Below are 71261 nucleotides of genomic sequence, written 5' to 3' on the forward strand. Positions count from 1 at the left end.
TCGCCATGGTACAGAAAAATAAAAGATCAAATATCAATAGTTATTAAGCCCTTTTTTTACTGGACTTGACAATCCACTTTGTTGGAGTTGAAAAGAGTTGGTATGCAAACATACTTGCTCCCTCCGTTCCAAATTCTAGATCGTTTTGACTTCTCTAGATTCATAGATATTATTTTGCATTCAGATATATATTATATCTGGATGCAAAATAATATCTATTAATCTAGAAAAACTAATTTAGAACGGAGGAAGTAGGTTACATGCATCATCACCTACTAATAAAACAAGGACGGACATCTATCCATCTACCGATCGACACAGCCTTTGTCGTTTAACCAGAACCGAAACTGCGTTCGAATATGCCTGGGAGTAGGCACGCACAGACTGATCGTCGCTGCAAGTAGAACCAGTCTCTTTAAACTAAATCTCCGTGCGCGCGAATCACCACGGAATCATCGTCCACTTGGCCAATGGGCCGCTCCGGTGAGGCAGCCGGTGACCACACATAGCCATGCACGTAAGGGCGACGCGACCCACCAACGGCAAGGGAAATTGACGGCAAATCACGGCATGGAGATCAGATAAGTATTCCCTCCGTTCCAAATTATATACTCACTCCGTTCCAAATCGTTTTGACTTTTTTAGATTCATAGATATTATTATGCATCTAGACATATACTAGTGCATAACAAAAACTATGCACCTAAAAAATCAAAATGACCTACAATTTGGAACGGAGGGAGTATCATTTTAGTGTTTTTAGATTCATAGATTCTGCTATTCACTTAGATATAAGTTATGTCTAGATATATAGGAAAGCTATGAATCTAGAAAAATTAAAACACACTACAATTTGGGATAAAGAGTAGAACAGAAAATATGGAGCCATGTACTTGGGAGAAGAGTGGGAAGAAAAAAGAGATAAAAGATCACGCCTCGCCCGTCAAGCTGGATTTTTATTAATTTTACTACTTTAATCAATGGAACCAGTGATTTTATTAAGTTTATATTTTATATTAAGATTTTACGATTTATTTTTAAGCAAACCGTCCATATGAAACAGCTCACTAGGGATTGACCAAACCGACCCGATCGTCCATACTTTAATCAATGGAACAAATTTCGGTCAATTTCTCTAAAATTTTAAGGTGTAAACATGAGGTTTTAGTTTTAGGGTCCGACTCTTGAGAGGTGAGGCTCCAGGCTTTTGAATTCTTAACGGGTTGAGAGCCTTTTGGACCCCAAAACAATACCAGACTCCCAAACACCCTCCAAACTATCTATTCGTAAAACCTAACCCAAACCAAACCATGTATTAGGCGAACCCATTACAAATCAATCAAATGAGCTCATTATAGAAACCAAACCAATAAAACCAATAAACCCAACCCAATTAACAGGGCTATTTCTGAACCAGCTTGAATTCTTTACTAAATGGCTAAATACATAATCTAGTTTGCAAAGTGAGATACTCCGTTGTAGATAGGATTTCCAGGTAATACGACATAGACGTGAATGGAATCAGAGGGAACGGCGCCGGCCTTCATTATATATAGTTGCAACGAATGACTAGTTTAATTGCTACTCCAGGACAACAATAGCCAAGTATTTTTAACAGTAATGAATAATCCACTTTCTTTGCCCTCAAAAAAATAATCCACTTTCTTTTTTTTTTTGAACCTTTATAAGAAATTAAAATCAACTCAAATTAATCCTCCAAAGTGCTTCGTCCGTTCTTTAACACGTGGCATTTGGGGGCAAACTAATTACCTAACTTTAAACATCATATACTTTGAAATGGAGGAATAGAAGTTATGGTTTTCCTCATCGCGAAGGAGGCCCTAGATGCTGGTCAAAGGCTACTGGGAATAATGGAGGTATCCACACAAAGAGAGCTAGCATCAATGGGGGCCATGAGCTTGCACAACTGACGAAGCAAACTAGACACTAGGTGGCTTGTTGTTTGCAGGCTACAAATCATTGTTTGGAAATATAACTTTGTTTCTGAGTAATGAATAGAGTCTCTCTCGTCGTCACAGAAAAGAAAGAGAAGAGGTAATGTGCGTGATCGTCACTTTGTTTGGCCAACGCACTTGTACCACGCATCTAAGCAAGGGACCAAAAAATCGGATCTTCACCTCACTTGTTCAGTTCCACAATTTGAATTTCAGGTCTACGCCACTATTCAACTACCGAGTGTTCCACAATTAAAGAAAATTAAAAAAAAAAGACTCTAGTGCATAAAAAAAAAGAAGCAGCAGCGTCGTTTCACCAACCGATGTACGAACCGTGGCTGAGAGTTGAAGCATTATTGGCGTACACTTACATTAACTTTGTTTTGGCGAACAAGTTGCAAATGTTGGTGGGAAGCATACAGTGACGACAACTGACAACACATGAGATGAGAGCTAGTGAAGTATACTTGAAAAAAAAAATTTGGCTATCGTGTGTCCAAAACCAAACTACTTGGCAAATTGGAAACCACAAGTGGCAAGTGCATGTAACATCCATGCACGCACTACTGAGAGAGTACCGACAGAGGGGTGGTGAGTAGTCCTGCTAATTGCGAGAGTACCATCCATTCTCACAAGAAAATAAATATAACCCACCTCAAACCAAACCTCCACCATCACACACCACACCACCCCAAACTTTCCATTGCATAAGTTATACAAACTGCTTGTCAAATATGGTTACAACCCAATAAGAATCCATTAGGTACCAATAAAATAAAAACTCATTAGGTAGTTCTTTTGTTTGAGTTTGTATGCGACTCTTGACGCAGGGTCCACATGTAAATCTAGCCACACTATTTTGCACAAGGTAGCGGACTATCAAACTAATTCATCTGCAACAAGTTTTGGTCAATTTCTCTAAAATTTGAAGGTGTGAACGCGAGGTTTTAGTTTTAGGGTCCGACTCTTTGACGCGGGGCCCACATATAAGTCCAGCCGCACTACTTTGCATAAAGTAGTGGACTGTCAAGCTAATTCATCTGCAACAAGTTTCGGTCAATTTCTCCAAAATTTTAAGGTGTGAACGCGAGGTTTTAGTTTTAGGTCCGACTCTTGACGCGGGACCCACATATAAGTCCAACCGCACTACTTTGCACAAAGTAGCGGACTGTCAAGCTAATTCAATTGCAACAAATTTCGGTCAATTTCTCTAAAATTTTAAGGTGTAAACACAAGGTTTTAGTTTTAGGATCCGACTCTTGACAGGCGAGGCTCCAGGCTTATGAATTCTTAACGGGTTGAGAGCCTTTTGGACCCCAAACAATACCAGACTCCCAAACACCCTCCAAACTATCTGTTCGTAAAACCTAACCCAAACCAAACCATCTATTAGGCGAACCCATTACAAATCAATCCAAATGAGCTCATTATAGAAACCAAACCAATAAAACTAATAAATCCAACCCAATGAACAGGGCTAGTGGTGAGTACGTGGCAACTACAGTTACCAACCAGCATCTCGTCTCGATCGGCAACCTGAGGGCTGGTTTGGGAGTAAAGGGTTATTAACCCTGCCTTGGTTTCCACCTATGGGGATTTCCCTGGTTAATTTATTTCCCTTGATTTCCCTTTCCACCGTTGCCCCCTTCCCCTTGGCTGTTTGGCACCAAAGAAAAAAAATAAAGGGAAATTAGAAACAGGCTGCTCAGAATGAATGAACTGACATCCTCCTCAAATTAGAAACGCATCATTTTGGAACATTTGGCTGCATGCAGCTACCACTCGATCAACAACAAATATTTGTCAACAACATTCGGCTGCATGCAGCCAACGGCTCGCAACACAGCAGAAGCTACAATACGGAGTACTTGCTGGGCAACTGCTTGAGGCCAATAGCCGAGCAATATTTGTCAACAACAACAACACATGTGGGTTTACGGTTACAGCAAAGTTACGACTACAACACATAGTAGAAACAGAGCATTCAAACATATGGAAGTTATTCTTCAGCTTCCTGAGCTCCTCCTTGACACAGATTTGTAGTCTTTCTTCCATCTAGCTTAGCTGGGTAGCATCTAATTTTCCATTTTCAAACAGACAAGTACCTTTAGGATCTTGGCGACTGACTCTCGGATCATATAGTGCTTCCCATCAGGGCTCTGCAATTAACAAAAAAAGTGAAATAATTTAGCCATGTCAGCAGCAGAAAGTTCACACAAAGCAAAATTTTACATGGTTAGACATAATGAGACAAGTAAGTTTTTCATGAACCATACACTGAGCATATTCAAAGAGACATACCTGATTTTTTGCTTTAGCCACATTAATCGAATTTTAGGATTCTTGGTTATAATGAATATCTTCCTATGTGTCTTAGACTCAAAGATATCCAAAGCATATAACTTCTCCTCATCGGTTAATTCAACCATAGCATCCACTTGATCGACACACTTCTCAATTGAAAATCCTTCCTCACGCCTTTTCCTTTCTTCAAGAGCTTGCAAAGTTTTGTTGGTTTGGCTCTTTTTGTACTTGTTGGCGCTAGAAATCGACTGATCGAATCCCCAGCATCGGACACACGACCCGGGAGAATCTGCTTAGCTCCTGTTCGGGTGATCGCCCTGGTGCGGTTCGCGTGGCGTGCCAGCCAATCTGACCTGTTGATTGGCAAGGAGAGAAACGTGTCAAATCCTAGAGGTAGCGATCGGCTAAAATTCCGATCTCGAGAAAGCTTATCAGCGGATCGGCCGATTTGCTTATAATGAGGAAATTGGTTATAATGCGACCGATTACCAGGCAACGTCGATAAAGAAAACCACTGGAGTAATCTAAGCAACGCTGCAGTAACGACACTAGGAACAGATCTAATCGGCTATGCGTGAAATAAATAGATCAAATGATGAAATACAAGAAAAGCCAAAATTGTCGATTCCTAGCTGGATAAATAGTGATAAAACCAGAACAACAGGTAAAACCTAAAATCCTAGTAAATATCGATAATTGATGAATAAATCTAAACGAAACGACAGCGATGCGCCCGAAGTTAAAGCTTAGAAATTATTCGATAATCGGAACTTACAAGATCGGCCAGAGGTCAAGTTGATGCAGCCCCGCCAACCCGTACGAACTCGTGAAAAGAGAAAAGTATTGGCGAAGTCGCCGGCTTGAAAGTAAGTACGAGGAAATAGTAGTTTGTTGTATTGAGTTGATGATGATTACAGATCTAAGAAGGTGGCTATTTATAGCCTGTTACAAACGACTCCTTAACCGACTAGAACTCTATCTCTAATTTTAAACGAACTCTATCTCTAATTTTAAATGAAAACGAATATTTAGAAGTACGATTCGTACTGGAGTTGATCATCATGCTCTCATGGGCTGACTCCCTCTTTATCTTCATAATCCACTTTAAGCCCATACCAGCCCAATTGCTCCAGCCTCCTAATCGGCCAATTTCTATTCACCTCATCGGCAAGGGACAACCGATTAGGACCCATGTGTAGAGGGCTCAGACTACTCCGACCCTAGGACCTAAGGTCGAGCGAGGCGGAGATCCTCCCTTGGAGGGTCGGGCGCATCTGATCCCAGACCTCAGGGGTCGGGCGAGGCGGAGCTCCAAAGGTCAATCGGCCGATCCTAACTGTAGCACCAATCGGCCGATTTCCATCCGCCATCCCTGTGTCTCGCCGTTTCTTCTGATTTCTTCTTTCCCTGACGCCGATTACACATGTGTCAAAATCTGGCGTCAACACATGCCCCCCAGTTTCGGAGTAAAACATAGTCTTTACTTCGAAATTCCTTTCAACTTCCCTTCCAAAATGAGTGCATTGAAAATATCCTTCCATTTCGCGGTCTCCAGCCTGATGATTGCAATTTTTTTAAAACGGGCGCCCACGACAACCACTCCTCCCGAAAAAATCGAAACGCCGGCGCGGTAAAAATTACACTTTTACCCCTTCTCAGACCACCTTTAAATATCAGTACGCCCCGTACTCCCCGTACGAGCTCACGTCTTCCTCCTTTAACGCACCGGTCTTCTTCTTCCTCGGGTACTTTCCTTAGTCCTCCAGTTTTCTCCGGTGCCTCCTTCCTTCCATTCCTCCCCACTTCTCCAATGGCGGCACCCTCAACCACTTCACCAGCGCCCGAAGCTCCGAAGATGGCACCTTCGGCGGAGGTTCCAGCAGCAACAGCGGCGGCTCCATCGATGGGAGAAGGAACTCCGTCAGTGGAAGTTGGGGCTTCAACCGAAATCCCATTGGCGGCTTCATCATCAGCAGCTGCACCGGCGATCCCGCCGATTACGAGGAGCTTCATCCCGGAGGTCATTACCGAAACTTTCCCTATCAGTAATGCATTTACTTTAGATCTATTTCTTACTCCTGCACCCCCTTTTTCCTTTTTTAGGCGGTTAGGCATCACATTACCATTCGCCTCACAGAAACTCCCGGCCTTATCTGCCTTGGTCCCATGGGAAACCTAGATTCAACCGACTTAATCAATTTGGAAACCCATAGGATCCCTTTCAAGCAATCAACTATGGACCTAGATCATTGGTCGGATACCTTTAGGTCATGGCCGAATGAAACTCCCGGCTGGAGGGAATGGTACCAGCGGATAGCCGCCTCTAAGAAGGTCCAATGGGACGAGCTCAAAATCGGCCAGTGCATCGATCTATCCTTGTCCCAAATGGAACGGAACGAGCCATTAGTGATGGCAGCTTCTTACTTCTGGTCCGATGCTCTCAATGCATTCCTTTTTGGACACGGACCCATGACCCCCACCCTGGCCGATGTAGTCTTGCTGATCGGCCTGGACATTTCTTCCCCGGACACCCCTTTTTGCCTTTTAGCCACAACATCTCATCGGCTGGACACAAGGGGAATCGGCGGATGGAAGGGTTTCATCAGATGCAACAGAAGGGCCGGATCGGTCGAGAACAGAGAGCACACGGCCTTCCTGATGATGTGGCTGGAGAAACACTTCTTCTGTGGGAGAGCAGCTGGTCCGTCCACCAACACTCAAGCTCTGGCCGAGGCATTATCGGCAGGGACTTCCGTTCCCCTCGGAAAGCACCTACTGGGAGCAGCCTACCACATGCTTCACCAGATCGGCATAAAATTATCCCAAGGGGAGCCGATTGGAAACCCTGGTGGACCCTGGTGGTTTATCAACTTATGGCTTAACCTGTACATGAGCAAGATTTCTCAGCAGCAAGTAGAGCACATGATATTCCCCAACATTGAATCGGCAGAGAATCCCACTGTCCGACGCCGATGTACATCCTTCGGCGAAGCGGCATCAGCCTTCTCCGGTTGCTCGTACTCTGCTACCAAGGTGGCCGAGTACTTCCGGTGTTTTTATAATGGCTTCAGTGAAGATGCAACTGTCTGGTTTCCTTACCAGAGGGATGACCCAATCTTTGAGCTCCCTTCTTGCTTTGACTCGACTATTGGCCGATTCGACGAAGACCTCACAGACGAATTAATCAAACCGGGAATCTTACCGGCCAACTTCTTCTCGGGGAAGGATGCTCCTACGTATGAGTTCTACAACCCCTCCGTTGCAGCACGGCAATTCAGCATGGGTCAATTGCCGATTCAGGCATACTTCACCGGCCGAGAAAAGTTCAGAGATGAACTCACCAAGGGCCTTGACTATAATCGGCCGCGAGATCGGATCCCAGACTCCAGTACCATAGACCTGAATGAATGGATAGTAGCCCCCTTCGCCATTCAACCATTCAAGCTATGGTGGGCCGAATGGAAACAGTACCTGTTCTGCACTTCTGCATCGACATACTGCAACCTTCTTGATCTAGCCAACATCGACCCGAATGCCGAGGTACTTCTTCCTGGCCGATTTTCATTCCCTATTAATGTTGTTAAACGTATATACTAACTCTCGCTGTTGACTCAGTCTGAGAACCGCGTTCCCCCAAAACGCAGCCGGAGTGGCCGGCCGATAGAGGACCGTTATCCATATACCACCTTCCCCCTTATCGGCTACCATGCCCCTTCCGTGGACATCATTGCCGGTCGAGCAAAGCAGGCGCAGAAGAAGGTTATCAAGAAAACCAGTCGCCGAGTACGCGCTCGTATAGAATCGGCCGATCCTCCCACGATTACATCGGCAGAAACTTCGGCTGCGCCACCCCTTCCGACTGCTGAGGAAGTAGACATTCAAGTTGCCACGGAAGCCGGAGCAGCCGCTGCGTCATTACTAGTGCAAGCCATGTAGGTAAACTTGTTGTCTGATCTTCCCAATCGCCATCTTTATACTAACTTCTTTTATATCAGACTGCTCAGATTACCCTTGTGGGTCCCCAGCAACCGGCAGTAGCCCAAGCGGTTGACAAAACACCAGTGTTTCCTCCTGTCGAGGTATACCATCCTTCAACCCGTTCTTCTTGTACTTGGATGATGTTCTTAACAAATTTGGCACAGGTCACTGGCGCGCTAAGCGTCTTGCCCAACCAACCGTCGGTCATTCCTCAAGAAGCTAGCCCGAGCAGAGCGCCGATCGTTATTGAGTCCTCTTCTTCAGACGAGCCAATGGCTCCAGTCCCAGAGTTGAGGGTAACGGTCCCTCAAACACAGCTTGAAGAAATCCGTTTTAAAGAGGTAAGAGATTTCCCACCCTTAATCGGCCGATTCGCTATCACCATCGGCTGATTTGTTTTCTTTTTGATTTACTATTTTCCAGGAACAGGACACCCCCAACAACAGTCTTTTTTCGTTCGCGGTCACGCTCTCCGATGACAAGGAAGTCGCCTCCCGTCAGGTCATTTTGAGCTCCGTTCCTGATGACGTTCGTGCCAAACTTGCAAGCATACGGTCTCTTCTTCAAGAGGACATCCGCCGATTAGTAGAAGATGCCTCGCCGATTCGGCAGCTTTATGGTGACGTCAGCGGGCGAGTACCAGAAGAAGCGGAAGAAGCCTTGGCGCCGACCGCGTATATCGAGTCAATGAGGATTCCGGTCTTTAGGGCCCTGCGTCACATGGCCGATCGCGCCAAGTTGACCAAGACTCATGAAGAAGAAGACACGTACAAGTGTCAAGCTCAAGAGGTGCATCAACGGATCCACTTTCTGGAAGACTCTCGCCCGGGAATCGTCGGCACGATAGATCACCTCAAATGTCGAAGAGCAGAGCTTGCCAAGGAGATGGAGCAGGTGACCAAAGCAACAACCGCCGAAGAGAAGAGGCTTCAGGAACTTCCTTCCGTCATCGTCGATCTGAAACGGGAGAGGCAGCACCTGGCTCACGAAGCTCTCAAACTCCACCGCCACATGTCAGAAGTCCCTGGATCGGCGGAGGATGACCAACGGGTCCTGGATTCGGCCGATCAGATTCGGCGTCGAGCGATTGCGGCTATCAACGCTCTTCTGGGCGACCTGTAAAAGCACTGGTAGTCTTGTACGAACATTAATACCTCCTTTGACCGTCCTTCGCGGCGCCCCCTTATTTATTACCCTTTTTATTTCCAATGGGACGCGTCTTACCAAACATCCACGCCTTCTCTTCTTATAAACACCGGCCTAGGTCCCCGTTTTGAGAGTACCCGTCTAGCTCGGCCTCATCTTCCCTGACTTGTTTTCGTCAGCGCGCTTTTTAGTCATGTCTTCTTCATCCTCTTCCTATTCCTCCGTTAATCAGGTAAAAGATCTGCCTTCATTCCCTTTCTCAGTTTAATTCCTCTGAAGAGAATCACATCTTCGGCGGCCATATGTATATTGTTGTTTTTCCCAGCTGCGGCGCCTTAGTCCTGAGCTCGAACGAGCCATCGGACTCGTGTACTCCGACGAACCGTTGTCACAAGAAGACAAGGATTTAATCAGGGCCCATCGTGACGAACTCAAAGAGCACGTCTCTGCTGACATCCGACGGATCTGGGACTTCCTTGACGGCAACGACCACCGGCGACCTCAAGCCGACAGAAGTCACGCGCTTCCTTATCAAATCATCCTTGAAGATGCAGCAGCAGGAACATCACGTCCAGCAATGGACCGGAGTCATCCTCTCCCCCGTCAAGTTGAAGCGGAGGCCGCGATGAAAGAGATAGAAGAACGGCACATCCGTCTTCTGATAGAACTAGGTCGGGTTGAGAGAGAGCTTAAGAAGAGGCGTGGTTAATTATTTTTTGTTCTAAGGGCGACTTGTACTGTGTCGGCCGTGTAACCCATCATCCGTACCGAATAAAATATATCGGCCGATTTGGACGATTATGTTTTTTTCTCCAGACGATTCCTTTTGTATCGGCCGTGTGCTTGTTCATCGTGGTTGATCCTTATGCTCCGACCCATATACTAGGGTAGTACCTTTTCAAGTATCTTCCATTCAGAGCCCTAGTAAACTCTTCTCCTTCGACCGTTTCCAGAATATAAGCGTTTCCTGGAGCACATCGGCCGATTTTATATGGCCCTTCCCACGTAGGGGACCATTTACCGAATTTAGGATCTTTCGACCCGATCGGCAACACTAACTTCCATACCAGGTCTCCCAGAGAGAATTGTTTGACTTTGACCTTCTTATCATACCATCTGGCCACTTTCTTCTTGTTTTCTTCAATACTTATCAAAGCTCTCAATCGTTGGCCAGCCAAGTCATCAAGTTCCCTTTTCATGAGTGAGGAGTAGTCGTCGGCCGCCAACTGGTCCTGGAGCGAAGTGCGTCTCGACCCTGCCCTCAATTCCCATGGTAGTACCGCCTCATGACCGTACACCAACTGATAAGGGGACATCTTGGTGGCCCCATGGCAAGCCATCCTGTATGCCCATAGGACTTCAGTCAGACATAAATGCCATTTTTTCGGTTGTTCCTGTAACGCCCATAAAATACACCCAGTTAAATCACTCGTTAAAAAAATACTTTCCAAAATTTTTCCGACCGCCGAGCTCCGTCAAATCCTTTCCCTTCCGTCGGACCCGCCGTCCTGGCCCCGGCACGTCAACTCTCCATTTTCCGCTCCTCGTATTTTTCGCCGCGTGCCCGTCAAGTCCATCACCGCGCGCAGTCGAATCCCGCATTTTTCGCCATCTTTTTTCCCCTCCCTTTCCTCTCTTCCTTCTTTCTTTTTCCTACCCTTTCTTTCCCCTTCTCCTTTTTCCTTCTCTTTCTTCCTCCTCTCCCTTTCTCTTTCTTCTCTTTCTTCTTTATTTCCCCTGCCACCTTCCCACTTGCGCCAGGCGCTGGCGCACCCACCCCTGCCTGGCACGCGCGTCGAGGCGCCAGGCCGCGCAAGCGCGCTGGGCCGCGCGCCGCGTCGGGCCGCGCGCCGCGCCGCTCCGCCGCCGCCGCCCGCGCCACCCCCCCCCCCCCCGCCCCGTGCCGTCAGCGCCCGCCGCGCCGCGCCGCCCCGCTCCGCCACCGCGCCCGCGTCGCGTCCCGTCGCTCGTGCCACGCCGCTCGCGCCTTGGCGTCTAGCGCTTGGCTCGGTGCGTCGCGTCGTGTCGCCGGTCACCGGTCGCCGCCCCTGTGGCCTCGTCGACCACGCCGCCACGCCGTCCACGAGCTTCACCACCCCGGCACGCCACCGGCCAAAAGTCCGGCCGCCATCATTGCCTCGGCCCTCGCCCGCCCGTGCGCCGCCTATAAAAGGGGGGGGAGCCGAGCCTTGCACCCCCACACCCTCACCACGAGCACCTTGCCTTCCTCCACCACCACCACCAGAGCGCCGACGGCCATCTCTTCCTCCACCTCCTGTTGTCTCAAGGAAGAAGAAGGGGTAAATCCCTCTCCTCGCGATCCAACCCACCAGTTTCCCTGATTCGCGAACAAGTCCTCCTACCATTCCAAAAATAATTACAGATAGGCCCCTGCTCTCGCGTTTCAATCCTAAACCTCGTTTTAAAGCCCTAATACTCCTTTAACCCGTCATTTCATGCACCAAATTTCCTTCAATCCATCCCAAATTCGACCACGGCCTCCTCTCATATATTTCCGCCGAGGCATATCAAAAGCTCATGAAAATACCCGTCCTACCTATTTTCCGTTCATATTTCCTGTTCGGAGCTCAACGGGTAAAACCTTCTTCTTTTTATTTATTGTGTGCTCGTTTGTGTGTGCCGTAGATCGCGGAGTACCCGAGGAGGAGCGCGAGGAGGAGTTCGACCGCGAGCCCGAGCCCGGGGACCAGTACCGCGAGCAGGAGCTCCCGGAAGGCTTTGAGAACGGCAAGTCCAATCTCACCCTTTGATGCATATTTAATACCCAGTTTTTCAGACACAACCTATTGGCCTGTTTTATAAAATGCATATTGTTTTATTGCAAGACATGGTTGGATAGCCACCCCTTGATTGTTATGACTATTCCTTGTTGTCCCATATTTATCTCTAAATATGAGTTGCTCTGTTTAGATGATAAACACTGCTAGAATGCTTAGGAACTCATTATCCAAATTCAAACATGACTACACTTGTTTATTCGGAAAATAAATGTGTGAGTATGTTTAACTGAGGAGTTGAGTTTTCGGGTGTAAAGAGAAGTGGTGGATGAGATGGATGGGTGTTTCTTGTGTGGAACGCCGGGTTGTTGGGCTCGTACCTTAGTGGTTGAGCAAAATAGGAGATATCCATCTTGTCATGGCTAAGGACCGAGTTGATGTGTCATCCTGCCTAATTCCATCATCGTGCAACCACTCGACCGTTGTATGGGCAACGGCTTAGCATAAACCCCACTAGCTAAGCTGCTAGGCTTCAGGTGTGCTGGTGAGCAACGGGAGGCCTTGGAAAAGGACTAAGCTCTTGGTGACTTAGGTCCCGGTTTCGGCCCCGTGGATGGGTTGCTAACCCCTTGAGCGCTTCCGTGTTGACTAGTCAGTGTTGGCTAAGGTGGGTAATGGCTTTGTTAGGATCCGTACCGACACTAAGGTGATCGCGATACGGTACCCTACTTGTGGGAAAAGTGTACAACCTCTGCAGAGTTAAAACCTATCCGGGTAGCCGTGTCCACGGCATTGGACGAGTTACGGCTCGGTCACACAACTAGCTTTTGGGGATGACTGGTATTTTACTGCGTGTGTGGGTGTGTGGAATTTTGGAAGTGTCCGGCAGGTATGCCGTGCGCTACGGCGGACGGGGAGTCCGGTAGCGATAAAACTTGGATCCTTTGTGTAGGATCAACCCCACTTGTTATATCGTTTACTAAAATGTTTTCATGAAACTTCTTTGAAATGGAACCCTGCATATGTCTAAAATTCAGCTTTACTGCAAATAAACCATAGCTTATTCCTTGATTATTCATGTGCATATTTTGTTGTATCCCCCTCCGTGGAAGGGGTTGGACTTGCTGAGTACTCTTGTACTCACCCTTGTGTTGTTACTTCAGAGGAGGATCCGAACTTCGTCACCGAGGACTTCGAGTAGGAGGTTGCGTCTGCACCCAACGCTGCCTGCGGTGTTGGCCCTTTTGCAGGATGCTTCCGCTGACGCTTAGTTCCGATTGCAGCCCGGAGTCCGACTGGACTGCAACTTGGATTTGTGTGGTTATCGCTTTAGTCTTGCTTTGGGTGTGGCTTGCCCGCCCGCTCCTTCGGGAGTTGTACGGTTTCTGAACTATCTGTTGAATAAATGTGTTATCAGCCTCCTGGGACTGATAAATTGGATCACATTTAGTCTCTACTTATGTGGGGACGCTTCAGTTCCTCTATCTTCCTCTTGATTAACTTAATTATCCCTTTGTTGGAAGATTCGGCCTGGCCATTAGCTTGGGCATAGTACGGAGAGGAGTTTAACAATTTGATTCCCATATCGGCCGTGAACTCCTCGAATTCTCCTGATGTAAACATCGTTCCTTGATCGGTCGTGATGGTCTGGGGAATGCCGAAACGGTAGACGATATGGTCTCTTACAAAGTCAACCATAGCGGCCGATGTTACGGCCTTTAGCGGAATCGCCTCCACCCATTTGGTGAAATAATTAGTGGCCACCAGAATGAATTTGTGCCCTTTGCTTGACGGAGGATAGATTTGGCCGATGAGGTCTATTCCCCAACCTCTGAACGGCCATGGTTTGATAATGGGATTCATGGCCGACGCGGGTGCACGTTGGACATTCCCGTATTTCTGACAATCCTGACATCCTTTATAATATTTGAAGCAATCTTCGAGGATCGTCGGCCAGTAGTACCCATTATTCCTAATCATCCATTTCATCTTATGTGCCGACTGGTGGGCTCCACACACTCCTTCGTGGATTTCTCCCATCAGAGTCTTAGCCTCCTCCGTTCCTAGACACTTGAGTAGGATGCCATCAATTGTTCGGTAGAACAAGTCGTCTTCCAGTAACACATATTTGGTAGCATGAAATCGTACCCACCGATCCACTTTCTTAGATGGATCTTTCAGGTAATCAGCAATCTCCTTCGCCAGTCATTGGCCGCGAGCTCTAGAGCCATAGCGCCTTGAATCGGACGATACTCAGATGCATGTTGGGCGAGCTTGTTGGCATCCTCGTTGTGATTCCTTGGGATGTGCTCAATAACTGCAGACTTGAATTCTTTCAGAAGCTGCAGGCAATCTTCGTAATAAATCCTCAACACATCGTCCTTGCATTCGGACCTCCCTGTTAATTGATCCACGATAAGCATGGAATCCCCAAAAATTTTGACAGAATTAGCCTTGACTTCCCTTAATAATTGTAACCCCTTCAGTACAGCTCGGTACTCTGCTTGATTGTCAGTGGCGGATGCTTCTATCGGCAGAGAGAAATCATAGCTTGCCCCCCGAGGCGATATGAGGACGATGCCGATTCCTGAACCGGCCCCACATGATGATCCATCAAAGTATAAGGTCCAAGGTACTGGTTCCACGAAGGTGGCCTCTGGTCCACAGTGCTGGGCAACGAAATCGGCCATGACCTGACCCTTAACGGCCTTTGCCGATTCATATCGAAGATCAAACTCCGACAAAGCTAAAACCCATTTTCCGATTCGTCCTTTCAAGATCGGCAATGACAGCATGTACTTTACCACATCATCTTTGCATACGACCACACATTCTGCCGATAGCAAATAGTGCCTGAGTTTGGTGCATGAGAAGTAAAGGCATAGGCACAATCGTTCTACTGGAGGATACCTTGTTTCGGTGTTCAGAAGTCTTCTACTGACATAATAAATTACTCGTTCCTTTCCCTCGAACTCCTGGACCAGAGCCGACCCGATAGCTCGTTCGCCAGCTGATAAGTATAGTTTAAACGGCTTACCAGTATGAGGTGGGACCAATACTGGTGGTGAGACCAAGTACTGCTTGATATCTTCTAATGCCTTGCGTTGCTCTTCCCCCCATATGAACTCCTAGTCGGGCTTCAACTCTAATAATGGTGTGAAGGCTTGGATTCGCCCAGACATATTAGATATGAATCTTCTGATGAAATTCACCTTGCCAATTAGAGATTGCAACTCGGTTTTATTCTGCGGGGCTACGACTTTATTGATGGCCGCTATGGTCTTCCGGTTGATTTCTATTCCCTGCTCATGCACCATGAATCCTAAGAATTGTCCGGCGGATACGCCGAAGGCACACTTATTCGGGTTCATCTTCAGCCCATGTTTCTTAGTGCATTCCAATACCTGTCGTAAATCGGCCAGGTGCTCCTGGTGTCCTTTTGATTTGACTACGACGTCGTCGATGTAGATTTCTACTAGTATGCCGATAAGTTTGTGAAATATGTAATTCATGGCTCTCTGATATGTAGCGCCGGTGTTTTTCAAACCGAAAGTCATTACCACCCACTCGAATAAACCAAGGTGACCCAGGCATCTGAAGGCCGTTTTGGATATGTGCTCTTCGGCCATTAGTATCTGATTGTACCCAGCGTTTCCATCCATGAAACTAATAACCTTGTGTCTTGCGGCGGCATCTATCAGCACATTGGCCGTCGGCATGGGGTATCCGTCCATTGGTGTGGCCTGATTGAGGTTCCTGAAATCGACGTATACGCGTAGCTTTCCGTTCTTCTTGTATACTGGTACAATGTTGGAGATCCATTCGGCATAACGGCATTGCCAAATAAATTTTGCTTCGATTATCCGCGTTATTTCGGCCTTTATGTCTGGTAGGATTTTAGGATTACACCGCCGTGCAGGCTGTTGATACGGCCGATACCCCGGCTTTATGGGTAACCGATGCTCAACAATAGATCGGTCTAATCTGGGCATCTCATGGTATTCCCAAGCAAAGCAATCCTTAAATTCTCTTAATAAATTTGTCAATTTACATTTGTATTCCGGATCCAAATTTGCACTAATATATGTCGGCCTTGGTTTGGTGCCATCGCCTAAGTCTATCATTTCTAATGAATCGGCTGACGTGAATCCGTGTCCCAGCTTCCCATCTTCTCGGGCGAACTGATCCATTTAGTCTGAGTCTTCGGAGCCGACTGCTCGGATCGGCTGCAGGCCAAAATCGGACACCTTCAAGAAATCAGTGTCCTATATTTTCCCGGATATGCACTTGACGTTCTCGCAGCTCCACTGCTGCGTGTCGGCTGCCGCGACGCTATATGCGGAATCGGCAGTGACCACCTCGATATTGTCGCCAACCCATTGCACGAGGCATTGATGCATTGTAGACGGGATACAGCAAATTGCATGTATCCAGTCTTGGCCGAGTAGCATGTTGTAGGACCCCTTGCCATTAATGATAAAGAAAGTAGTAGGAAGGGTCTTACTGCCGACGGTGAGGTCGACGCAAAGAGCGCCGCGAGCGGGGGATACGTTGCCTTCGAAGTCCTTGAGCATCATATCTGTCCTGGTCAGGTCGTCATCGCTCTTCCCTAGCTTCCGGAACATGGCGTACGGCATGATGTTAACTGCAGCTCCTCCGTCTACCAGTAATCTGGTGATGGGTCGGCCGTTGACATGCCCTTTAAGAAACAACGCCTTCAAGTGTTGTCGTTTGTCATCTTCGGGCTTCTCGAACGTGGCTGTCATTGGTTCCAAAGCCAATTGTGCCATCTGCTCTTCTATTGCCGACATGTTTTGTCGATCGGCAGGAGTCATGAATTCCATCGGCAGTATGAAAACCATGCCGATGTCGGCTGCCGATTCGTCGTCTCCCCTGTCGCCTCTTTTGGGGCGCCAGACCTGAGACCTGCCGTTTTTCTCATCCGTCGTATGTTGTTGCTCTTCTTCCTGCTGTTCCCACTGGCGGAGACGTTGGATTCTTCTTTTTTGAGATTTGGTCAATCCATCAGGGCACCACCTGGGGTTTACTAGTTTGGTCTGTGGCCTCCTAAAGGACTCTCGTCTGATACCCGAGCATCGGCCATTTCTTCAAGTCAACTGTGGACGCTAACCTTGTTTTCTGGCTGGTCATGTCGATCAAATCTGCCCCCCGGCCTATCATTTCGCTCGCGCCTACCTTCCGACCGGTCATATCGGTCACTTCTGCCCCCCAGCCGATCACGTACTGGAGGACGCCGGTCTTCTTGGTCGCGCCAGTTCCTGCTGGTCAGCTCTGATTTCCCATCTCTGGAGCGAGACCTTCTGAACGGCCGATTGTTACGATACGGGCCGTTGCACTCAGGGCAATTATCGGCCGATGGCAACCTGAGGTTGCTTTCCCAACAGTGGATGAAGAACGGACATCGCCAGTGATCTTCATGTCGCCGCATCGCTTCTTCCCGGGATCTCGAGCGTTCATGTTGCCGCTGATACTTATTGAGCAGAAATTGGAAAGTAATGGGCTTACGTGGTTCTCCCATCCCGTCGTCATCATCTTCCATCCGCCGTTTTCCCTTGACATCTTCGGGTGTTGCTTGATTCCTGGGGTCCACGGTGCCGCTTTGCTTAGCCGATTCGGACGTCAGTACCTTGGTTTGGAGCGAATTCCTCCCCGTATCAACCATATTGGTGGGGAAGGGGTGCTGGTCGATCTTCATCGGCTTGGCCGGTTTCGTTGGAACTTCAAATTTAAGTCTGCCTTGCTCGATGGCCGACTGTATCTGCTGCCAGAAGATTTTACATTCGTTTGTATCATGGGAGGTAGCGTTATGCCACTTGCAATATTTCATCTTCTTCAGCTGTTCGGCAGAAGGAATCGTATGGTACGGGGAGAGCTTGATCTGTCCTTCCTGGAGGAGGAGGTCGAAGATTTTATCGGCCTTTGATGTGTCGAATCCGAACGTTTCCGGCTCCTTCTTTCCGAATGGACACAATATCGGCTTCTTCCCTTTAACCCATTCTGCAAGTCCGATTTCTGTATCTTCTTCGGTTTCAACCTCTTCTAAGTATGCCACCTTCTTCTGAAAGTTCCTCCGTGGATCGAAAGGGCATATTTCTTGACCAGACAATCGGTGGACGATTTGGCCTAAGCTCTCAAACTCCTGTGAGGCATATTTTTCTCTGATATGAGGTAGGAGACCTTGGAAGGCTATATCGGCCAATTGTGCATCAGTCAGGGCTAGGGAGTAGCACTTATTTCTGATCTCCCTGAACCTCTGTACATATGAGGATACCGGCTCGTCGCTTCTCTGCCTGAGGCTGGTTAAATCGGACAGCTTCATCTCATGTATCCCGGTGTAGAAATACTTGTGAAACTGCCTTTCCAGATCAGTCCACGTAATTATCGAGTTGGGCGGTAATGTAGTGAACCACTGAAAGGCTGACCCAGACAGGGATGATGAGAAAAGGCGCACCCGTAGAGCATCCTGCGCCGCTGCTTCCCCGCATTAGATGATGAATCTGTTCACGTGTTCCACAGTTGAGGTGTCGTCCAGTCCCGAAAACTTAGTGAAATCAGGAACTTTATACCGATAGGGAAACGGCAATGAGTCGTATGTAGGCGGGTACGGTGTCCTGTATGTGTAGGTCTGCACCTTCGATTTTAAGCCGAATTGTTCATGAATCACCTCTACTATGCGTGCCGACCAGTCCGGCTGTAGCTGGTGTACCGTCGGCTGGGGAATTGGTACGTGCTGTTATATTGGCGGCGGGATGACTTGATGATGAGTGAAAGCGTGTGGCGTCTGATGTGTCATAGCCGGCTGCGTAGTCAGGGTCGGCTGTTTTAATGAGCCGCGTGCTTCGTCATACAGTACGAGCGACGCAACGCCCCGAAGTACTTCCGTTGATTCTGCCGCCCTGCTCATCTCCGGTGCGACAGGCTGATACTGCGGCATGATTGGCCTAGCAGCCGCCTGGAAAGATGCCTGGAGTTGAGGACTTCCATGGTTGGCCGGTTGATCCTGGGCGGCCATCACTGATGGTGCCCCCCAAGGCGCTGGATTTAACGGAGGAAACTGCGCGGAGGACAACTGAATGGGATGCGGCTGGAGATATTGTGCGCCATTAAACTAGGGATCGATGATGAGGAAGCGCCAGAACCTCCAACTGGAATTTGGGTCGGCTAAGAAGTCGAATAAGGTGTATTTGAATAACTCTTGTTCGGAGCCGTAATTGGCGAAGCATATGCCGGCCCCTGGTACCCTTGAGATACACCGCTAGCTAAGGAGCTGATGACGGTATTGTATACCGTATTAGAAATCACCGGGGATTGATCGATGAAAGCTTGATAGACAGATTGTTGAACCATCTCGGACATCTTGTCCGAGTCCTCAGTGATTGTGATCTAGCGGGGAGTTGGAAATGGAGTCTTTTTGACAGTCTCTCCGCTCCTGGTGCGACTGAAGGACTGCAGACATGTCTTCCGGTAGTATGCCGTCTGCTTCTCTAATTCTTCCCTCTGGTCGTCCCTGAGGTCTGCTTCTGTCACTTTGATGACGTTATCTTCCGAGACTTCAGCAGCTTTCGACATATTGGCGGTTGTATCTGTCCCATCGGGCGTGCCAAAAGTGTGTTGGCGCTAGAAATCGACTGATCGAATCCCCAGCGTCGGACACACGACCCGGGAGAATCTGCTTAGCTCTTGTTCGGGTGATCGCCCTGGTGCGGTTCGCGCGGCGTGCCAGCCAATCTGACCTGTTGATTGGCAAGGAGAGAAACGTGTCAAATCCCAGAGGTAGCGATCGGCTAAAATTCCGATCTCGAGAAAGCTTAACAGCGGATCGGCCGATTTGCTTATAATGAGGAAATCGGTTATAATGCGACCGATTACCAGGCAACGTCGATAAAGAAAACCACTGGAGTAATCTAAGCAACGCTGCAGTAACGACACTAGGAACAGATCTAATCGGCTATGCGTGAAATAAATAGATCAAATGATGAAATACAAGAAAAGCCGAAATTGCCGATTCCTAGCTGGATAAATAGTGATAAAACCAGAACAACAGGTAAAACCTAAAATCCTAGTAAATATCGATAATTGATGAATAAATCTAAACGAAACGACAGCGATGCGCCCGAAGTTAAAGCTTAGAAATTATTCGATAATCGGAACTTACAAGATCGGCCGGAGGTCAAGTTGATGCAGCCCCACCAACCCGTACGAACTCATGAAAAGAGAAAAGTATTGGCGAAGTCGCCGGCTTGAAAGTAAGTACGAGGAAATAGTAGTTTGTTGTATTGAGTTGATGATGATTACAGATCTAAGAAGGTGGCTATTTATAGCCTGTTACAAACGACTCCTTAACCGACTAGAACTCTATCTCTAATTTTAAACGAACTCTATCTCTAATTTTAAACAAAAACGAATATTTACAAGTACGATTCGTACTGGAGTTGATCATCATGCTTTCATGGGCTGACTCCCTCTTTATCTTCATAATCGACTTTAAGCCCATACCAGCCCAATTGCTCCAGCCTCCTAATCGGCCAATTTCTATTCACCTCATCGGCAAGGGACAACCGATTAGGACCCATGTGTAGAGGGCTCAGACTACTCCGACCCTAGGACCTAAGGTCGGGTGAGGCGGAGATCCTCCCTTGGAGGGTCGGGCGCATCCGATCCCAGACCTCAGGGGTCGGGCGAGGCGGAGCTCCAAAGGTCAATCGGCCGATCCATAACTGTAGCACCAATCGGCCGATTTCCATCCGCCATCCCTGTGTCTCGCCGTTTCTTCTGATTTCTTCTTTCCCTGACGCCGATTACACACGTGTCAAAATCTGGCGTCAACAGTACTCCACATATCCCTCAAGAGCAGAGCCAATGTGACTTTTCTTACGCTTTCTCCCACTTCCACCTCCTTCCTGTCTTGAATCTTGAGCTTCATTGCATTCATTATGTGCATTAGAAGTCTCTTAGCCATCGAAACTCGAAGCAATGGATACGCACCCAAGTGACTGCTGCTTTGTTTAGAGTTACTTCTTTCAACAGGAGGTGCAGGAGGAGGAACAACAGGAGCAACAGGAGGAGGAGGTGTAGGAGCAGAAGGAGGATCCACTTGCATGGTTGATGTGAAGTTTAGATTTCCTATAGCAACACTTCCTATTTTCAAGAGACAATTGGAACTCATATTAGAACCACAAAATTATTTGATGTTGAAAGCAATAAATTAAGTTATGCAAGTGAGGGAACTTCACCTTCATATAGTGCTTCCAATTGGTAAAAGTGGGGAAATGGTTTTTTGCGAAACTTCCCTACTCTTGGGTGATTCTATTGAATGTAACAGAAAAGGATAATTAGTTAACAACAATAACGTAGTTGCTTCTTAGCATATTTTATATAGAGTCCAAATGGCTTACCGCAATTAGCTTCTCCCATACTTGTGGTTCCGTTAGTATCATATACAAAGATTCATTCCAACCATTACCACTGTCTCTTTTAGCATCTCTTAGTACCTTGTGATTAGCTTTGAACTCCTTCTCCTGCACCTGCTTCTTTGAGAAATGAGCTATGGGAAACTTCTCATTCAACTTGCTAGTGATAATCCTCCAGCCCTCCGATACCTAACCATTTTGACCTTTATATTTGGGGTTATCTTTGTACTCAAGTAATATTTCAACAAGACATTTCTCAAAAGGAGTTCCAAGCAACCCTATCAGCTTCTCCTACTATGACTGCATTTATCAAAACATGTTAAGATGAGGTACAAAGAAACATAAGCAAGATCAAGGTGCCTCAAAAAATAGAAATTCAAGTACAAAAATAACAATTGCATTAAAAAAGGCACTTATTACAATAATGTTTGCAGTAGAAAGTTCCAAAAATTACATAAGCAAAACATACACAAACTAGAGGAATCAAACTAGACTAATCATTATTATTATAAGCAGCCCACATTTGGTGTGCAATCTGATCTCTTAGAGTACTGCCATCATTTGATTCCGCCTCACTTGGATAGTTGTTGTCCTCCTCCGGCACATCAACATATTGATCTGTTGGGATATACTCTGGTTGGTCATCCAGCCACCCCCTCTTGACCATTTTGCCCTCTAATTATATTGTGAAATGCAACTACTGCAGCTACAATCTTGAATTGATTCTCTATTGGATGGAAAGTGCCTACTTTCAAAATTGGAAATTTCTTCTTTAGAACACTAATGGCCCTCTCTATATGGTTGCGAAGCAATGCGTGGCAATGGTTAAACAGTTCTTTGTAGTTTGCATAACCACTTTGAGATGAATGACGCCTTCTAACTCACTGAGATGGTACGAACTCCTCGATATGGGGCAATAAAGGATGATGTATTTGTGTACCCACCATCTACAAGATAGAACTTCCCCTCTGGCACAATAAATCTTTTGCTAACAGCAGATCTAAGGACTCCTGCATCTGATGCTGACCCTTCCCATCCACATGAAATGAATGTGAAGTTAAGGTCAAAGTTATAGGCTAACATAACATTATGTGGTATGGCTCCCTTCCTATTTCTGTAGGGAGGGGCCTTGTCTTCTGCGATGGTGATTGGTATATGAGTGCCATCGATTGCACCAATGCAATTCTGCATGGAAGGAAAAAAAAATAAGGACTTGGCATGCAAGGAAAGAAAAGACTGGGGAAAGGATTATACACTTGGAAAGAAAAGATTGGCACCTGAAAGAAGGGCATAAAATGAGGATCTGTCGTTATTTTGATATGAGTTTGGAATGAACTTGGAAGTCTCACAAATCGATGAGTTAAGCAGGAATTATTTTTGAAAACTTCTGTTATTTTCCTATGGATTGTCTCGTCGCTGTGTTGAAAAGCTTTCTATAGCCTTTGGTTGCTAGCATTGTGTGAGAGCATAAACATGAACATCCCAAGCTGCTCCTCAACAGCAACACCTCGTGTGTCATGGAGCAAATTCTCTCTTCTAAGAAAATCCGTTGTGGCTTTAAATATTTCAGGCTCCAATCAGAACTCAACTTTACACCAACTCGGGTGCCCTTCAAGGATTTCCTTCACCTTTTTGGCACCAGGAAGAGAAGATGTGTGTACAAGCATTTTCTCTTCTTGTAGGTACGGAATTATGGTAGGAATAAGTACAAAAAATAGCTCATCATCCTCTTCCTCCTCCTCCAATAAGAACTACCTAACTTGCTCCTCCCAAGATCCCATTATCTGGTGTATAATAACCCATCAAATAGAACAATAAGATAAAATTAGGAGTGTACAGAGCGTGACCGCCGGTCAATTTGGAAATTTGGTAAGGCTAAAAGGCAATGGATAGCTAACAAAAGATCTTTCTATCCCCAGATTCTCAACAGCATGCACATAATAACATGACATAACAATTTCACAATAGATAGCTAACAAAAGATCTGATTCAAACTTATAGTCAAAACTGGTAACTTTACTGAAAATACATCAACTGTATGGAAACAAACAAAAGCATTCAGTGACAATTTGTTTCCAGTTAACAAAATCCCAGAAATAAACAAGATCAAGATTTGTTTCTAGTTACAGAATTCAGTATAAGCATTCAGTGACAATTTGTTTCTAGTTACAGTTCAAACAATTAAATTCTGCTAGACATTCTAAATTGATAGTTACAAATTATCAAATAACAGGTTAAATGGAGGCTTGTGACTGGTTTATGGTGCTAATAATTATCTTCTATATATATATATATATATATATATATATATATATATATATCCTTGAAAATAGTTTAAATAAGGTTATTAACTGGTCACGCATGCAGCTGATGTAAGGTTGGAACCTACCATCTTTTCTACTCAGTAGTTGCCATAAGAGTAGCTAATCGATGCTTTGGATAACAAATAGGAAAAATAATATGTGTAGCATGAGTGTATGACAGAATTTGACTTCCTCTAACAACCAGTAGAGTGAGGAAGAACACCACATGGGTTAATCCCAAGAAATGTTGTTGACTTCTTGTTACAGCGTTGCAACTCCTGTTACTCGACAAAACAATGAAATGCACAGCACAAATTTACTCGAGCAATGTACTACAAATCTACAATCACAGATATGAAATAGCACTATAAGGTGAGAAGAAAGCGCAAATAACTGCCAAAATCATATTCAAAGAGGAGCTAACATTGCCCATGAGGGAAATATTAATCTGTTGGTGACTATTCCATGCTTAACAACTTTCATCTATGAACACTTTGTTCCCACGTGCATCTACTGTTGTGCAAAAAGGCAATGATGCATTCTGTTAAACTAAGAAGCAAATTCAGGCTGGACTACTGAGCAAGGTAATCAGAATGAGAATGATGCACGCTATCAGTCACAGTGAAAGCAAAGATAAATTACCTGAGCAATATACACTAGCATTGTTTTCAAGCAGCCATAATCTAAGTACTTGTTGGTGTGGTTAGTTACCTGATGGCTGATGGGGAGGTGGAGGTGGCAGTGGAGTCCGAATCGGGCAAGTCCACCGCCGTAGGAACTGCGTCAGGTCATCATTCGCCGTAGGAACTACACTGCCATAAGATCTGCAAGAACTTTTGTGAGTGTGAGGTGAGGTGAAAAGAGGAGAAGAGAAACCCTAGCATGGCAAGGAGAGGCTGGCGGAGGACTTACTCGAGCAGGCAAGAGGGCGGAGGCGCGGCAGGTCATCGGCGACGAGCAGGAGGGAGGGCGATGGCGGAGGAGCGAGCGACTGCGGCGGCGATGTTCGACGGGGGAGACGGATGAGTCGGCGGCAGTGTTCGACTTGGGAGATGGACGAGTTGGCGGAGGAGGAGGAGATAGGGGGGCGGCAGCGGAGGAGGAGACGGGGAGCAGCGGCGGAGGAGGAGACGCGGGGTGGTGGCGGCGGCTTTCTGGCGAGATGGGCGAGACGAGGAAACGCGGGGGAGACGGTGTCCTCGGGACGGGCACAGGCGCTCGATGCCTAGAGGCCAGGAGCCGTTCCGCACGGAAGATTGGGCTGAGATGGGCCGGACTTCCCCGCCTAGCAGGTTTCCAAAGATGCCGGTGAACTGGCCCGTGGGAACTTTTCGCGTGGGCTGCCGACATGCGGAAATGGTTGGGAACCCGTTGGGGAATTGGGCTGCCAAAGGTGCCCTAAGAGGCTAAGATGTACGTGCGAGAACGAATCGAATATGGCAGGGAGTAGAGTGAGCATGGAGTGATCGTCACTGTTGTCTCTCCCTGCCGACATATCACCCTTCGGCCGAGCCTAGCCAACCAAGTGGGTCGGTCCAGCTAGAGCCCAGCACAAACTAGCTAGCTTCAAATTAAGTTGTTTCTTCAAATTTGTTTGAACAATGTGAATTTCAAGTCTACACCACTTCTTCAAACTTGTGAGAGTCTCAGCATGTGTCACCACCATCATCAAGAAAAGAAAATGTACACGTGTCACTGGATCACACGAACACTCGTGGCGTCTTTTACACCGTGAGTCCGCAATGACACAGTTGGTAGCAGACACTGTTAGGCCAAATAAAAAAGAACATTAGCGGCACCAAGAAAATTAAAGATCGCGGCGTCAGTTGTCGCTTCGCGGAACCCAAGCCATGGGAGAATATACCAGGGATGAGACATGAGAGGATGTATCCAGACTGATGAGCGTCACGTCGTGATCAGTGTAGGAGCAATCAGCAGACACCACTCTCTCGATGAAACTTAAACCAATTAATCGATCTCCAGCCGACGACAAATCTAAGATTATTCAATACTCCATCCGTTCAAATTGTAAGTCGTTTTAATTTTTTTGTTTATAGATATTGTTATGCAACTAGATATATACTATATCTAGATGCATAATAATATTTATGAAACTAAAAAATCTAAAACGACGTACATTTTGGAACGGAGCGAGTACTAGATTTTGACAGTTTGAAATGCTCAAATGGAATGAATGAGCATATTAATTAACAATGCACGTACAGGCAGTTGAATAAACATGGATCAATTTGGGAAAATATGCAGTGGAAACCATCTGCTTTGTGAAAACATGAAGACTGCAAACATGAATCGTCTTATCGCAGATATGTGGTGTATCATGAAGCAACCGGTCATGTGATGCATTTTACATTTTAACGCTAGCACGGCTAAACACCTTTGCCTATTAGATGACTCCTCTCTTCCAAATGTGCTGCTAGCCCCCATTGAAATTTACAACTCATGACCATAGTAAGTGGTGTACAGTATTTGCAACTCGAAGTGTAGATGGATTGCACTTTGAACAATTGGCTGAATACAACTCAAGTTGCAACTGCGGGGTGTATTTATTGAACTGAGGAGTTAGGAATATCCCAATTTAATGTGACAAAGGAAGTAGGTGTGCTACAGTATTTGCAACTCGATTTTATGGCTACAAAGTTTTATAGAGATTTGCATATGTTGTAATGTTCTACTCACTCTATTTTTTTATTAAATGGTATGTCCACTGACTATATTTTGATTTTATTTTAGGACTTGTAATGGATTTCATTAATTTGGAATAACTTTAACTCTTTAAGTAAACCAACTATACAAGGTTTATATATATTATTTATTCAGTAGTAATTTGTATTTGTGGACATAACATATTCAAATTTTGAGTTTTCATGTACATAAAAAGATTAGAATGTGTATTTGTACTTGGGTCTTAAGAAATTACACTTCAAATATATATTGCCAAAATGTTATTAGCTGCAAGTGAAAAGTTAGTAACTAAATCTGAGTGCACGGGAAATTCTTTGTTTGAAGGGTGGTATTTTTTGTTACCAACTTTTTTGGTTTTTCAAGAAAGGACGGGGATAACCCGCAACTTGTAGCGCTATAAAAAACTGCATGACCCCACTGTCCTAATACCCCATGTCCAGCAATAATATGGTTAGAGGAGTAGACCGCAGGCTACATGCATGGCTATATGTGAAAAAAAAAAGACTACATTTATCTTAAAATTACCATAACTTTTGAATGAGATTTTTGTTTCAAACTTCGTTTGTACCTTTGTATTCCACAAGGCGAGATGAACAAAACTAGACCCGACTTGCATATGTTTTGAAGATATTTTATATTAGTAGCAACTTATGTGTAAAGGTGTGATGGTGTTATCAAAAAAGTTGCTACCTTGTATATATTAAAGTTGCTGTCACAGAAATATAGTAAAGTTATCACATGGTATGCACATTAGTTGCTATCTCAAAACTATATTAAATTTGTTACCTGGTATGCACATAAGTTGTGACTGTAAAAACTATATAATAAACCTTCTACAGAGTACCAAATATGCATAACTTGCTATTAGTAGAAATTCGATACATAGTATGCACATTGCTATCGTATAAATTATATCAACCAGTATAATAACTTATCTAATATGTCCCGTAGTAACTTATGTAAAGATCATGTGGTGACTGAATATAGGTAAATAATATGAAGGTAAAATTTATTTGTATAGCAAGTTATGTATAAAAGGTTTGCACATAAGTCGTTAAACACTTAATATATAAGTAGCTACTCCACAGTTAGTATAAGTTGCTAGTATATAAAAATATATTTCAAAATATATTAATCATCGGTCCTGTTTTGTAGATCTCTACACAAGAAATATAATGGTGCAAACGAAATTGAAAATGAACACTTCATAGAGAAGTTATCGTATTTTTTAAGATAAAATAAGAAAAAGATTGTGAGCCATAGTGACCCACGTTTCATCCTGCTTCAATTGCATGTTCATGCATGCCGCGATCAGCATGCGTTCAACTCAGACTTAACTGCAGGCCGTGGGCCACGTGTAGTCACGCGCTAGCAATCCGGCACGGCACGATCGATCGGCAGTAGCTTTTTCCTCTGACAAATCTTCATTACCAATTGAAGTGGAATATCTGCGCATTTAGGTCCAGAGTTCAACTTGGGCCCGTTACAGGCGTACAGTCAACAGACTTGTTGGGCTTTCGGAGTTGACGTGGACTTGTATAATTTAAAGCCCATTATGAGAACAAGCATGCTGTTTTCATGGTGAAGCTTGGACTTTAGATGGGCCGTAGCTCAAAACCATGGCCCGGTAGGCCGGTAAAATTACCTTTTCTGAATTGTTTGGTTCCTTTTCTCACGTCGGACTGTCGGAGGTGATTTAATTGATGTTATTTTTACTAGTATTACTACTTAGATACATAACATAAACCAGTAACGATCCGTGCATCTACAAAGTGCATCCCTACTAGTACAGTTCAATGTTTCATCTCTTGAGTTCTTCTCATTTTTCATACATTCTCTCGCGTTCTTTTTTTACAACACAGGGACAGTATTGTATAGGAGCCATAGTGAAAATATTTGCTTTCGCTTCCAATACTGAAATTCCATAGAAACGTTACAGGACTATCTTCTGCCATGCAAAGTTCATGTAATTCACAAGCCTTATAAAAGTGTATTGCTTGTTCTGCAATCGACAAAAAAGTCCATGTAATTCACAAGCCCTGTAAAATTGTATTGGTTGTTCTAAGGTTCATGTGGTTCACAAGCCCTGTAAAATTGTGTATGCGAAATTCTTGGTCTCTCCCTACAAGTTAAAGTATTTGTGTATTTTGGTTGAGAGTTGAACTTAGGCCAGTTCCATACGTCAACAGGCCTAATTGGGCTTTGAGTTGACATGTTGTACAGTTTAAAAGCCCATTATGAGAAAGCATGCTACTTACTGTTGTTTTCTTCGCGGCGAAGTTTGGGCTTTAAGCGGACTGAAGATCAAAAGCAAGACCCGATATTTAAGCGGACTGAAGATCAAAAGCGGATCCTTGGGGTGATATTTCTTTCCTTCCGGTACTGAAGTTCCGTATAGAGATTTTATATAGGACTACTTTCTGGAAGGGTTCACGAGCCCTGCAAAAATTGTGGTTGCGTGTTCTACGATCTACACAAAATGGCCGTTGGTGACAAGACTAGAGAGAGAGAGGAGTTTCCCTAGAGAGAAACAGAGGAAGATGTGATCATCCGCGGCGAGGGGAAGAGCGGCAAGGCGACGGCGACGGCGAGGCGGCAATGAGCAGCACCACCGCCCATAGCTACCCGGAGAGCGTCGGTTCCTGCTGGCCTCCGACACCACCGACTCCCCCTCCCACTCTCCCTTCCCCGGCGGCGGCGGCGGCGGCGCCCCGCAGCGCCCCCGTGAGGCGGCAGCTGGACTTCGCGGCCGCGGACGCGGACGCCGGCGCCGGCGCGGGCGACGACCTGGAGTACGGGGAAGACATCATCAGCGCCGTGGACGACATTGAGCGGGGCTACGAGGCCAAGCGACGGGCCCCGCCGTGCGTCTGCCGGCGCGGCGAGTGCGCGGTGCGTCGGGACGAGCAGGGCCGGTGGACGTACGTCTGCTCGTCGCAGCCGGTGAGCCTCCCGACTCCATCCCAAAGATCCTTTTTTTTCCCTCGATTTTTGCTCCTTTTTGCGGGAAATGATGGTTTCTGAGACTGCTTTGGGTGGGGAAATTCAGTCCGTGGGGAGGATTTACTGCTTAGATGGGGAAATTTGGGTTTTTGAAAATTGGGGTGAAATGTGTTCGGATAATATAGGCGGATTTGAGATTATTAGAATCTGGGGGGTTGTGGCAGCAGAATGCTGGATTGCAGAGAGTGTTTCTTGGATTCCTCAAGCTTGCAGGTGTTTTGCTTGGCTTGGTGATGTCCAAGCTGCTTTTTTTTTCCGAGTGAGCAGCGGGTTTCGGTTGTCGAGTTGGATGGAATGTAGTGGTCCTAGGGGAAATTGCGGCTTGTCTGGGCTCAATTTGGCAGTAATCTGTCACTTTCTGCCAGGTGGGCTGAAATTGGGGGTGTTGGTATCCCCAGTTGCATGTAAAGAGAGATTTAGATGCGATTCAGTTTGCTGCAGAATTTATCCATCCATCACTGATCCATTTTACTAGTTTTCTTTGGAAGAGAATTTAGATGACCTTGGTCAGCAAGTTGAGTGTAACTGTGTACACCTTGGATATAGTAGTTATTTTTGTTTTTATGCAGATTATAGCAACCCTTTTTGACCAAAGTTATTATTACCAAGTTTAGTAAAGGTTCTGTGTCACTTCAATATGGACGAAGTTCTCGTTATGCCTTCAGCTATTATTACAAAACTGGATCTCATTTTTTTCACCAATTCATGTATACTGTATAGTGGTCAAATTGGTGATACTGCATGTCAGTGTATAGTGGTCAAATTGATGATATAGGATGCCATAATTATGCACCCTTGCCTAATTTTAACTACTAAACTTCTTAATCTCTTTAATGCATCTCCTGTGCCAGTGCCCTCTTCTGATTAATGCTATTCTCAGAATGTTGTGAATTTGTTGCCTTTGCCTGTAGCTGCACAATTTTTGTGTCCCTGTGACTCAGCGCCAGAGATTTTTAATGGACATAATAGAAGCAGCTTAGTTCTCTTTGTGTTCTGTTTCCTCGACTTCTGCACACTTATTAAGAAAAAACACAAGATGACTATGTGACCCTACTAAATTTGTGTGCTTGGTACCTCATCTCAATCATTTGCCTCCAGAACATCTTATTTTACTGACCTGATCAAATGTATGTATCTTGTAAGCCATTGGAAGAAACATGTATCCATGTCTCTTCTTGCAATCCTACAACATTAAAGGAAAATGTCACCTTTGCATTCCTGAAATGACAAATAAAAAAATATCTTCATGTATATGTTTTGGAGATATTCCAGGCTTTCAGCTTGTGTAAGAACCAATATAATGATGCCTGTGCAAGTTTTCTCATTATCAGAATAAATGTGGCCGCAGGTGCTGCCCTGTTTTCTTAATGCTTGACCAGTGAACAATCACTTAACATGTACTGTAGCCCACATTCAATAAAAACATGTGGCACTGTTGTCTGATTTTTTAGATCATTAACTATTTTAGTAATATATCCACCACCCAACCATATGCGCATGCAGCGCACATAATGTAGTAGGCGATAAAGCAGTACTATCTCGTTGCAACGGTGATGTACGGTCAACTGTTTATTTTTAGACTCTAGGAGTTGTTTGTAAGTTCTCTTTTTACTGCAAACCTGCTGTTATGTTCATTACAAATCAATCTCTCGAAACCTTAGCTGCAACCTGCTTTGGTGGTGTCCAAATATAAATATCATAATGTCATTTTTCCAAAAACACATATATTTATAGCTTCAAGTTTTAACTCATAACCATATGCTAGCATTTTCCGACTTTCCGTAATATGCCCTTACACATGTCTTTGAGAAAATACAATAATGACCCCTAATTTCCCAAGATAAAATAGCTTTGTGTTGATGTTTATGCATGAAAGTTTGTGCAAGTTCATTCCATTGTTTAGAGATGCTCCAATTTGAATCCCACTGTATTTACTTTTGCTTTAATCTTCTAAGAATTGAGTTTTATATTCTTCAGTTATGCAATGTCTTTCAAATAACTTGTAAAGTATTTTGACTCACAAATATTTATGTTTGTTCATATAATTACACTAATTGTCATTTATATAGTTGACAAAGTGTTTACTTGTTAAACATGACTTTTCAGAAGTGCAAGTATGTTGCTCTATGCGAAGAAGCTGGTCTTAGTCCTGAATCACAGCCTGCTGTTAGGAGCCATCCTATACCAAGCAATCCTTGTGTGTTCAACATTCCAAGCAATCATGTGCCTGAACCTAGAACACCAGTTGATAATGTTAATCCCCGAGGTGCTGGTGCTACTACTCCAATTAATGTCAGCCCCCAGGCTCCACTTAATTCCACTTTCCAAGGTGCTGGTACTGCAACTCCAGTTCATGTGCCTGTACCTAGAACGCCAGTTAATAATGTTAATCTCAGAGGTGCTGGTGCTACAACTCCAGTTAATGTCAACCCCCGGGCTCCACTTAATTCCACTTTCCAAGGTGCTGGCACTGCAACTCCAGTTCATGTTAATGCACAAGGTGCAGGCTCTACAGCTGTGGTTAAAGTGAGCCCCCGAGGGGCTAGATCCAATGATGAATGGCCAACCTGCAAGTGTACAGCAGGGAAGTGCAAAGTATTGAGAGTGAACAAAGAAGAAGCCTACTATGTATGTCCTATACCCAAGGTAATGTTTCCTATGGTAAATACTAAATAGTGTTCTGCTTTTTGTTTCACTTTAAATATTTTAGTGCGTCCTGGTATTATTATTTAATAGTAGTCTGTTATAGTTTCCTTTATTAACTAGATATTCTAGCTCCTGAGATAGTATAATACTACCCCCACCAGAGAAAACATGATGTTCAGACCATCTTGTGCTTTGACCTTCGTTAATTGGTCTGCACACCCTCCAGTCAGAACGTCATGTTTATCCGACCAGAAGGAGTATCATACAGTTTCCCTTTTTTAGCACTAGTCCCAAGAGAAGTAGTCAAATAAATCGAGGGAGAAAAGGCTTCAAATGGTTCTCTTTTTTTGTGAGAATTTGAACTATGAAGTAACATGTACTGCTGCCTACTAGCAGTATATATTTCGGTGAAGTTGCTCCTGCAATCCTACAGTTGCATAACATGCATACCAAGCCTGCTAAGAGCCAGGCGGCATACCAAGCCTGCTAAGAGCCAGCCTGCCTACTAGCAATATATATTCCCCCACCCACTCGGATTTCAGCCGTAGGACTTCTTGGCTGCCCATCACATTCCATGTTTGCCAGACATCCTATTCATTTTCTTTTTAAAACAGAAAAAAAACGTATGTTTTCCTTCCAGTAGTAATGCTAGAATATTATACTTCATTTTCTACTTATGAACACTGAATGCTAAGACTTCTACATTTTAATACTATTCAACTAGATTCTATTGACAAAACCTAACTGGTTCTGCAAGTTTAGGCAGTTATAAGCCAATTTATTAGGCCATAGACGATAGCAATATAGCATCAAGAACGTAAATTTAAAAAATCCAACATCTTTCTCTGAAATAGCTCTTAGATGTATTGTTAGATAACTTTTGTTGAAATAATCTTTCGTGGCTTGTTGAGTTGTTTAGAAAGTGTAGATTTGTTAAGCAACCATTCAAATCACAGTTGTAGCAACTCTTAGCCTTTCTAGAAACTAGTCGTAACCATTCAAATCACAGTTGTAGCAACTCTTAGCCTTTCTAGAAACTAGCCGTAACTTGATGTTAGGCTCACAATCCATAATTTTAATCTACATGCAATTGATCAAGCTTCAGAAGCGAGAACAAGATCCTGTTGCATTATTTGACCTTGGGCCGCATGCATAATTTTAAGACCTGGTGCCTTTTTTCCTAAATAAGTACATCCACTAGTCATTTAGCAATTCCTTTTTTTAATTCCATACTGAAGGCTAGCACGAATAATAAATTTATTACTATCCTTGACCAGTAATAGAATGTGGATGGTTTATGACCGTAATTCTGTCTCTAATTCTTTGTGGAGCAATTTTATAGGTTTCATGTGCATTTTTCATCACTTTTTAAATCAACCAGTTCGGTCTAAATGTTCATATGAAAAATATAAACAAGCTATCTAATCCGTGTTCCTGCCAATCATTCTATTATTTGTTAACTTGTGACGATTGATGAGATGATTGCCATGAGATAAGAATCACCTATGATTATTCTTTGCTCGTTATCAGAATCCATCGTTGGACCTCTACAATTACAATCTGTATGCATCATGTACGGTAATGCTGTTATGAATGAATCTTTGTCACATTACTATTTATTCTGCAGGGAAAAGGTGCATGCACTCAGAAGGTTCCAGTCCATGTCCATGCTGCTGCTAATGACCTACTACAAACTGGAGATGACAACACAAGAGGAGGGGATAAGGATTCGAAGGACGAGCCTGCTGAGAAGGAAGCTCATGGGAACAACAACCTAGTTCGAGTGGGAGACAACAATGCAAATGCATCGGTCAGTCATGCTCAACCCGAAGACAGTGAGTGGCCATTTGATATTGTCAATAATGACGTTGTGCCCACAGCTGAGGCAACACCCCGAGCTGCAGTTCATCAGGGATCACCAAGTATGCTGCGCCAGCCGATTGCCACGGTGGAAAAAACACCCACAAAATCGCCCATGCCACCTTACAGTATGCGCAGTCCCATGACTCCATGCTCAGATAGCATCTGCTTCGGATGTGGTGAGAAGGGTCACTGGATCAAGGAATGTCCTAAGCCATCTCAGAAAAATTGTTTCCATTGCGGCATGACTGGTCACTGGAGGAGCAATTGTCCCCAACTGCGAAGATCTTAGAAGCATATGGTGAACTGATGGCCTCATTCTGCCTCTGGTTAATCGGCTTGCGCATGGTAGTGAAATATATATTATATGTAGTGAGTTAGGCTGGACAAACGGCTAAAAGACCCTCTCGTAGTTTTGGGCCTAGTAACTGCTTAGGGTTTAAGGTATTAGTGTCTTAATGTAGGTTGTAATAATTCGTGTCTTTTGTGTTTATATGCTGTAACCCGTAAGTAACTGCTTACTATTTAATATCAGAAGGGTACCTTTCAAGAACGGGATGAACTGAGGATGTTGTATCCTTGAATCCTTTGCTGCTGTTCTTTGCTTTTCTCCATGATCCGTCTTTGACTACCAACTGGTGTTAAGTCATCAGAAGTTTAGTTTTTGCACGGATGTGTTGAATACAATGTGTTCCGATGTGTCAAAAATCTGGCCTTCTGGCAATTATTTACATTGTTTATGAAACACAGATGACAATCTGACGCGCACCTCCCATCTGTTACCTAGACTCAAATTGTGCTTGGCCAAACTTGTATGTGCGACCAAAGCGACCAAATTCTGATGCGTATGTACCACTTTGATTTTCGATAGAAATTTCCGAACGGATTTTCGCAGAAATTGCCCGAACGCTGGTCAAATCCTCGCGACTGAATTTCGGCGGCTTGCGAAACGCTCCCGTGGTTCAGCATTCAGAGTTTCAGTCCGATGCTGATGGGTTGTTCTCTGAATTCCTTCAGTTTCAAACACGGTCGCTGGGCCGTTCACTCAGTCAGTCAGTCAGAGCCAGGCATATGCACATGTGAACAGCCCAGGACTCTTCCTCCCCCTTGACCCGACCGACCGAGAAGCTGACCCGCCGGCGATTGACGCCGGCCGGCCGGCGGTCGTCCCGTGGTCAGTCACGGTTAGCTGATCGGTGGCCTGGCGCGTGCGCCCGCGGATCTGCAGCCAGCCGTGGAATCGCCGGAGCTGGTCGGTCGGTCAGAGCTGGAGCTGGGAGATGAAGCCCGGCCGGAAACTTCTCCGCTTTGACTCCGAATTCGCTTCGTCATGCGAGAGGAAGGATACGTATATTGTCCGTATGTGTTGGACCGTGCACGGACGGCCACACATACGTATGTGTGTGTACGTGCTACCATTCTGACGTGGATCCGGACAGGTCGGGGCCTTTTTTCTGAACATTCGTGCGTCGTGTCACGGAATTATTTATGAGCTACCAAATAATAAATCTCCAGATGCAGATGATTTTAATGGAGAATTCTTGGCACTTAATTTCTCGAAATTTTTATGATCTCTATCAAGAATTCTCAACAATTCATTTGTCACCCTCATTCCAAAAACGATTGTCCTCTTTTTGTTGGAGATTTCAGACCCATTCACTCCTCAATTCTTCCATCAAGCTCATTACTAAGCTCCCGGTAGACCAGTATGGATTCATCAAATCTAAGACTATTCACGGCTACCTAGCTTGGGCTTTTGAGTATCTCCACATATGCAAAAGTTCCAAAAAGGAATTGATCATCCTTAAGCTGGATTTTGAAAAGGTCTTCGATAAAATAGAACATCAAGCAATCCTGAAAATCCTGAAGCACAAAGGGTTTAGAGAAAAAATGGATTGGATGGATCAGAGACATTCTTAATTTAGGAACATCTTCCATCCTCCTAAACGAAGTTCCTGAAAAGGTCTTTCACTGCAAAAGGAGGGTTAGGCAGGGAGATCCATTATCTCCACTACTTTTTGTACTAGCTGCTGATCTGCTACAGTCAGTGGTTAACAATGCTAAAGATCAGCAACTCCTAAACCTCCCTATCCCTAAAAGGGCCGGTACAGATTTTCCAGTGATCCAATATGCTGATGATACCTTGTTAATCATGGAGGCATGCCCAAGACAACTCTCAGTTCTTAAGGAACTCCTTCACAACTTTCCCATGTCAACTGGACTAAAAGTGAACTATAACAAAACAGTCATGGTACCTCTAAACATCACGGATGAAAAGTTAGATTTTCTATCAAACAGCTTCAACTATCAAAAAGGTGATCTTCCCTTCACTTACCTTGGTCTCCCTTTGGGGACAACGAAACCAAGCATTGATGATTGTCTGCCTCTCATCCAAAGAGTTGAAAGAAGATTGAGATGTACATCCTCTCTTCTAACCTAGGGAGGTAAATTAAAAATGGCGAACTCGGTATTCTCATCCTCCTCCATCTTCTTTGCTTCAACACTTAAGTTGCATAAGGGAGTCATCAAACAACAACTGGATAAATATCGAAAACATTGTCTATAAAGAGCATCTAATTTAAATTCCAAAAAGCTGGCCAAGGCTGCTTGGCCAATGGTTTGTCTTCCTCAGAAGCAGGGTGGTTTAGGTGTACTGAATATTTCTTCACATAATGATGCACTCCTACTTAAATACCTTCACAAATTCTTCTCTAAGGCAGACATCCCATGGATTCGTTTAGTTTGGGGTAACTATTACTCTAATGGACATCTACTTGGGCAACAGAAAAAAGGCTCCTTTTGGTGGAGAGATATTATCAAACCTTTGGACATCTACAAGGGAAATGCTTTTATCTCTATCTTTGATGGTTCTCTATCTCTGATGGTTCCACGATCCTATTCTAGAGTGATCTATGGAACAGATGAGTACCCTCACAATCCTTCCCGGAACTGTTCTCCTATGCAAAGAACAGGTGAACTCAACAAACTTCTCCCAGAATTTTCATCTGCCTCTTTCCATCCAAGCGTATGAGCAGCTTGAGGAGCTACAAGGTTATTTAGCAAATACCAGCTTCATCAGACAAAAACCAGTGGTCCTATATCTGGGGAAACAACTCTTTCTCTGTAGCTAAAACCTACAAGACAATAATTGGTCAGAGAAGTATCCATCCAGCCTTTAGGTGGATTTGGAAATGCATGTGCCAAATGAAACATAAAGTGTTCTTCTGGCTGCTTATCAAAAATAGACTAAGCACTAGAGATCTCCTCAGAAGAAGAAACGTGCAGCTAGAATCCTACACTTGTGACCTCTGCATCCTCCAAAAGTGAGAGATGGTGCCACATTTGTTCCTCAGATGCAACTTTGCCAAGGCATGCTGGGCCTCAATTGAAGTTTGTGTTGTGACAACAAGACCAGTTTTGCAGATTTTTAGGCTTATTAAGGATAAGCTTCAAGTCCCTTTCTACATGGAAATCATCATCCTGATGTCTTGGAGGCAAAAATTCATGAAAGAATTTTCTCTACTTCTCTTTAGATCCAAATCTAGTATGGCTCCCCAAATGCATGTCCGGCTGCAAGCCTTGTAATTTTCTTGTTTTTCCTCTGGTTTTGTTTCTATTTTACTTTTGCTTTGTAGGATCCTTTTATTTGCTTTAATATATAATAAGTAGGAGCTTGTCCCCCTCCTGTTTCATTAAAAAAACCGAACGGATGTGTTTCGGTAGATGAGATGCCTGGACGGCTGGACCTACATACGCAGCATTTTAAGCATCTTTGGAATATACTCTTGCAAACGTTGTCTTCTACGTCCTCGCTTGACTACAATTGTTATTTCGTGACAAATTTATAAGCATATGACGTGCTAAGAAGATCTTGCTGATTTGGCAGGAAACTGCATTTTTTGTCATATGCCCATAGTATCACTAGATTTGTCATGGCAAGTATTTTTGGCAGCTGGTAATTTGATAACCTAGCTGTCTACAAGAGATCAAGTGCCCAGGTATTTACAAATGAGTTTCGTTACAATGGTTATAAGGCAGTTGTCGGTACTTTCAAGTACTTTTTCATTAATATTTGCTAGCAGTTGATCTCAGGAAGATAGTTAAAAAATCAAATTTTCATTATTTGATACTTTTTCATATTTTTCTCTGATACTTTCAGGTACTTCCTATCTTTCCATATCATAAGATTCTTCTGGATGGACGGCAGAGGTGCTTTAACTTCCACGAGCACGTGCGCGCATAGACCAGCGTCAAGTGACGTCTAAATGAATCCTATAATCTCCCAAAGTGTGATCAATGGGAGCACGAGGTGACTGCTAGTAGTCTATAATATAGGTGATTTACTTTTTTGTTCACATATCTGTAGGCGAGGTGGGTCAGACACTCCAGTTATCATCAATGCCACCCGAGTCACATTTAGTCAACGTCTCAGACAACAAAATTAAGCTAAAACCAATTAGCTTTTCCTGTCTAAACGTCAAGTATACCTGACTGGGAGTATGTTAATTAGAAGAAGACTCACTATATGGTAATCTTACTAGGTGTTTAGTCTGAGTATGTAATAATGGGATGATCTATTTCTCGCTCGTCACTTTATTTTGGTTCGTAGAACGAAATAGGTTGATCCATCACCAGCTTACTCCTCACAAACTAATAATTAGTATAAACATGAGGGATAGAGTATAATCCCACTAAAATTCATAGAACGTACTCATCATGATCGATTATCTCATCTAGGATGAGGCGGTTCTCAAACCAAACTTCCCTTAGTGCTTGTTGGATTTGAAGGGAATTGTTGATAATTGGAGAGGATTGATAGGGATTAAATTCCCTACAAGGGAAAATCACTCTTAACCCTCTCCAATTCTTCTCGATCCCCTTGAGGAAGGATTAATCGAATATGAAGCAAGCTCATATTAATGGTCAATAGCGTGAGTTGAATAGAGAGATGATTATTGGATAGGTTCAGGAACTCGAATTTCGAGTCTCAAGCAACTAAAAGTTTTCACGTTTTCCCCAATCCCCCCTCAGAAAAGATATATACAGCACGTTTCTTTAAAGAAGTGCCGTACGTGCTGCCACACTAAAAACGCCTTCTTCTATGCTTGATTCAATTGGATCGGCCACCGGGCATGTGTCGAGGAAAAAGGAATCGGCACGTGCCATACTTCCTTTGTTATCCCTTCACACGTGCAACAGATTAAAGCGTCGCACTTTTGCCATCCAGGATCGGACTTTGTGTTTTTGTAATAAAACATTAGGCCATACTGTACATTTGGCTTTCGGTAATTCACAATGGAAAGGAGGAACCAGGGCATTTTCCTTGGTTGGAAACCGAATGTTATCACCTGCAGTCTTGGTGGATTATGACGCCAGCGATAGGGAATTGGTTTGGAAACTTCACTGTAAAAAGGAGCGGCTGTGGTTTATCTTCATTCTTTTGCAATTTGACAAAAAGGAGCTAGAAATTAAAGCATGAACTACACCACAGAGCCTCAGAACAGCGATGGACGGATCGTCCGTGTAAGCATGCAGGAAGGAAGGTGCGAGAAAAGATCGAAGCAGCTGCAGTTGAATGCAGAACGTACATAAATAATGGAATGGAAGGGCCTAGCCTTTTTGTGTAAAAAAAAGAAGAGAGAACGAAGGAAAGAACATCTCTGTCTAGTCACCTTCAATTCATCCTCGATGGCGAGTGACGGAGTGAGCAGGACAGACAGAGAGGTAAGTTCAGCCGAGCAGAAAACTTGAGCTCTCTGCGCAGTGGCTCTCGCTCAATCGCCAGTCAGCCCATGGAATGGGAATAAAAGCATCATGTTGCGATGGCTCGGATTTTCAGTGTACTAGGCAGCGACGTGTTGGACGTATCGCTCGGATCTACCTAAAAGAACATGTTGTAACAGATTACAGATGCAACAAGTTGCCAATCTGGTTCACTGACAGTGACTAGAGTAGCCCCACGTGTCAGTGAGAGTGAACTGAAACATGCAAGAGTGGCAGAAAATTAGGCCTGGTTTGGTTCACTGACTTATTTTTAAGCACCCGTCACATCAAATATTTAGATACTAATTAGGAGTATTAAACGTAGCTATTTACAAAACCGATTACATAAGTGGAGGCTAAACGGTGAGACGAATCTATTAAACCTAATTAGTCCATGATTTGACAATGTGTTGCTACAGTAAACATTTGCTAATGATGGATTAATTAGGCTTAATAGATTCATCTCGTCATTTAGCCTCCACTTATATAATAGGTTTTGTAAATAGTCTACGTTTAATACTCCCTAACTAGTATCTAAACATTCGATGTAACACGTGCTAAAAATAAGCAAAGGGAACCAAACGCCACCCCGTAAGGTTTTCTGGAGAAACAATTCAGTCCTCGCAGGAACCGAAAATTAACTGCCCCGTAAGATTTTCGTAAAAAGCAATTCAGTCCCTGCACATTATTCGTCCTTTTATGCATACCGAGTGAACAATTTCTAATAAAAGGCCAGAATATTAGACCTGGATCGGTGTCTCTTTCGCTGTCCAGGTGCGAAAGAAGAGCCAAAGTTCAGGGAAAGAAAAAGGCAGAAGCTTTTGGTGTCCTTTTCCTGTCCATGTGCTCGTGCTGCAACATAGATCGATCCAAAGGGTAACGCTGCTGAATGGAGATGGCGAGAGCCGTGCACATCATGCATGAGTTGAACGGGTCCACCGCGCGAAATTTCTCAACAAGCCTATCCTCTGTCTGCTCCCGGACGTTTTGTTTTGGGCAGTCAAAGCAGACATCACGAGAGGACAAGAGAGGGCGCGGATTGATTAGTGGACGGACCGGCCTGAAGCCGTCAAAAGAGCTGCCGTTCTTGCAGAGAAGTGGCCAAGTTGCAGCAGGCACGAACTCCTAAGATATCATATATCCTCGTGTGCATGGCTTCCGTCTCCGCGTCTTCTTCTCCATGTGAGTCCATGTATGTGTGGGTTGTTGGTTGCATGCGGAAGATTTTTCATTTGTCATTGACAAAACTTGCCCTCTTCATTCCAAATTAGGAAGTGATAGTGTAGAGATCCCATGCACAACTCAAAATTTGCAGGCATTTGTTATCCACAGAGTGGTTCAATTGGTTATTTGTGTTAATCTCTAGTGATAATGTGGGCATGTGAGATGGTTGTCTTAAAGTTTTACTTTCTTCATCAGTTTAAGGCGGCGCTTGGTTTGAGGTTATTGTGGATCGAAATTTCGGTCAATTTGGTACAAACATCTGGCCAAAAGTCACCTTCCAATAGCTTTTTTTAATCCCTAACCAACGGTTATGAGGGTACATGTGCAAATGCTCAAAGAGGTTAGTACAGTGTGCCTTTAATTTCTTTGTCATGTTAATTCTCAACCGTTCGTCAAAAAAACAATTCTCAACCGTCCTATTACCACCCTTTTGATGAGGCTCATAGAGGCTAGGAAGCAACCTTCATCTTTTCAAACTTAATGGGAAGAACAGTAATCTACCCTTCCAACCACATGATCGATGAATGATAAGATAGTGGAGGGATAAGACAGCAACAGTGCATGAACCTGAAATTTCTTTGCAGCTTGGTTAAAATTTGTGTGGAGTTGAGGAAGGTGTCAAGAAGTTTCCTCCCGCTATTAAAATTACAGCTTAGATAAATTATCCATTACTCCATTTCACTAACTAGCATGACACTACTGAAAGTTAGCGCAGAGATAGTGGACTTATTTTGTTAGAAAATGACTTGTTGATGACTTGCATATGACCACTGCATCTCTTGATCGATCTTTTTTAACCGTTAATTAACATATCGAGAAGTCCATATTTATCAAACCCTACAAAACTTTTCCCTCCAAAATGATGCTCGCCTCATCGATCCACCAAAAGAATTTGATTCCATCAGGTTGAGTATTCTCCTCCATGCCCGTTTGCAGTATGCTTATTATTATTATGGAAATTAAACAGCTTCATGTGAAAATCGTTCAAATTTCTGTGAAATTTCTGATGTGCAAACATATATAATGCACAAACCGTTTTTTTTTTTTTTGCGAATGAATGCACAAATAGTATATGTACTTCAGTTGGAACAAAATTCATCGTTTGGTCATTTATAATGATATTACAAACAAAATCATACTTCTACCCACAAGAACAGTAAAAAGGGCAACACAGGTGACTAGGGAAACCCCTTGGTCCATATTAGCGGTTTCCTAGCAAGGATGGTTTGGTTGACACACAGTAAGAAAAAACCAGCAACCCATTGACCAGCTGAGGAAACAAGAAAAGTAGGGCCGAATCCGAGATTACAGATAAGCCAAGGGGTTCAGCGCAAATTAGTTCCATCCTCTCCCTATAAATAGATCCAAGAATCACAAGGAGCAAGAAGGCCATCTCTGGGTACTTTGTATATATATAATCTCTTTGGCTCAATTCCAGAGCTCTAGCTGGTATCTAGCTATATAATTTAAGGTGTAGGTAGCATCAGATAGAAGCATTAGATTCCAGGAGAATTGGGTTCCAATCTCCTCCATTTGGGCACCTTATCTTGCAGCCATATCTCCAAATCTTGAGCCTCCAATTGCATCAGGGGCCAGTTGAGTGATGCAAAAGGAGAGATTCTTTGGGTCAGTGGCATGCAGCTGGGAGAAGCTTGTGGCATCAGGAAGGACACCAGCTTCTGGGCTTGATGAAGGAGAGTTTGAATCGATCTTGGATTTGTCTACTTGAGGTGAGCTTGCTAATCCGTCCCTGCTAGCTATCTGCCTGTATATAAAGCTTATAGTTTGGGTGCATAGGTTGTGACCTAGATTTGTAGTTGTGTGCATAGGTTCTTGTTCAGTTAACAAAGAGATTGTTCCTGTGGACGAGAAGAGAGAAGATGGCACCCCCTGCGGTGGCGGCGGCGCCGTCGACGACCACCATGGTTTGCGCAAGGCAGGGACGACTGCATCAACGCTACGAAGGATGCTATCGCCTTGTCTCAGGGTAGATACTAGCTCACAACTTTTCCGTCAAACATTTGCATTGATTGTTGAGGCGTTCAGAGCTAAGCATGAAGTTAACACATCGTTTGTTAGAAATAAAAGGGGTTATGATGACTCTCCCCAATACTCAAAGATCACATGAAATCACAACTGAAGAGTTTAGGAACATAAGAGAGCATGTAAGCTTTCACTGTGCTGAAGAAGTAATTGTTCATGCCGAAACGACAACATTATATAGCAAAGATAGACTTCTCGCTCACTTGCATGTTTCTCCTTCATCTTCTATGATGCATGGCTGATCTTTATGTATTTTCCTTTGTCAGATGCATCCCATACATGCTCAGAGAGGAGGATGGGGAAAGCAGCTGCCAGGATGTGCTAGGCAGGCTGCAGGTGCTCATGATCTCGACGCCGAAGCGAGGCGATCTCATCTTCCCAAAGGTGAGGCAACAGAATCACATGATGATCATGCTGCTCACACACACCCTTCAATCAATCCTGTAAAGAATCAGCATATGCAGCAGCATAATTGCTCAATGATATAAGCTAAAAACAAGCTCGCCATGTCAATTATCAAGTGCCCGGATAGAAAAGGAATCGCCATGGGCACACAGAAAAAGCTTAGCTTCTGACGTCTGCCATGCTGCAGGGTGGATGGGAGGACGACGAGAGCATCGACGAAGCTGCGTGCAGGGAGGCCTTCGAGGAAGCAGGCGTCAAGGGCATTATCAGCGTAGGTGGCCAGTGGCCTTGACCTATTCCTGACGTGGCACGCCTCTTTCATTAGTTTATTAGTATATATTACTAGCTGCTGGATTAGTATATAAAATATACATGCATGCGTCATGCATGATAGGCTTTGTCCGTGGGCTTAGTGCCGTGACACGTTTGGATTTTTGTGGTTGCCTTCCGAATGCAGCAGATATGGTAGGATGTTCATGGGTTGCTTCCATGCCTGCCACTTTGGTATGTGGAGGACAGAATGGTCACTCCAGTGGCAAGCAGTTCAGAAAAGTCAAGTGCTCATATCCTCTCATAGGCCATTGATTGCAATATACTTTTTTTAATGGTTTTACATATAAGGAAATTTTCTTGATGAAAAAAAAACTGTAGTGCACAATTCATGAAAAAAATATGTGGTCGACCTTTATTTCTAGTGTTCAAGATTTAAAACCATTGCAAAAGAAGGCCTGCATGATGAGCATGGCCAAACTTGTATATTTCCTTTGGTATTTCTAATCCAGTAGGAACAAATACACCAATGGTAGGTGGCCAACAACCCACATGCTGCACAGCCACCATCATGCTTAATCCATGCACATGATTTTCATGTGCTGACATGGAGATATGCAGCATTATTGGCAACGGTGATTCACATGTTTACTTCAGAGAACGAGAGTATGCCAATGAGAACACGGCAGCGTTCTTTACTTCTGTGCATTTTTGTGACTGAATTTGAGCTTAATCAACAAATATTTCGGCCCAAAGTTCATCGCCGAAAATGAAACCATCAATATACAGCTAACAACTGAAAATGCTTCAATTCAGGCAACACCGCTGGGAGAATGGATCTTCAAGAGCAAGAGCAAGCAGAACAGCTGCAGCCTGCAAGGGGCTTGCAAGGGCTTCATGTTTGGACTCCAGGTCACGGAGCTGCTGGAGATCTGGCCTGAGCAGGTCACCCATGGCAGGAGATGGGTGAGCATGCCATTCCACAGCTGCAACTTAATCTGGAGACGTGATTCCAAATCAGCAGCAAGCTCATAGAGTTCTTCCATGAATTTGTGCATATATGTTCAGGTACCAGTTGAGGAGGCGTACGGTCTCTGTCGTTATGACTGGATGCGAGAAGCGCTGGACAAACTGAAGGAGCAGCTGCTGTTCGAGAGCAACTTCAGGCCTCTGCCATCACCTGAGCTGGTGGACTCATCGAGCCTGTACATGGTGATGCCGGCTGTCGCTGAAGGTGCTGTAGCGCTGTGCTGATGCTGATGATAATCTCACTCCCAAAATGGCAGTGGCCAGCAGCTTTCCTCCGTCTGAAGTTACAGGAGCCAGATGGTCCGAGATGTATTGGTTCAGGCTTCAAATATCACCTGCAGAAAGAATCGCAATGTCAGAACCTTATGGAATCACCAGAACGAGATCTCATCTTTAATTAATAACTATTTCATGTTGCTGAGAACTAATTGGCAGAAGCTAACAAACTATAAGTTCCATTTGTTCAATGTCTTTACCTTATGAATGAAATGTAATTTTGACAACTGTAACATGTTCTTGAATGAAGCCCATAAGAATTATCTGGTGTCCTGAGAACAGAACAGAACGATGCAGAAAACTGATCACTCTGGGTGTGCAAGTCAAAAAACTTAAAATAGCAGAGGATACAAAAACTGGAAGTCTGGAAAGAACTAACTAGCTCTGTGCCAATACAAAGATGTGTATACTGGAAAAACAATTAGTGACAGTGAATGATATTTTCCAACTTCGCAATATTTGTGATGGTACTGAACGAAATGGCCCAGGCAATGGAGCCACGCGCTACCATTAGATTTATTCATCACAAAACTGGTAGTTTCCTTCAACAACTGACATACTAAATGCATTTACAGTTATCTCAGAAAGACATGCAGAGAAACTAAGTAATACCTCCTGGTGAAGTTGCATATGTCAAATCACTTGCAACGAACACTGAAATGGAACCATATGGCCCATGGAGAAGCTGGAGAAATACAGTAAGAAAGGAGCATTAGAGAAAGTGCACATAAAGTGAAAACTTCTCCAATGCTTATCTGGAGAGCATGTACCATACTACCATAGCACATTTCAAAAGTAAGGAACATGATTCGGTATAGTTGCTGTAGAAAATTAAATTGATACGAATCAAATGAAATAGTACTTGAAGACAAAATCTACCCATGAAAAGTACATGTCAAATGTTAGAACAAGGATTTCATACACCAAATGCTAGCAAATTGCTCGGTTACAAAATTAAGGTCAGTTAGCATCCTACACAGCTCAGAAGTTACAACTCATTCAAATAAGCAGAGGAAGGAAATGATATGCCTCAAAGCTAATTCCAAATTCTGCTGCTTGTATACAGAGAACTGAATTTGATTATCATCCTATCACCATTTGTCCTTCATTTCCTGGCGAAAAGCAGCTCTCTTTTGAGTATTGCCTGAAACTCACCATGATGTAGCAATGAGTTCTGCTCTGAGACTTAAGCAGCGCAACTGCAACAAATACCAATCTGCAAATATGTCAGGGAGGCGACATGAACCGGAAATGGCTTTTATCTTGGCAAAACCGCAGGGAGAATGGATCTTTAAGTTCACAAGCGAGCACGCAGAACAATTGTGGCTTTGTAAAGTGGTTGCAGGGCCTTCATGTTTGCACTCCAGGTCACAGCTGCTCAAATCATTCTCTGTGCAGGGCAGCCACGGTAGGAAATGGGGGAATCTCATTCCGCAGCTGCAGCCATTTGCCATCATGCATACTTGTGTCCATGTCAGCAACTATCAGTTGTGTGTATATGAAGGTACCAGAATGGAGGCTCATGGTCCTTGTCAATACAATCAGATGCAATATGTGCAGAACAAACTTTAGGAGCAGGTGCTGTTTAAGAACAACTCCTGCCACCATAGGCTCTATCGTACATGGCGATGACAGATGTAGCTGAAGGACCTTGCTGTGCTGGTGCTGCTGATCTCACTCCAATGGGGGTGGTGAGTAGCTTTGTAGATCATTTGAATTTCCAGGAGCCAATGTTTTAAATGGTAATGATGTTTCAGGCTTTCTTTATCTCACCTGCATAAGCAGATGCAATGTCAGATTCTTTGGAATAACAAAATGAACATCTATCTTGTTGGATGATTGATTTCTAACTGTCCAATGTTGCTAAGAACTAATTGAATGGAAGAATCTAACAAATTTCACATTTCGTTTATGAAATTTTCAGCCTTCTGAATTAAGTGCAAATCTGTCAAGTGTTACTTGCCCCTCATGTCCTGAGAAAAGGATTGAATGATGTGGAAAATCAATCACTCTGGTTGTGCAAGTGAAGACAGTAGAAAAATTTCAAAGCAAGAAAAGATTAATTGTAGTGGACCAATGTAGTCAATAGTACTGTAACATTTTTCACCACAAAAGCAATTTCACAGAAAATCTCTCACAAAACACCAATACCTGAGACATACCTGAAGGATTAATCTGATGGAGATATGTAAAATCACTTGCAGTGCACCGTATATGGAATGATTAATCTGATGGAGAAGCTGGAAGTACACAGTAGAAAGATAGCAGAAACAGATAAAAGTACTTGCAAAGTGAGAAACTAATAGGATCAAATAATAAACTACCTGAGGAGCAAACTTAGACTCGTGATGACTATTCCTAGTCAGGAAAATAATTTAGGTTTGGAGATCCTAGTTAAAACATTTGAAACGTATGAATCAAGTGTAGTACTATTGGAACCAAATAGACCCCTGATAAAAACCTTGCAAGAGCCAGGATAAAGATTTGGTACATCAAATGCAAGTCAATTCAGTAATAACTATAAGGTTCATTAGCATTCTACACCGCAGATGTTACAATCTAATTGTGTTCAATCAGCAGGCAAATGATGATACAACCTCAAAGCTAATCCGAAACAGTCTGCTGCCTATAAACTGCTACTACTCACTAACACATACATGTACAGTTAAAGCACTCCGCTTAATCCACTTATTCAGAAGAAATCCTGCTGTGGAATTGTGAGCTATGTACAGACAGAGGTTGACATTTATTTGATCAAGTATCTGGTTTTCTCTTCTTTGATGGGGAGCTAAATGCAGCTGCAGGATCCAAGGAGGTAGAACCACCATTTGGCTGGCCCAGACTACCAGCTACCACTGAGTCGCTAACCATGTCGAAGTTTATTCGAGTGTTTATTCTCCGCCCATTACTGCAGAATTAACACAAAATGAGGTGATGCCAATTAGTGTTGTAAACATAAAATCTTGTTGTACATAGAAAGTGTCATTTTAAGCTATCATACTAGTTTAGGCGGCTATTTATAGCAGCCAAATCTTTCGATGGGCTCTGATAAGCATGGGTGCCTTCACCAATGCATGCATAAAAACTCCTGGAACTTGGTGAAAGCAGCAGATCCATCTGACAAGTGGCGCAGAGAAGAATGTGTTACTGGAGAAGGAACTGCAGCATAGAGTGAAGTGCTAATGATCTAATAACATTACTCTAGCCCATCGTTAATGAAAATGATATTCAGATGCCCATAGATCATTGTATCGTGACATGAAATAGATAATAAGGTGGCAGTAGCACCCACCCTCATAGCATTGAGCCATTGACTAATCTTAAAGTTACTTACAATAAAATGAAATGTAGGGACAACAAGCTGTTGTCACAAAAAGTACTCCTACCCTAGGAAATTTAGATGATCTGCATCTCAAGAATTGTCCCGTCATTTAATGCCATGTAAGGAGTGAAGTAGCAAAACTGTGGGTATTCATCTGCATGATACATACAGCGTTGTGGCTCTTGCTGGGTTTCTCCTTTTTTTATTTAATGAGTTGATATCTCTAGCCTACCCAACTTGCTTGGGATAAAGGCTTTGTTGTTGTTACCATGTTGTAGAATTTTAAGCATGCATATGCTATACTAAAATATCATTCAAAACATTACTACCTTATAAAAACAGATTGTGGTTATATGAGTTAGCTTACTCGATAGTAATAAATGAAGAGCAAGTAGACAAAATAAAGCTATGTAATATAGAATGAGAAAAAAAACCTTGGTTTGCCGCAAAGGAGACACATAAACATTATGAGAAGATGAAACTTTCTTTGGGGACATGTCTGGTAAATTCGGGAAAGGAGACGGCTTGGGTGATCCAAAAATTTGGCCTAAGCAAAAGTGATGACATCAGTTAAGGTGAAGGAATAGCAGTTCAAATGAGAAAGCAGGTATAGCACATACTATTAGCATTCTTCTTGTCTTCTGGACGAGTACCAGAACCGATGAATGACACCAGGAAAGGCTTGGCTGCTGGAACAAACACCTCGTTGTAAAAGGTAATGATATCAACATGGCGTGATCCTAGTACCTGTTGATAGGAAAGACTGTCATTAAAAGGAGCAATAAGGGGAACCAAAATCATCAGAAAGAACTGTCAGATAAAAGGTGAAATATCGAAGCCAAGGTACATACCCCATTGCGATTCCTACTCCCAACATAGATACTCAAAAAAACTTCTGGTTTGCATTGTGGCTCTCTCTTGTAATTGTTGAGTATCTCCCTGAATGTCAGTTCTAATTGACAAACCTGTGAGAGAAGGCATGGTCAGCCCAAATAAGAGGGAAGTAATAACAGGAAGTTCATTAAATAACATAAATGGTACCTTTGCAATACCATAAAGGCAGCAAAGGATAAGTTGATCAATGTGTCTATTAAAAAACAATGCTGTCCTTTGATCAAGAATTTGCTTGAACACGTTGTAGACACGCTCTGTCTGTTCCACATATTGAACCCTTTCACACAAATTTCTTATTCTAATAGCAGCCAGCTTCAGAATCTGAACAAGATGGAGCCCAAAATTAGAACTTTAAAAGGAAGATAAATCATAGAAACGAAGTTCTAGTTACAAGAAGATCCATACTTTAGAAAAGAATATCTGAACCGTTATGTCAGCACATTTTTCATTCCCACCAACAGGATTACTGACAGTTGGGCTGCACAGTAGACAAGCGGTAAATAAATATTTCTGTTTTGTTAAAAGAAAAGTAGAGTGTGCAAACACCAGTATAGCTAAAATGGGTGAGCAAACCTTGCAAATGTGGACTGGAGTGGTTGGCATTTTGCTTTCAAGTTAGTCGGCACGCTGTGGCTTTGCTTGGGTGGTGGTGTCTGCAAATTGCGCTCTACTACTGTGTTCCTGGATTCATTGCAGAGTCTCTTTGGTGATCGAGGATCAGTGTTATCATCTGTAAGAAACAAGTGATGGATAAAGAGCGAGAAGAGCCAGAAGCCCAAAATCAAGATGGACTAACAAAGTAAAATCTGAGAATTGCTTGTTTCAAAAGATTGCAATCTAAGAATTAAGGTAATTGAACCTTGAAATTCTTAAATGGACCCCACTCGGAAACACACCATAGAATAAGCTTCTTTTGTTCGAGAATGTATCAGCTCTATGAAACTATAGCATTACAGGAAATAGATCCTGGACTACAACTTGAGATCATGATACCTTCTGCAGTAATAAATGACTGACCATGCTCATGAGTCATGAACCATACTCTACACTAAGAATGCATTGTACTGCTACAAACGAAAAAGCTTGGTGTGAAGTTTCACTGGGCAGTGCGTCGTTTCACAATACCAAGGCACTGTTTTATTTTTCCAGACCATAGCATTTCAGTGCATATTACCCTTTACCATTTTTTCCCTTCAGCAGTACAGATAATCTAGACCTTCATGACACAATTCTAATACCGGTCTCATAATTCATGAAAGCTTCTGTTGATAAAATAGCAGTGACGATATAGCTACTGAAACACAGACTGCAAAACATTGTGGAACCAAATTGGTAAGACAATGTCTGCTACCTACCTAGGTGTATAACCAGAAACATGACACATTGTGCAATCAAATAAAGAGCAAAACACAGCAATCAAACTGATTGGATGATGAACAAACTTCAAGTAGCATGCAGAAACTCAACAAGGAGAAGCGGCTTTGGGAATTGGAACAACTAATCAAAGAAACTTTAAACTAAGCCTGCGTAGCAATGTACCTGATGCAGCAGCACGATTTTTAGATGGTGTAGCTGGTAAGCCCTCAACATGAAAATTCTGCCTTACCACTAACTCGTCAAGAGATGGCATTGGTTCAGCCAAAAGACCAAGACGATTTATTTCTGAAGCAAGAGATGGCCTGGCAACAATCAGTGAGTTATACAATGATGAACCTTTCTCCCATGCCATGCTTTCCAAAAGCTGTTCTTCTAAAGAATTTAAGTGCCTTTTCAATTCTCTTGGAAGGGTTTCTTCATGTCTCACAAGGTTCTCAATTATTTTGCTCAAATCAAATGCAGTTAGACCAGTACTCTCCAGAACAGCAGGAAACATCATGATGACTGTCTTATGTGTTGCCAATACTAGTTCAGCTGAACATGCAATCAAACATCGGTGAAAACGCTCATTTGACAGCAATGGAGTTAGATTATTTACACTACTGTTCTGTGACTCAGCTCTGCAGATTGCCTCCAATACTCTATAATACAATTTGGAGGCCTCCATTTTTCTTGCTTCTGCCCATGGGATGTCAAATGCATTTGCACAGTTGAGGCCTATTGAACCACCCCGATCTGCAGAAGGCTTGGTTGGGAAAATTGCTTCCAAAACTATGCTGACCCTTTTAGTCACATCATTAGTCAAATCCCTATCACATGATGACAGCAACTGCTGAAGCTTAGATGAAGGTTTCTCTGGCAATGAAGATATCACCTCACGAAGCCACTTAGCTGTCGTCATGGCAGAAGTTACTGGTGTCATTTGCACAATCTTGACTGAACCACCACTGGCAGGTGATGAAGGGGAACAAGGGACAGTCAACATGTTCTTTATTGTCTTTGTGGGTGACGCTAATGTTTCAAATGCACGCTGCAACAGAATAAAATGAATCGACTGAAATAATCCACAAAAGGAATTCAGCCTAGATTACTAAATGGTTATGAACCGTTTGGGATACCTTTGAACATCCTAAATTACTGGAGGCCCCAGATGTGTTCTCGGCAGAGGGAACATAGTCATTGCTCAAAAATAGTTTCAAATCAAGCTCCCCTTCCCAGCTATTGGAATCGCGTAGTTTCTCCAATTTTTCCAAATTTTGCTGGAAATTTTCCTCGTCGATGAGACCTTTGAAACACATCAGACCATCTGTAGTAGAACATTAATATAGCACTTCAGCTAATTAAAATGTGTGAATAACAACAGTTCAGTATGCATGCACACACATGCAAGGGAGAAGGGAGGGTTCCATGCCTGTGTCTATTTTATCCAAATTTTCTGTTTTGCACTTTGAAGCACTTAATGCTTTCATGCCAAAGAAGTCCTCTATTGCCTCGTGAGATTTGCCCATCATTTCTTTCAGACGTTCTTCAGAGGTATGGTAGTTATGACATAATGAAGCAATAATATCCACGCCTTTCTCAGTTTGTTTGACTGGATCCAAACAAACAAAACAAACATAAATATGTGCTATATGCTGAATGAAAAAAATAAAAAAAATAGATTCAGAAGGAGCAATTGACAAAATGTGGAGAAAATTACTTAAGTGAGAAGAGCCTTCAATCGTGAAGCTCCTCAATTTAGCAGGCACATGAATCAAAAGTATGGCCTGCATTTCACCAAACAGTTTTGCGGTTACTTAAAAATACAAGTAGCAGCTCACAGTATTAAGGGAGTCAAAGTTCAACAATCAATAACGAAACAAAAGGAAGAAAAGCAAACTCACCAATACAGCAACCAATCCATGGATGCAGGATACTAAATCCTTAAACAGTTCCGGTGATCTTGAACGAAGCATTAAGAAGACATGCCACCCGAAAAGAATATAGTCAGGAGTACTTGTTGCTAATCCAGGCTCCTGATCAGTACTCGCACTTGAGAATAGTTCATTATATGCCTTACGATAGAACCTGGCATTTCATAACAATGTTGTGAGACTTATTGTACCAGACTAACAAACACACGAACCAAGTTGTTATAAATTACAAACCAGCAGTTATAATTAGTAAGCATTATCACTAATTATGAGCATCACATCTCAATACAAGAAAAGAAAAACCATCAACAATTTTGTGATTGTCAAATTGTGTACAAGGCATGGCACAATATTACCTGCTTGCATCGGCCAGCAGGTTTACCAAACCCTCCAGCTGCTTCAGCTGATTTCACAAGTCAAAAGCCCCATGCAGAAACAAGAAAGTTAGGGCCTCCCAGAATCTCCATCTTAAAAACAAAACAAGGCCAGCTATCAACCCACCTCGAGTTGGCCTTCCCAATCCCGGCCATAACGGCTCTCTAAGATCTTCTCAATCTTCAGACCAAGCTGCTGCATTTCCTTGAAGAAATCGTCATACCTGCACACCAAACCAAAGGTAAGCACGCAGCCAACTCAATGAAACTTGAAACCCTAAAGATAACGAGACTTGAACTCAAATAATCGTAACGAAGCATCACCCACTTGAGCTTGCAGCTCTTCAAGATCTCACACAGCCTGACCCCAGAGCCTTCCTTCCGCCCCTTGAGCTTCACAGCGCAGTACAGCACGAACGCGAAGCAGAGCCTCTCTGCATCCTTAGCCTGCAATGGTCCGTTCACGCTCTAATCAGCACGCGCGACAGAGGAATCAGAGGTTTAAGCCACAGAAGGCGGTGTTCCTCACCGATCTGCCTCCGACCGAAGGCGCCGCGAGAAGCACGCCCTTCACCTCATCCAGCAGCGTCGCGGCCTCGCCGGCGACGCCCTCGCCCAGTCCCAGCTCCTGCACGAGAGCACCCACCCCCCAAAACCGTAAGACCTCAAAAACGCAGGAAAACCAGACCGGCGGGCGGAGAGGCGCGAGAGATCTGACCTTGCAGAGATCCGCGAAGCGCGCCTCCACGGCGGGAGGCGCCGGCGGGGGCTGCGCGGCCATCGAAACCAAACCGACGAGAGAAACTCAGCCCCGATTCCCTGGACGCATCACACGGCGGCCGCGACGAATCGGCCGGAGGAGTCGCCGGAGAGCGCGGGCTCCGGCGAGCTAGGGTTTGGGGATTTGGGGGATCGAGGCGGGGGCTGTCGGGTTGAGCAGGGTGGGGGCCCCGACGCAAATTTATTTGTCTCCAGGGGCTTTTGGCGAAACCAGCGTTGTCCTCTCTTTCCGCTCGTGTATTGTGCTTGGCTGTTTGGTCTCTAGGTTATTACGTCGTTCTGTAGGGGGCTAAGTGACAATGTAGGATTTTCTTTTTACCGTTGAGAGTAGCGGGGATCGGGGTTATGGCTCAAGCGCGGGAAAGGTGGCGGTCAGTTTCTCCTGTACGCGCCAAAAAGTCGGCCAATGGCAGGGTGCCACCTGGAAATACGCAATATTTTACTGTTTGTAAATTGCATTCCAACGTCTGTAGCACAACGAAAACTCTCCGAAGCTGTTTAGATTATTTCAAGGGAGGATTATGTAGGCCGTCCCGCAAAAAAATTAGGCTCTGTTCCATATTCTAGCTTAGGTCCTAACTTATAGTAATAGTAGTAAAAATAATACGTGAAAGCTAAACCGAGAGAGCTCTCGGTTTAAGCTTATCGCGAGAGCCCTCTCAATTCGAAAATCTGAGGAAAGGAGGTGAACGAGGAATGCCAGAAAAGGAAAAAAAAAGTGAAAAGTAACAAATCAAATGAAGCAAGTAACTAGCCTCACTTCCGGCGATCTCCTCCATCTCCGGCTGCTTGTGGGCGGAGCGGCTGACAGCGGCGGCGGAGGTCGGCGGGTCTAGGGTTCGGGTTAGGGTTTGGGGGTTCGGGGTTGGGGGTTGGGGGAGCTTCCATGGCTGGTGGCCTTACAGGGATGGCCATGGGCGGCGGGCGGCCCGGTGGAGGAGGAGGCGTGTTAGGGGCGGCGGAGGTGAGCCGACGAGGGCACCAGCCGTCGGGCGGTGCAGGATGTCCAGTTGGGAAGGGTCGGGCGGTGGGGTGAGGCATAGAGTGGTTAGGAAGGGCGGGAGGGCACGGCGGAGTGGGAGGTGGGAGGTGGGCGGTGCGGCACGGCGGCCAAGTCGCCACCGGCCACGGTCGGTGGTGGAGGCGGCGGTGGGGAAGAATGTGCGGGGAAAAAGGTGAAAAGAAGATGAGGATTGGGAAGGGGAGGAGAATAGAAGGGCGAACGACGCTGGCCAGGCGGCGGCGCTAGCGGTCGGCGGAGGCACAGTCCTTCTCTTTTTTTCCCTCCACGGGCGCGAGCGGATAAGATCGCAGGAGGCGCGCGGTTGGGGCTGCGGGGCCTCTCAACTGAGCGTTATCGGGAGAGCCCATCCCCATCGCTACCTCCAAAATAATATAACAAGATTTATCATATACCCACCCTCAAATAGGTTGATGATTGTACATGTTGCTTGAACACATTTCTTCAACATGACGGTTGTTAGCATGCCAATTGTACATCGCAAGCGTACGGATCAATTGTAGCTCTCCCCTTAAAGTATTCCCCCAAGGTTTATCAATCCGTGGAACTTATAGCACGCGATCTATTTCAACTAGCATTGTTAGTATTAACTTGGTGTTTATGAGATATTTAGACCCAATCGACTAAGCATATACAAACAGATAACAGATAGAGCAAAGGTAACCAATCTATAGCAACCTAGATGCATAAGTTGTAATTGTAAACATAGATAGCAAAGCAGCACACATATGATCCTAGTAAAAAGCATCTTTAAATATACACCTCTGGTTTGGATCCCGAAACCCCCCACCTTACACAACAAAGATCCTGTCACAATCACCTCTATCAACGCAAGCAGGTTAAGGGCACGATCAAGAGGACGTGTCATACTCATCGGGAGATCAGGCATGCAAATCTGGTCACCACGACCACAAGAACACCCTAAACAATCTATCATCAATTCATAGATTGAAAAGCAAGTAAACTCGATAAAGATAAAACCATCAAAGAAGATATCTAGATCGCTAAGAATATGAACACATCTATTACTTTACCATGAATGATTGTACATCACAAGATCACCACCAGGATCCTGCCTTGATCTTGATAACTCATAGCTCTAGAACTCCACATGATCTTCCTCGCAGGGTGATGACGCCGGCAGAGGTTTAGCTATGCTAACCCCTGACAACTGCACGGCACTCGGCTCTCCGGAGAGGTGTCCCTCAAGCTCCTTCTACTTCTCTGCTGCTTTACATCGAGTATGTTGTCTTCAATTATGAGGCTCGGTGGATTTTTAGGGTATTTATAGTCCAGAGAGCGCGTGGCAACAATTGGAAGGCGAGGGGGCGAAGGAAACCCCCAGGCCGATCAGCCAAGGAGGGTCCAGTCCGATCAGCCTGGGCCTTCCTTTCGCCCTCTCGCATCCTGCTTCGTCCCCAAGTCTTTTTAGATGCTCAAGAATCTTATTTTCACTTGCATGTGGGCTCGGCATGTCGGTTGCTTCGGGATGAGATTCATCTTCAATAACTCTCCAAATCTCCGCTTGATCTTCTTTGATTCCTTTTTTGATCCCGAAGTCATCTTTGCCATATCTTTACAAACTTAGCCCTTAAGTCATCTCGAAGGATTGCTTGCCAAAGATAGACGTTAGGGAGGGCTATAGGACCCTTGGCCGATCGGCCTAGGCTCTTCTGGGTTGATCATCCTAGGCCCTTCCTGGGCCCGTTGGTCTTCGTCTTCATCTGGTTCAATGCTCGTTCAGTGCTTTATTCAAAAATATGTTTTTATGTCCAATTCCCTACAAAAACAGAATATCTTCCAAAATATGTTGCCCATGTGAAAATGATCGGTTTATTAGATGTGATCAATAGTTTAGGTATTAAATTCCTATCGTTATTGAAGATAAATAGGGGTAAAAGTGTGTCAATAACGAGCGTCAACAATCCCCAGTGCTTAAACCTTGCTTGTCCTCGAGTAAGTCTTCAATAGAAATCAGCGTTGCCTTTCAGTGTTCAATCCTGCACTTCATTACACACAAGAAATCATAATGCTCTCATAGGATTTTTTAGTTAATATTGAAGTTGTAACCAACCCTTCTAGTATGGAGGGTAGATATCATTAAGCATATCCCACAATAAATTAATTTTTTGCTCTCAATCTTAAACAAATCTCAGAAGATTTTCAATAAAACTTTTTTCAAAAAGAAACTGAACCGAGATCAACTTCATTGCAATTGCTCATGTTCTCTCAGCTCATCAAGTCTCTCAAACCTATACTAGAACTTCTCCAACCTGTCATCACTCATAAAATATGTGTTATGTTTTATCTGGATCTTTGGGAAGGTTTGTCCTAGCAAAAATATTAAAATCAGGATATTATCAAAACAAGAAAGACTTCTGATGGATCTTACTGAGACTTGTCAAAAAGTTCATGGAAAATAATTGTTTATGGAGTGGAAGAGAATGAACACACACATTTAGATAGTGGACATGTGCAAGGGCAAAGAGTGATCGCGAGACACTAATGAAAAACTCATAATCGGATTGCACATGGTTGGAATACCTTAATATTCAAAGTACTTGGGATCTCTATGAAGGTCAAAGAACTAAGGAGTACTTTATTTCTTTTTCCTTTTTCTCATTTCCTTCTTTCTTTTTCTTTCTTTGTTTTTCCACAATATTTTTTTTCTTTTTCTCCTCAGAATTCTTTACAACATATTACTTACTCAGCAGTAGTCAGAGATAATGTGATGACTCTCCCTCATCCTTAGACGATGCTCGTCCTTAAGCATAAAAAGGAAGAAAGACAAACTGCTGATGTAAGTACCAAAATCTTCGATCTTCTAGAAAAAATATCTTATTTCTCTAGAGGGTTTCCACATCAAATTTCAGAGGCAACAGAGGGGGAACATCCCAGGCCGATCGCCCTAGCCCCTTTTGGCCTCTGTTTCTTCCACTTTTTATCCCACGCACTAATGGTTGCCTTCCAGGTCTTGATTTTCTTGAAAAGGCAATGAATAATCTTCCGAATCTCATCGAAATATTTTTCATACTCATATTGGGTTGTGGTCAAGGAGGTAGTCACAAAAATGATATATTTGGGTTTATGTTTGGATGCCCAACGAGATTTTCAAGATTTCCAATGTAGAAATTCATAATGCATAGCCAAAAAGGCTAGCAGTAAAAGGTTACACAAAAAAGGAATGACCAGCTTCTAAGTCTCATACCACAGAAGTAGATTCTAAATCAATTCACCCAAAAATAAATTTTGCAATCTATGGTTCATATAAATATTTGGTTTTGGATGGGTAGAGCATTTGCAAGAAGTATTATTGATAAGGTCAGCGTGATTTGTAACTAAAAATAAAAGAGTCTTTGATTCATTTAAAAGAGAGAGCAATAAACAAATATATGGGTCCAAATTATCATAACCTCCATAGAGAAATAAGCTGGTAGCTATAATAATCTCAGTTCGTGTTAGAGAGAGCATTAGTTCAATGGTATAATAACCAAGTATAAAAATTAAACAAAGCAGCAACGATCATCATCTTTCAACATGATAAGAACTTAAACCATCACAATTAATCATTAGGTTCAAGTGATGCATTTTTTTATTTAAGCATGACATGGTGAAATAAAACACACAAACTAAAAATAAAGAGAAAATAAAATAGAAAATACTACGCACACCCAACACACATGCTGAAATAAATAAAGAAAGGACAATAAAACTCAAACTACATGTGTGCGTATTTATTCGGTCCCTTTGGTCTCTAATCCAAGTTGTCTTGCGGCGGGTCGTAGTGTGGCTCGTGATATCCCTGCCCGTAGTGATCCTGCGCCCCACCCTGGTACTGATCTGGAGGCACAATTTCCATCATGTCGAACTGACAGGCTTGCCTCACCGTATCTGCATCTTGTAAATTTCTTTGTATATACACGCCTATGATGCATGCACTTCTCTGTGGCTGTGGTAGGTGGTTGAACTGAGCAGACAATGGAGCATATCATGGGATCCCTCAAAAGGAGGTGGCATGTAATCATGAAAAACATAAGGTGGCGGCGGCGGCGGAATGTGTCGGTTGCTGAAATTGTGGTGCAAATGGGCTTGGCGCCCATGCTGCTGCCGGTACCTCCGGTCATTGCTCCTGCTGCCATCCTTCAGAAACTCCCTCATATCTTGGTGCGTTTTGGAACTACATCTGCTAGTAGCTTGAGCTGGGTGGTGGTATTTCTGGAGCTGCTTGCAAGGATGAGCCTTCGTCAATTCTTTGCCCTCCTTTTTCTTTCTTCACTGGGAATAATACTCCCTCTTCTAGCCAGTCGGTTTTGCCCACACGATAAATTCCAAGTCTTCTATCGGGTAGTTTAAAATTGCTGACCCCAACTGTATAGCCATTGTCTTCATTGCCGCCAATTAAATGTGCATTCTTCATGGTATTGGCGTTGACGCTTCTAGCTTTTATAACCCATGCATGGAGTCTTTCAATTTCTGGCTTTAAACACGCTGCTATCATAGTGAGATAGCAACCTGACCCAACAACTCCAGTCCCAAATATTGCTTCAACAAGCCATCTCTTAATCATCATATCGTGTGGGCAATAAAGCCAGTTCATCTCCGAGTCGGTAATTTTGGTCTCCTACATCCTCCCGGAGACACAATGATACCTCCAAAAATGAAATATTTGTAGGATGGAATTGCAAATATTTTTCCTTTGTCGATTATTTTCTTTGGAAATTTCTTCCAAAATTCTTTCAACTATTCTTCTTCTACCTCACCGATTTCTGGGGCCTATGGATTGAAACCCAGAATATCAGTGACATTTCCATATGTTATAATCTTTTCTTCATCTCTTATTCTGAAGGATAAACATGGAATCTGCTCAACCCCTTCCTCATTCCACCTTATGACTTGCTCCATAGTCATGAACATCTCAACGGCCACATCCTTTTGCACACTAACTGGACCGTTGAGAGCAAACTGCATCCAACCAATATTGCTCAGAAGCTTGTAGATATCATTGTGAAAACCAATCTTCTGAAGAAAGTCGTCGTTGAAATCATGGTTGGCAACAAGCCTTCCCTCAATATTTTTTAGCCTTTCCTCTTCTTCGTTGCTCTTTATGGTGAAGCCATATATCGACTTCTTCTTGGCGTAGCTACTCTGAGAGCGAGTTGCGCTCCTCGAAAGTTGTGGCACAAGTTCGGGAATTCCATGCAGTTCATCGAACTGCATGGAAGAGCTTCTTGTGTTCATTCCACCAAGTAGCATGTGGTCACTGCGTGGCACCTCCATGTAGACATCGCCGCCTCTCGGCAACTCGGAGACCAAGAACCGTTCCGCGAAGCACTTGACATAGATGAAACTTCGGCCAACGATCATGACTTCTTCAACTTCCCGAAAATCCTTCCAATGCTCTTCATCTCTGCACACTTCAAAGAAAACACTTCGTAGGGGTTTCTTGTCGACGAGAATTTGCAGAAGAGTAGGAACTAGCAAGAGGTGCTTACTAAAATTTTTATTTGCTGAAATTTTTGTGTATGAGAGGAGTTTCGAAATTTTTAGAGGCTATTCAGAGGTGTTCTTGGTGGAAAATACGATGAAGAAACATGAGAGTGGCTTACCTACCAAAGGGGAGCACGAGAGGCCTTAAAAAGACCACAAGCCGATTGGCCTCTGGTGCACCAGGCCGATCGGGCTGGTATCTTCCTGGCCCCTTTCCTCCTCTTCTTTCTTCACATGGCCACTTTCTCATTATTGTACCAAAAATTCAAATCTTCACATGAAGGGCACCTCCAAATCAATCTCCTCCACTCCTTGGTTGTTGTCACTTTGTTAAAAATCATACACCTATGTATCATAGTCTTGTTGTTTTCTCAATTTCACTCAATGCCTTATCCTTTGAGCTGCAACAAACAAGTATGGTAGGCCACTCTTTGTTTCTTTATGCATGTGTGGTAGGTGAGAGTGCCTCCATGATTGTTCCCGTAATCACAAATCAAGCCATTAGTGTTAATGAAGCTCATAAACCCTCCAAATCATGTTTAGATGCTTAATCCTCCTCTAATTTTGAAAATTAAAAATTAACTCAAAGCTAGCAATGAGTTCAAATATATTTTAGAGGAGTTTTGAAGCATCAAATATATTTGTAAGTTGAAAGGATTTCCGACTATATTAATTTTAGTTGCACCAGTATCGTTCATTCTCATGAATTGAGATGAAGCAATTTCGATTCCAACCATGGGGTAATGGGTTTAGGTTCTAATTTTGGCCAAAAGTGATAGAGGAATTTTGAATGAAATAAATTAAAAATGGTCAAGAAAAATTCTAATTCTAGGAAAACCAATGAGTTTTTCAAATTTAAGCAAATCAAAATTCCTATGGTCACGCGAGTCCTAGCATGCGTAAAAAATTTACAAAGTAAAAACAACGCGGGCTCTACTCATGTGTTTATCATGAAAACAAGCCAGGCTAAACATCATGGTTAAGATGAAAAGTCCGATAGGATGTGGATATATGGTTCTAGTTTTCCAAGAAAAATCGAATAAAAAAACTTGGGATGGCTCATATCATTGGTTTATGAAAAAGAGAGAATAGAAAATGACATAGCGAATAAAACTCCAAAAATTATCTTGACCGAATATTCCACTTATTATATGTTTACCAGGTATGATGTAGCAAAATCTACAACTCACTTGCTTGAAACTTCAAATGTATTCAGGGTTGTCCTCCCAATAGCTTATTCTTGACTCGATGATCGGGTTGCCTCCCGCAAAGCACTTCGTTTATAGTCTATAGCTAGACTCTTCAGTTCTTCACTTCAAACCAGCGCTCAGTGTTAGCGCTGCAGTCTTCGGCACCCACTTCTTCACCATCTTTGGCTTTGATGTAGGCACAGGCTTGGTTATATTTTTGATCTTCATAGGCTGGCGTTCTTCCTTCTTTTGGACGATAGCAACTTTTTCTGCTGGCTTCTTTTCTTCTGCCTTCTTGTTCTTCTCCTAATGCTTGACATGATGGTGTGGCGGTATATACTTGCTAGAAATACTGTTGCATACCTCAAAGCATGGGTGAAACTTGAACGCGTTCATAGTGCCATTAATATCGAACTTGATCTCGCCCTTCCCAACATCTATGTTTGCTCTTGCGGTATTCAGGAACGGCCTTCCCAGGATGAGTGGGGATTTAGCTCCTTCTCCCATCTCGAGTATCATGAAGTCAACAAGGATAAAGTGATTTCCTATCCTCACGGGTACATCTACAGCAATGCCTTTAGGATAGCGAATGGTATTGTCCGCCAACTCTAGGCACATAGCAGTTGGCTCTAGCTCCGGCAGGTGTAGCTTCTCGAACACAGTTTTAGGCATGATGCTCGCACTTGCGTCAAGATCACATAACGCCCTTTCGAATATCAGCGCTCCAATCAAACACGGGATGGTTGGACATCCTGAGTATCTTTTCTTCTCGGGAACTTGGTTAGTGATTGCAACAGTACACTCTTCTGTCATCTTGATGTGATCTGTAGTGAACTGCGAAATCTCTCGCTTGTTCATCAGTATATCCTTGAACTAGCGAGCGTAGGTTGGAACTTGTAGAGCATCCAGCAGTGGCATATTGATGTTCAACCTGCGCATAACTTCAACAAATTTTTCAAACTGTTCGTCAGTTTTACCTAGACGATGGTGTGGTTTTCCTGGTAGAATATTGGTATCATCTTGATCAATCATCTCAAACTCTGGCTCTTCTGTCTCAATCTCCGGAGCTAGGGTAGGTGTCTTCTCCTTTGAAGTCATCTTGCTTTAGCAGCTGGTTTAGCCTTCCTAGCTTCCACTGGACGTTCTGGATCTTCTGTTTACTTGCTTGAGTGAGTTTTAATAGCTTTAGCTGACTCTGGATTTCTCGGTTATCCCAGCAATTTTTCCTTCGTTGCTTGTAAAGTGCTCAACTAACTGTGTAACTTGAGTCTCCAGCATCTTCATCATGTTCATCACTTGGTGGTTTGAACTTCCGACCTCTATCACCTTACTATCTATATTTTCCAAAATCTTGTCCATAGCCATGAACTTAGTGATAGTGTCTTTGTTAGAGCAACTCAAGAGTTCCCCAAAAAATTCTTCCCCAAAACGAGGTATTGGGGGCTATGCTAAAAAAATTTTCCCCAAAAAATATATCAGCCCATAGCAGATCGCTAAAACTACTCCCCAATAATTTAAAAGAGGCCATGTCATCGGATTGGGCCCATTTAGTATCCGTTGATTTTTTTTTCTCCAGTACCGTGTCCAGAGCCCGTAAAAAATCCTTCTCCAGTACCCTATCACGCCGCCTGCCCCGCACAGACGTTTCACGCCGCCAGCCCCCTGCGCACGGTGAACAACTCTGGCAGCCCCTGCGCAGGATTCCTGATGCGTCCTACGTCCTCCTGCGCTGGATCAAAGTAATGATTAGGCATCATTTGCATTTTTTTTTTGCAATCACATGCTATAATGAGGATTCTGTCGTAATGAGGTTTTTGTGGCCGCCAATACCTAGGATAAACAGTTACTTTGATCTCCAACTATAATTGGAGATAGGTGAAAGGGAATTGCTATGAATCGACGAAGCTTTTCGATGCATCTGGTGTTGGAGCGTATTAACTAAGATGAAGGCATATGTCGTATTAACTGCACATATATGAGCATGACTAGCATGTGGAACAGAAATGGTCATATGATTAAAAAATCTGAGAGGGAGGGAGGGGATAAAGAACCGAGCATTTGCAAGATGGTAGGCATGACAAAGACCACAGTTACACCAAATATGCCTCAAGTTCTATGCCATTTCAATTATGCCTTGCCTTGAACAAGTATTGCTACTTCTGAATCACAAATAAAACATTTTACAAATAAAACTAGAGTTGCTGAGGCAGGAAAAATGTCCTGACTCTTGATCTACTGAACAAGGAATAAAGGGGGATGCAATTCCCCCTTTATACAAAAGCAAAGGCTCTATACAACATCAACATCGACACCAATCTAAATGTTTCACAAAAAACCACAGCACACCATATTTTAAGATATTAAACAATACAAATGCAAGAACCATTAATCTTAATTTGCGATGTGTAGAGCATACCAGCCTTCAGAGTAACAGAGCAAGATTCAATAACAACTTGATATAGTCAGACCAGCAGCTAACCAACATTCAGACCAGCAGCTAACTTAGTAGATTTGAAGTTTATAATATAGTCATCAGCAATAAAACTTGGAAATTTGTGCAATATAACATGGAATTTCGATTCAAATAGTGTAGAACATAAGGAGAGTGTTCGTTTGTGCTAGTTCTACAATCAGTTGTACCTATACCAGTCTCAGGATGCTCACTTGGCTACAGTAGCTATCACAACCGAACACCTTCAAGATAAACTTAAAACATGAAAAGTGTTGCCATCGGCCATGTGCTCAAAAGATGCAGAGGAGGTGTCGCTGCCAAGGTACTGCTGCGCCAGGGGATCATCGTCGTCACCGGCAAAGCCTACCATCGGAGGACATGGTGGTCGTCGACCCTGCCCTTCACTTCGCATCTCACCTCCACCGGTCCGGCCAAGGTACTCACCACCGGCAAACTGCAAATCTTGGACACAGCCATTCCATTGGGCGTTGGGGCCGCCGACGGCCATGACTCGACGCATCTGCTGCTTGCCGCGCCGATCTTGAACTTGTCGGACGAGAGCACTTGACATTGGCGGATCCTTCTGCAGGTCGGGCGCCACCACCGCTCGGGGAAGATAGGTCGAGCGCCGCTGATGCTCGGGGAAGAGAGGCCAGCTGCCCCCGCGGCTCGAGGAAGACAGGTGGCCGTGCGCCGCCGCCGGTCGGGGAAGTCAGGCCGCTCGGGGAAGACGGGCCAGCCACCGTCGCAGCTCAGGGAAGACAGGCGTGCGCCGCCGCCGGTCGGGGAAGACAGGCTGGGCGCCGCCGTCGGCGCCACCGCTGGTCGAGCCGGGCACCACAGCCGCCGTCGCAAGGGGAAGACGGGCCGGGTGCCACCGCTGGTCAGGGAACCTCGGGCGCCACCGCCGCTGCCTCCGCACGGGCAAATGGCGCGCGCGGAAGAAAAAAAAGGCGCGCGACTGCCAATCTTGGGCGCGCGAGAAAGGATTGAGGAAGGAGATGCGCCACGGATATTTGCGGAAGAAATAGACGCGGATGCGGGTGGCTGTAAATATGCGGGAGTTTTACGGGATCTGTTGGAGCAACTTTTTTTGCTATTTTTCCCTAATTAAGATTTTGGGGGAAGTTTAAGGGACCTCTTGGAGTTGCTCTTAATCTTGCCTTTCTCCTCCATGAACTCCTTCAGCTGAATGCGTAGAGGCACTGTGTTCTGGATGGACGAGCTTGCATTGAATTGAGATCTATTCTGCCCATACCGATAGTTGAATGGTGGAAACAACTCTCCCTTCTTCATGTAGTCTAGCAACTTTTCTTCCTCTGAATAGTTCTTCCCAACATGGCCATAGTCGCCACACTCTTCACATGTTGATCTTGTTTCTGCCCCTTCTGGTCTATAGCATGAGCTTCCTTTATCTCCATCTTCTATAGTCTCCTCATCAGCGAGTCGATCTTTCCTTCGAATACTTGATCACGCTCCACCTGCAACACTCCTTATCTATTTCCAATAGATTGAGTTGGGAATAGGTGACAAGATGATGCACATGCATCGTTGTCTGCAACCTTGTTGAGTAACTTGAAAGTTTGAGTTGGGGTGAGGTCGATAATAGATCCTCCAGCCGATGTGTCGATGATTGCCTTTGATGCTGGTGTTAGCCCTTGATAGACTTCTAGACTAGATCCTCCCTTGGAAACTTGTGATGTGAAACTGCGCAGACGTAGTCATTTTAGCGCTCATGAGCTTCAGCAATAGTCTTGGAAACATACTGAGCAAAAATAGCTATCCTGCTTCTGAGATTGAGTCTTGACTAGGGAATAATGTTTAGTTAAGAAAGCCTTCATCAAGTCATCCCAATTCTGAATTGTTGCCACCGGTAGAGAGTAAAACCATTGAAGCGTTCTTCCAAGTAGAGAGTAAGGAAACAACCTTACCCTTAGTTGATTTGAGTAACTCCATCCACGTCGAAGGTGTTGCATAGCTATGCAAATGCTTGTAGATAAAGATTAGCATCTTTCTTGCCAGTGAAAGGTGAACTCTGCACCATCCTCAATCTTGAAGTATCGATCCCAAACGGTCATTCAACACCGCCCAATTCATGGATAGGTAAGTTATTGATGTTCGGGATGCAAAATTCCCCGATAGTATGCTCTTGCTTCAGTTGATCTCCCATTGCAGGTGCTTCCGGTACTTTTGGAGCAGCTGTCGCTCCTCCTGGATTTACTGGTGGTGTCAACTTTGGAGTAGATGATGATGATGATGGTGTTCCCGACACTTCCAATTCTTCCCTAACAGTTGAAGCTTCGATCTCCAGCTTTCTTGCTTGTGCTAAACGTCTTGCTTGCCTGTAAAGTTTTTCTGGGTCATCCACAAAAAATTTCAGTTTGTTGGAGAGGTAGCCGTCCATCTCCTGTTAGCGTTAGTGAAAGCAAACACATATATATAAGAATTAGATCTGAAGTTTTGATTGAGATTGCAAAAAAAAGATTAAAAAGAAAAGACTGAAAAATTATGAAAAAAAGTTATCTACAGATGCATAGTTAAACTAGAACTTGACTATTAGTTTCCCGACAACGGCGTCAGAAAAGCTTGTTGACAGCTGTTAGCACGCCAATTGTGAACCGCAAGCATACGGATTAGTTGTAGATCTTCCCCTCAGAGTATTCCCACAAGGTTTATCAATCCATTAAACTTATAGCACAAAATCCATTTCAACTAGCATTGTTAGTATTAACTTGGTGTTTATGAGAAATTCAGATCCAATCTACTAATCATATATAGACAGACAACAGATAGAGCAAAGGTAACTATTGGGGGGAAATATTAACGGCCTCCTTAAAGCTCCTTAAACCGCGGTCATAAGGGCCCAGGCCCACCTGCGGCGACACTGATCTCCGCCGACCCGGCATGGACAAGGAGAATTCCACTCCGCCTCACCCGACCCATGGTCCCAGGGTCGGACACACCCGACCCCGCGCCGCAAGGCTCCGCCTCGCCCGACCCGTGGTCCCAGGGTCGGACACGCCTGACCCCTCGCCGCAAGGCTCCGCCTCGCCCGACCCCGGGCGCAGGGGGTCGGACGCATCCGGGCCCATAGGACAAAGATCCGCCTCGCCCAAGGGTGGACGAGGGCGCAAATCTCGTGGGCCTCCACCAACCTCGCCGTAAATGCGCCGCGGCTCTGGCACGCAGAAAGGCACCCGCGCTCCTCGACGTGACTCGCCACAGTATTCGGGCGGCGCACTGTGGCCACGACCGCACAGGCTACAACGGCGTTGTCCTAGTCCGCGGCCTCCCCTGTTTGCCGTACGGTACTCATTACCCACGCCCCTCGGCACAGGAGGGAGCGCCGCCCGATTTCGCGCTCCGTCCAGCGACAGAGACACAACAGCCGCGCCCCATGGTCAGCACGCAGGGCTACAGAGGTCGGCCGTCCCCCACGACACGCACGGTTGCGGCGGCCGGACATCATCATCATGCTTGGCAATAATGGTCGACCGGAGGATCATCGACAGGATCCAACGACAGCCGCCCTCCTCCGGCGGCCACGCTGATGGGAGACAAAGACCGGAGGGGAAGGCGGCGACCCAGGGACTCAGTCCTTTTCCTTGTGTTTTACTTTACTTAGCTTATCTCTTTTACTTCTCCTGACGCCTGGCTCACCGATAACTCTTGTGTCCTCCTTGTGCTATAAAAGGAGGACTAGGGGTCCTGAGACCGGGACGATTGGGAAGCCAACCGAACTCACACCCTCTCCTCACGAGCATCAGTGCACACCCAAGAGACTTGGGACCAACTCCCTCTCTCACCTATTTTGTAACCCCTACTACAGACCCTGCGTGGGTAACACGAGCAGCTCCCCATACTGGACGTAGGGCTATTCCTGCCCGAACCAGTCTAACCCCGTGTCCTCTCATGCAACCATCCGAGCCTTACGCGCATAAAATAAATTTACTTGCCGTAGTCTTGATTCGCTAATCTCGACAACGACAGTAACCAATCTAGAGCAATATAAACTATTGTTGACGCCAGATTTTGACACGTATGGAATCGGCGTCAAGGGAGGAAAGGACTGGCCGATGCGGCAGATTAAAAGGTCACGATTGGGAATCAGCCGATTGGTGCTACAGTTGGGGATCGGCCGATTGGCGCTTCAATGTTTTGGCGGACGGAGTTGGTGGAGATCGGCCGATTGGAAAGCTGGAGCGATTGGGCCAATATGGGGTTAAAGTGGATCAGAGGAAGAAGATAAAGAAGGATTGGCCCGTGGGAGTACAATAACCAACTCCGATACGAGTTGTGTTTGTAAATATTCGTTTTCGTTTAAAATTAGAGATAGATCCTAGTCGGTTAGGAAATTGGTTGTAACAGGCTATAAATAGTCATCTCTGGAGATTTGTAATACAACACACATCAATCAATACAAACAAATCTACTTTTTCATCGTACTTTACTTTCAAGTCGGCGACTTCGCCAATACTTTTCTTCTTTCACGAGTTCGTACGGATTGGCAGGGCTGCATCGACACGATCTCCGGCCGATTCTGTAAGTTCCGTTTATCGAGTAACATCTAAGCTTTAACTTCGGGCGCATCGCTGTCGTTTCGTTTAGATTTATTCACCAGTTATCGATATTTACTAGAATTGTAGGTTTTATCTAACGTTCTAGTTTTATCACCAGTTATCCAGCTTGAGATTTGAACTATCGGCTTTGTTACTGTTATTTCTTATTCATCATCATCGAATAGCCGATTAGATCTATTTCAAGTGTTGCCTTCGTAGCTTTTGTCTAGCTTACTCGAGTAGTTTTCTTCGCAATTGCTACACGATCGTCAGCTGTATCATAGCCGATTATCTTTTTATAGCAAATCGGCCGATTCGCTGACACGCTTTCTCGAGACCGGAATCTTAGCCGATCGGAACCCCTGGAATTTGACACGTTTTCTTCCTTGCCAATCAACATGTCAGATTGGCCGGCACGCCGCGCAAACCGCACCAAGGCGATCACCCGAACATGAGCTAAGCAGATTCTCAAGGGTCGTGTGTCCGACGCTGAGGGTCAATCGGCTGACTTTTAGCGCCAACAACTATGCATATGTTATAATTCTAAGCATAGTTAGGAAAGTAGCACACATACGATCGGCCTAAGCTCGCCCTTCCTGGGCCCGTTGGCCTTCATCTGGTTCGATGCTCATTCAGTGTTTTATCCAAAGATATGTTTTTAGCTCCAATTCCCTGCAAAACAGAATATCCCACAAAATACGTTGGACATGTGAAAATGACCGATTTATTAGGTGTGATGAATAGTTTAAGTATTAAATATGAAGATAAATAGGGGTAAAAGTGTGTGAATAACAAGCGTCAACATATGTCATATAGGTTAAGATACAATAAAGACATTGCACTTAAAACACTAGTGCGCAAAAAATAAAGAGGTAAAATTAACTGGGCTAGAAATTAAGAAGAAAACCGTAGTTTACAAGCATAAGCATATGCAGGCTGGACTGGTACTTGAGGGCCCCAATCCAACAAGAAATATCTTCAGCGTGCAGCCACTACGAGGTTTGCCGAGTGCCTGGGGCACTCAGCGAAACCCCAAAAACACTCGGCAAAGTCTTTGCCGAGTGTTACACTCCGCAAGCCGCACACGACAAAAAACACTCGGCAAAGATGTTTTCAAAAAGAAAACATCGTTCTCCACCACCACCACATCCTGCTCCGCTGCCACCACCGCCACCACCACCGCCTGCTCCGTCACCTGCTCCGCCACCACCACCACCGCCAGCACCAAGTCGGCCTCCTCGTCGGCTCCACCTCCCATGCCGCCACCGGACCACACCACCCGCACCACGCCCGTACCTCCACCAAGCACACCACCGCCACCTGCACCATGCCCCGCCACTGGCCCGCACCGTCGTCCCCTCCCGCTGCCAACACGCCTCACGCCACTGGCCTCGAGCGCAGCACCACCAACAGCACGGACGCGTCGCACCATCACCACCAACACGCCTCCTGCTGCCATCACCGCCATCGCCACCGCCACGCCACACCGCCACCAGCACCACGCCGCCACTGGGAGAGGGAGCGGTGGCGGCCGGATCCGGAGAGGAGGAGGATGGGTAGGGTGGCGGAGAGGAAGGGGAGGGAGGGGGGGCGCCACATCTGGTGAAGAGGAGGAGGGGCAGGGCGGCGCCCGCGCCGGAGAGGGAGGGGAGGCCGTCAAGCGGGCGGATCTAGGGAGGAGCTGAGGTGCGGGTGGGCGGATCTGGGGAGGGGTGCGGGCCGGCCGCCGGGAGAGAGAAGGGGCACTGGGGAAGGAGATGGAGTGGCCGGCGCCGGGGAAGAGAGGGAGGGGAGGGGCCGGCCGCCAGTAGGAGGAGGGGAGGGGTAGGCCGCTGGCGAGATGGGGCGGGTGAAGGGGAGGGGAAGAAGGTGGAGGGGGTGGGGAAGGCAGAGGGGGGTGCTGAAGAAGAAAGGGGGACCGTGAGGGGATGCTGCAGAAGTTTTTTTTTCCTTTTTTTTTGCCGAGTGGAAAAAAGAATGCACTCGGCAAACCCTTTGGCTTTTTTCATTTTTCCTTCTTTTCCGAAATACTTTCTTCTACATTTGTTTCGATACACTTTGAAAATACTTCGTCAAATTCACTCAACAATATATATTTGATTGTTTTACTCATATTATTCCATGATTTTATGCGGTTATAGCTCAAATTCAATTTATATGAATTAAAATTCTATTATTGCCTTTAATACATTAAAATTATCCAACAGTTCCAAAAAATTACCAAAATTTCACATGAAACAATATATGTTCTCTATTGACTATACACAAAGTTTTGTAGTCAAACCAAAACTCGACCGTCACTTTGACTCCAAATCTTATCGAATCCTTCTCAACGCTACTATTCTTCTTTTGAGATGCTTCGGTTTGTAAACATCGTACGTGACGAAATGTGCGAAACCTTCTCAATTTTTTACCACAGCCTCCACGTATGATATCATCACATCCTGACAAACCTCATGATTTTCAGACTTTGCTTGCTTTTTTACAATTTAAAAATCATTCGGCCACACATTCGTGGTCGTGTTTTCTGAACAAGATGTTCGAAATTTCTTTTCATTTCATGAATCAGGTCTAAAATTAGGCTAAATAACATGAATATCATTTTTCTACTCATTTTATTCTATAATTTGAATCACTTGAAGTTCAAATTTGACTTATACTAAAAATTTCCTTGAAATGCAATTAATTAATTAAATATAGCAAATAAATCCAAAAATATACCAAATTGTAACATGGAGTACCACATGTTGTACGTGGGGAGTAGAAAAATTTTCAAAATGAAAAGAGAGAAAAAATTTATTATTTTGCCGAGTGT

At 44.3% G+C, this 71261-nt stretch overlaps 3 protein-coding genes, 1 long non-coding RNA gene and 1 pseudogene across 6 annotated transcripts; 2 read left to right on the forward strand and 3 right to left on the reverse strand.

Moving 5' to 3' along the window:
* Positions 1–22045: 22045 nt before the first annotated feature.
* On the reverse strand, positions 22046–23333 carry LOC117834440 (uncharacterized; annotated as a pseudogene).
* A 5579-nt stretch (positions 23334–28912) lies between these two features.
* Positions 28913–34651, forward strand: LOC117834115 (uncharacterized). Its single transcript, XM_034713734.2, has 3 exons — positions 28913–29501; positions 31668–32207; positions 33835–34651. The coding sequence occupies exons 1-3, from the start codon at positions 29157–29159 to the stop codon at positions 34357–34359; spliced, it is 1410 nt and encodes a 469-aa protein (XP_034569625.1). The 5' UTR covers positions 28913–29156; the 3' UTR covers positions 34360–34651.
* Positions 34652–42424: 7773 nt separating this feature from the next.
* LOC117866686 (nudix hydrolase 13, mitochondrial) lies at positions 42425–45350 on the forward strand. 3 transcript variants are annotated; one of them, XM_034750956.2, is made up of 6 exons: positions 42425–42784; positions 42864–43041; positions 43364–43481; positions 43690–43773; positions 44589–44738; positions 44841–45350. In XM_034750956.2, the coding sequence occupies exons 2-6, from the start codon at positions 42935–42937 to the stop codon at positions 45024–45026; spliced, it is 645 nt and encodes a 214-aa protein (XP_034606847.1). In that variant the 5' UTR covers positions 42425–42784; positions 42864–42934; the 3' UTR covers positions 45027–45350. The 3 variants fall into 3 exon arrangements, with proteins under 3 accessions (XP_034606847.1, XP_034606846.1, XP_034606845.1); XM_034750955.2 differs by having other exon boundaries at positions 42872–43041; XM_034750954.2 differs by having other exon boundaries at positions 42884–43041.
* LOC117866687 (uncharacterized) lies at positions 44440–45410 on the reverse strand. Its single transcript, XR_011896289.1, has 2 exons — positions 45278–45410; positions 44440–45136 (listed from the first exon to the last, which is right to left on the reverse strand). It is a non-coding gene; the product is annotated as an uncharacterized lncRNA (long non-coding RNA).
* A 2150-nt stretch (positions 45411–47560) lies between these two features.
* LOC117866685 (retinoblastoma-related protein 1) lies at positions 47561–53936 on the reverse strand. The gene is made up of 18 exons (XM_034750953.2): positions 53676–53936; positions 53487–53585; positions 53286–53404; positions 53085–53181; positions 52940–52986; positions 52554–52737; positions 52370–52436; positions 52082–52261; positions 51789–51976; positions 50833–51700; positions 49867–50023; positions 49699–49771; positions 49441–49614; positions 49251–49364; positions 49020–49146; positions 48834–48946; positions 48079–48194; positions 47561–47985 (listed from the first exon to the last, which is right to left on the reverse strand). Exons 1-18 carry the CDS (start codon positions 53736–53738, stop codon positions 47832–47834), a joined length of 2940 nt encoding a protein of 979 aa, XP_034606844.1. The 5' UTR covers positions 53739–53936; the 3' UTR covers positions 47561–47831.
* Between the last annotated feature and the right edge of the window lie 17325 nt (positions 53937–71261).

The sequence above is a fragment of the Setaria viridis genome, chromosome 8 (genome assembly GCF_005286985.2).
Source record: "Setaria viridis chromosome 8, Setaria_viridis_v4.0, whole genome shotgun sequence".
NCBI lineage: Eukaryota > Viridiplantae > Streptophyta > Magnoliopsida > Poales > Poaceae > Setaria > Setaria viridis.

Excerpts from the sequence above, each read along its gene's own strand:
- LOC117834115 (XM_034713734.2), top strand. The coding sequence starts at position 29,157 with ATGAGCAGCACCACCGCCCATAGCTACCCGGAGAGCGTCGGTTCCTGC. Across the intron at positions 29,502-31,667 it reads ACGTCTGCTCGTCGCAGCCG|AAGTGCAAGTATGTTGCTCT; the intron begins GTGAGCCTCCCG and ends ATGACTTTTCAG. Across the intron at positions 32,208-33,834 it reads ATGTATGTCCTATACCCAAG|GGAAAAGGTGCATGCACTCA; the intron begins GTAATGTTTCCT and ends TTTATTCTGCAG.
- LOC117866686 (XM_034750954.2), top strand. The coding sequence starts at position 42,743 with ATGAAGGAGAGTTTGAATCGATCTTGGATTTGTCTACTTGAG. Across the intron at positions 42,785-42,883 it reads CTTGGATTTGTCTACTTGAG|GTTCTTGTTCAGTTAACAAA; the intron begins GTGAGCTTGCTA and ends TTGTGTGCATAG. Across the intron at positions 43,482-43,689 it reads GCGATCTCATCTTCCCAAAG|GGTGGATGGGAGGACGACGA; the intron begins GTGAGGCAACAG and ends GCCATGCTGCAG.
- LOC117866685 (XM_034750953.2), bottom strand. The coding sequence starts at position 53,738 with ATGGCCGCGCAGCCCCCGCCGGCGCCTCCCGCCGTGGAGGCGCGCTTC. Across the intron at positions 52,437-52,553 it reads ATGGATTGGTTGCTGTATTG|GCCATACTTTTGATTCATGT; the intron begins GTGAGTTTGCTT and ends GGTGAAATGCAG. Across the intron at positions 50,024-50,832 it reads AAATCGTGCTGCTGCATCAG|ATGATAACACTGATCCTCGA; the intron begins GTACATTGCTAC and ends TGTTTCTTACAG.